Source organism: Gekko japonicus, unplaced genomic scaffold (assembly GCF_001447785.1).
Source record: "Gekko japonicus isolate JY-2015 unplaced genomic scaffold, Gekko_japonicus_V1.1 scaffold83, whole genome shotgun sequence".
In the NCBI taxonomy this organism is placed as follows: Eukaryota; Metazoa; Chordata; class Lepidosauria; order Squamata; family Gekkonidae; genus Gekko; species Gekko japonicus.
In genome coordinates, this window is record NW_015168655.1 from 1,968,657 (window position 1) to 2,040,076 (window position 71,420).

At 42.6% G+C, this 71,420-nt stretch overlaps 3 protein-coding genes across 4 annotated transcripts in view; 2 read left to right on the forward strand and 1 right to left on the reverse strand.

Annotated features, from left to right (window-relative positions):
- Window positions 1-7,232: 7,232 nt before the first annotated feature.
- On the forward strand, window positions 7,233-16,667 carry LOC107113811 (chromosome unknown open reading frame, human C19orf67). Its single transcript, XM_015415183.1, has 7 exons — window positions 7,233-7,510; window positions 8,284-8,428; window positions 9,079-9,179; window positions 9,962-10,147; window positions 10,404-10,526; window positions 12,234-12,364; window positions 16,636-16,667. Exons 1-7 carry the CDS (start codon window positions 7,233-7,235, stop codon window positions 16,665-16,667), a joined length of 996 nt encoding a protein of 331 aa, XP_015270669.1.
- Window positions 16,668-42,350: 25,683 nt separating this feature from the next.
- Window positions 42,351-52,740, forward strand: DDX39A (DEAD-box helicase 39A). Of its 2 annotated transcripts, XM_015415185.1 has the most exons (11): window positions 42,351-42,375; window positions 44,639-44,849; window positions 45,744-45,871; window positions 47,025-47,117; window positions 47,638-47,821; window positions 48,495-48,613; window positions 50,205-50,336; window positions 50,439-50,548; window positions 50,768-50,912; window positions 51,011-51,158; window positions 52,197-52,740. In XM_015415185.1, exons 2-11 carry the CDS (start codon window positions 44,642-44,644, stop codon window positions 52,211-52,213), a joined length of 1,284 nt encoding a protein of 427 aa, XP_015270671.1. In that variant the 5' UTR covers window positions 42,351-42,375; window positions 44,639-44,641; the 3' UTR covers window positions 52,214-52,740. The 2 variants fall into 2 exon arrangements, with proteins under 2 accessions (XP_015270671.1, XP_015270672.1); XM_015415186.1 differs by lacking the exons at window positions 42,351-42,375; window positions 44,639-44,849 and adding an exon at window positions 44,915-44,944.
- A 7,002-nt stretch (window positions 52,741-59,742) lies between these two features.
- Window positions 59,743-71,420, reverse strand: part of ADGRE5 (adhesion G protein-coupled receptor E5) — a 53,043-nt gene continuing 41,365 nt past the window's right edge. Inside the window, exons 14-20 of the mRNA XM_015415184.1 lie at window positions 69,048-69,239; window positions 67,746-67,966; window positions 67,215-67,281; window positions 66,163-66,254; window positions 61,299-61,467; window positions 60,744-60,851; window positions 59,743-59,915 (exon numbers count right to left, since the gene is read on the reverse strand). Of these exons, the coding sequence (XP_015270670.1) occupies window positions 59,883-59,915; window positions 60,744-60,851; window positions 61,299-61,467; window positions 66,163-66,254; window positions 67,215-67,281; window positions 67,746-67,966; window positions 69,048-69,239 (882 nt within the window). The 3' untranslated portion in view covers window positions 59,743-59,882. The remainder of the gene's footprint in view (window positions 59,916-60,743; window positions 60,852-61,298; window positions 61,468-66,162; window positions 66,255-67,214; window positions 67,282-67,745; window positions 67,967-69,047; window positions 69,240-71,420) is intronic.

Consider the following 71,420-nt stretch of genomic DNA (forward strand, 5'->3'; position numbering starts at 1 on the left):
CCAAGTGATCTATGAGCAAATTGTTTTAGCGGGAGACTTTAATGGCACGGTAAACAATAAATTGGACCGTCAGTCAAAAAAAAATTGATGAAAAGATTGGAAAATTTTCAGTGGAGGATAAACGAAGATTTACTAGACAAACAGAAAATAATTGAGACATTGTGTAAAGAAACATTAGCGTTCTTTCAGACGAATTTAAATCAAGAAACAAAAATTCAAACAGTGTGGGATGCATATAAGGCAGTGATGAGAGGTTTATTAATTTCTTTGAACACAAAAGAGAAAAAAGAAAAATTAAAGCAACAGAAGGATATACAAATTAAACAAAAGGAAAAAAGAATTAAAGAAAAAGCCGGGAAAGAAGAAAATAATTAAAGAAATTCAAATTTTGCAAGAACAGTTAAATGCGATATTGAATCAGAAAATTTACTGGAACTTTTAAAAATTGCAGCAAAAATCATTTGAAGGAGCTAATAAACCAGGAAAGTTTTTGGCATGGCAACTGAAAAATCGAAGGGAAAGGAGAATCATAAATAAAATAAAAGAAGATGATAAGGAAATTGTGGATATAAATGGAATAAAAAGAGCGTTTTTAAAATACTATGCAAAATTATTTCAGAAGAAAAACGTCAACTTGGAGAAGATTAGGAAATATTTGGATGAAGTAGAAGTGCCAAAATTGGAGAAAGAAATTAAAGAAATGTTAAATGGCCCAATCCAAAAACAGGAGATATACAGTGCAATAGAGGGAGCAAAGTTGGGGAAGGCTCCGGGACCAGATGGATTTACAGTAAAATTTTATAAAAAACTTAAAGAGGCGCTGACCCCGATCTTTGAACTTTTGTCAAACGAAATAAGAGAGACTAAAATGATACCAGAAACATGGAAAGAAGCCAAAATATCACTTATACCTAAAGAAGGGCAAGACTTAACAAGTGTTAAAAATTATAGACCTATCTCTCTTTTGAATAATGACTATAAGTTGTTCGCCAAAGTGATATCAGAAAGATTGAAGAATTATTTGAAAGATACAATAAAAGAAGAGCAAGCTGGCTTTTTGCCGAATAGACAAATCAAAGACAACTTAAGAATGGTGATAGATGCAATCGAATACTATGATAAACATCCAGAGAAAGAAGTAAGTTTCTTTTTTGTAGACGCAGAGAAAGCTTTCGATAATTTGAACTGGGACTTTATGTTTCAAGTAATTGAAAAGATGGATATTGGTCAGTCGTTTTTAAATATAGTCAAGACAATTTATTCGGATCAGAGAGCAGCATTGAATGTAAACAAAGAAATGACAGAACAATTTAAGGTACAGAAAGGAAGACAAGGTTGTCCGTTATCTCCATTATTATTTATATTGGTTTTAGAGATATTATTGGGGAGAATAAGAGAAGACAAAGATATAAAAGGTCTTACAATCAGAGGTTTTACCTATAAATATAGAGCATTTGCAGACGATGTAATGTTTTTGGTTGAAGAACCGTCAAAAAATTTACCATTGGTGATGAAGAAAATAAAAGAATTTGGAGACTTGGCAGGTTTTTATGTAAATAAGAATAAATCGAAGGTGATGTGTAAAAATATGACTAGGACAAAACAACAAGAACTGCAAGACAAGATACAATGTGAAGTAGTCAAAAAAACTAAATTGAACTTTATTGAACTGGCAATGAAAAATATAGACCTTTTTAAGAACAACTATGAAAAACTTTGGAGTAGAATACAACAAGATATTAAAAAATGGGACACCTTGAACTTGTCATTAATGGGAAGAATATCGGTGGTCAAAATGAATGTCTTGCCTCGGCTGATGTTTTTATTTCAGACCATTCCAATAGTAAAAGACGCTAAACCATTGAATGCCTGGCAGAAAGAGATTTCGAAATTTGTCTGGGCCGGGAAAAAACCAAGGATTAAAATGAAGATCTTATGTGACGCAAAAGAGAGAGGTGGATTTCAACTACCTAATTTTAGACTTTATTATGATGCAGTGTGCCTAACATGGCTGGAAAAATGGATTAACCTGGAAGACAGGAACATATTGGCATTGGAAGGACACGACTGTAAATTTGGCTGGCATGCCTACTTATGGTATGGGAAGACAAAGATGGACAGCTTTTTTTAAACACCACTACATAAGAAGAACACTATTTGAGACTTGGTCAAGATATAAAAGATTTTTTTTTTTAACAAAGACCACTTTTTTAATAACTAGAACAATTGTTTTCTGGTCTGTATTCCATATATGTATGATTATATGTATTTTTGCATATCAGCCAACATGTTCTGTCTGTATTAGACCTCTGAGGAAGGCCTGTAAAGGCCGAAACGCATCAGGTCTATCTTATTAGCCCTTGTATGTTTTTATATTTGTATATGAGGTAGGAATGGGCCCTTGTTTGTTATTTTAATTTATGTTGAATAAATATATGTACATTTTTGTATATTTCATAATTAGATTTTTAGAGTTGGCCCTCTTCTATTCTTGACTAACCTTTTTAGGTTCTAGTTTCTAGAGGTTCCACCTATCTGGAAGCAGCCATGGAAGTCATTCCTTCCTGCTGGAGACAGGTGGGGCTAAAACAGGCAGCTTACCAGACAAGGAGCTGTGGTGGCTCAATTGGTTAAGATGCTGAACTGCAGGCTGTGGCAGATCGGTAGTTCAGCAGTTTGAGACCTGAGTGTGCAGCGTGACGGAGTGAGCTCCCATCTCTAGTTCCAGCTCCTGCCAACCTAGCAGACAAGAAATTGCAAGTTGATAATAGGTACCACTTCATTGGGAAGGTAACACCATTCCGTGCACCTTGGTGTTTAGTCATGCCAGCCACATGACCACAGAAATGTCTTTGGACAGCGCTGGCTCTTCGGCTTTGAAATGGAGATGAGCACTGCAACCTTAGAGTCGGATTCGACTGGCTTTCGAGCAAGGGAACCTTTACCTTTACCAGACAGCATCTCTGAGGGGAGAGGCATGCTTGATAAAGCAAGCAAAAACATGTAGAACAATTAATATTGAAAAAAGAAAAAAGAGAAACCACACAACTGGAAGGTTCTAATACTGGTTTTATGTACACAAAAACACTTACATGTGTGAATATAAACTTAAATACATGTAATTTTAAAAAAGGAATACCAAAACTGCTTGCAGTCAAGTAATGACAATTGCACAATGGGAAGATTCTGCCAAGCACTGCTCCCATGTGGCTGCCACTGTTTTCCTTGGGGTTTGCTCAGAGAGCCACACAGGCCCCGTCAAAAGGACCAGAAGCTGCACAATAGCAGCATAGCTTGGTGGACTGTGCATTGCATCAACACAACTTGCCTCTCAAACTTTCAGGGTGTGCACTGTCTTAAACCAAGATACGGAGCGCTGCCTATTAGATTACGATGACCCACTCATTCAACTGGTTCCCCTGGGCAGCAGGGTTTATGCTCCCTAAGACACATCACACCCTCTCAGGAGAATCACTCAGGAGGCGCTTGTGGAGGTTGGCCCCGGAAACTGGGATTCTGCCCATCAGAGGCCTCCCCCCAGTGGATGCAAAAGAGATTTGGCTCTGAGGTAAACAGGGCTTTTTTGTTTATTTTGTTTTATGAAAACAACCAAATTTATTTAGAGGGGGAATAGGGTTCCCTGGGCATCTTCCGTTTCTTCCCGCCCTGGGAAGGGATGTAGTTGCCACCGGGTTGAGTCCCACCCTCCCCTCTGATCCCCTGGGTGAGGTCAGTGAGGGCGGCCAGCGTGCCCTGAAGGATGCCACCCAGGGCCTCCCGGGTCTGCCTCTCCTCCTCAAGAGAGGCAGTCATTAGTCGCACAAAGTCCTCGTGCTCCCTCTTTGCGGTCTCCTGCTGCTCCTGATGGCACTGCGTGGCTTGTTCCATCATCTTTTCTCCCACTTTTTGGACTGCCGAAACCCGCCTGGTCCTGGCCCTAATATAGGCCAGGCGGGATTTCGGAGAGAGCTCCGACATGACCACGGCGGGTGGAAAATCTGTGGTTGGGGGAGATAAAAGGGAAAGATACGCCGGGGAGTGGTTGACACGCAGCAGCCCTAGTCTCCATTCACCACCACCTCGTGGCCTGCTATGCCACACCACCAGTGAGTCAAGGGTTCAGACTTACCTGTTGGGTTTCCGACAGGAGGACTCCCACATGCCACTGTCTGGGTGGAGGTTGATGTGCCTGTGGTACACGGGTGAGAATAGGAGTGTTACACGAGAGACAATACCGGCTGCTTGACTCATTATATCTTGCAGAAGTGCACAGAAAACTAAATGCCAATTTGCCAGTACACGCTCAGGGGGAAGTGGCAGGGGGAAAGCTTTGGGTGGCGGAGGGGGTTGGTTGTGCGAAGCATTATGGACAGAAATAAACCATAGTGATAGTCATCCCCTGAGAGCTGGTCTCACCATACCCACCTTCCAGTTGTGGTAGATCCTCCATATTTCCCTCATTCACTGCATCATCCTCAGCCTCCTGGGTCAGGGGGATGTCGATGTCTCCTTCTGGAATGAAGAGAAAAGGCAGCCTGATGTCAATTTACCAGCTTCAATTAACTGCGTGCTGTGCTACAGAGGAATCACAGGTATTAGAGGCAACCACACAGCCATTCCTGAGGGGCAGGTGGCTGGAGCAATGGGAAGGTTGAGGAGTCAAATCCTGGACAAGGCAGAATGGCTGTCAAGGCAATATTTCTGAGGGGTATCATGGCATACTGTCAGGTTGACGTACTTTAAAATTTCCACTGGCCTGGATGTACTTTTTGCAATGGAGAATGGCTACATGTTCTGGTTGCCAAATTGCCCGTCATAGTATTATGAGAACAATCCGGACTGCTGACTATAGGGAGAAATTACCTCAATCACCAGAGGGCCAGGGCTGGAGAGTGTGGGGTGGGTTGCTTTGTGACTTGGCGGTGGATCCCTCCCACAATTGTATATGGACCTAGATATATACTCACCAAGGGTGCTGGTTTCGCCCTCTTCTAGCAGGGAGGCACGGAGGCTTTGCTGGCTGGTGCCAGGAGCTGTCCCCTCAGCAATACTGTGTGACAGCCTCCTCCCTGTCGCACTCACCCTCCCATGGAGGATCCTGCTCACCTGTGTGAAGTAGGGGCAGGGCTTGAATGGGGCACCCGAGTTTTCATTTGCTGCCATCGCCTCTTTGAACTTCGTCCGCAGATCTTTGGTTTCACTGCAGCACTGCTCTGGGGTTCACACAAAGCCCTTGGCAGCAAGTTCCTTAGAGATCTTGCGGAAGATCTCTATGTTTCTCTTGTTATGGGACAGCTCCTCCTGAATGTTTAATTCCCCCCAAAGGGCTAGGAGGTCCAGGGTCTCCTGGTGCTGCCAATTCATTCCTTTCCCTGCTGACATTATGGCAGAGTGACAGGTTCCCGCCAAAAGCATCCCCTGAGGTGAATATGTGAAATGAAATCCAGCACAAGACAGTTACCCGTGCTGCCTAGGTACTATTTCACCTTCAATCTAGCCCCTCTAACGAAACACTTCCCTTTGGACTTCTGACCCGAAAATGGCCTCCATGAGATCCCACACTTGTCTAAACGCTAAAACGAGTGACCATGTAAACTTTGGTCTTATTAACGCTGAGGCGAAGCTCCGCTCATGTGCATACCGCCGACGCTTATTTTTATTTTTTTTTTAAATGGCAGACGAAAAGCGGAAGCCTCAGGCAGCTTTCGCGAGTGGGGAAGGGGTTTACACCAGAAGTGGCTAGACACCAGCGGAGAGCGATCAGACAGGGATAATGTGGTTGGAACCGGTGCACTCAGGATACCAGATGTTCGCCGTATGATCGCCCGTTAAGTACACCGATTCCAACCAGCATCTATACCAGCATAAATGCCCTGTCTGAACGCACCCAGTGTTAAGTAGTCTTTTTATTGGAGTGAAATGGAGACAAGGAGCTTGAAAAGGCTCAGCAATCTGAGGGATGTAGACTTAGACAGTCTTCTATTCAGTTACGAATGTGTGCTATTAATCCATTGAGTGGGATGGTGTGTTGATCGACACTCAGACATTCCTCATAACTGATGATCTTCAAGTGTAGTCCATGTTCAGCCAGTTTGCCCTCCTCCTCCTCAATGGGACAGTCTGTATCTTCCTTGGTGTATTCTGTAGTGAGGAGGAGGGAGCCCCCTCATGGGTGGGTAGAATACCACAAAGGTGGCAACAGCTCATTGGCTGGGAGGGGCCCCCTCCTTTTGAACCTTAACAGTCATAATTTTCTAGAAAAGTCCATCTTGGCCACCACAATCAGAATCTTGTCTGCACACGTGTACCAGATTCAGTATCACTTACAGGTAGGTCTCTTATTTTCTGTCAAAGGTTCCTAACTGTAACAGCTGTTCCTAGAAATGTCCCTACTCATCCTTCCTCATTATGATTTATGGAGGGGTTAATGGTGTCCCTCATTGTGCTCATAATTGCAGTATCCCCAAACATAGGCAGCCAAAACTTGATACAATGAAGAAAGTGGTCACTAGAGCAACACAGTAAGTCACTCTGAAGAGTGTAGAGAGACCGTCAAGTGCTACTGAATTAATTGTCCACCTTACAAGTAACTTTCAGTTATTCCTGGTTCTATAGAGGACATTTGTCCCTGGGGACTCCTAAGCATAAAGCAAATGTTTATAGATAGCTACATACTATTTTGTACCAAGTTCATAACATAAATGCTGGGTGATCTTGGGCCAGACACACACATTCAGCCTAACAATAGCCCACAGGGTTGTTGTGAGGATAACATGGAGGAGAGGAGAATGATGTAATCCCTTTTGGGTCCCCACTGGGGAGAAAGGCAGGGCACAAATGATACAAAAAATGTCAACTTGTTTCAAGCCATTGATAGCCCATGTATACTAGAGGAGCTCAGGTCAGCATCCGCAGGATCTCCTCTCCCAAACAGTATCCTCACATCAACCATGTGAGGTAGGCTAGGCTGAGAGTGAATGACTAAGTCATAATTACCTAATGAACTTCCTAACAGAACCAGATTTGAATCTAGCTATCCATTGTCCAACAATATTATACCACCCTGATTTTAACAGGATGACGGTGGGAAGGGGTGAAAAGGGATGGGGTGAAAAGGCATCTTTCCCTTTTGCTCTGGCAACATTTGGCAGCACTTCTGGCAATGGATGTGTGGTGTTAATGCTTAGCTCCCTGCGCTTCTCTTAGCAGAATATTGGGAGAGGAGTTCAAAGATGGCTACCGAGCAAGGATATAGTTGCCTCGCTGAAGGCTCTGTGGATGTTCCAACTTCCAGCCCTGAAGGCAGCCTGAACCTCAGTCCTTGCAGCCCAGGTTTTTGTCTCATCTCCCCTGCCATTACTGAACCCCACTGGCTGACCTCTGCACCACCACAGCCTGCATCACCTTCAGAAATGAATATCACTTTAGAAGAGCTCCTTGCTCCCATTACTGAAAAGCTCAAGTACTTGCTGAAGAAAGCGGAAGACTTCCAGACATACCTGCTATACAGGTGGCAGAGGATTGGGTCGGGGTGGGGAACAAGCAAGGGATGTGGCTTCTTGTTAACAATGATTGTTCTGCTTGCTGAAGCATGATGGTGAAGCAACTTTAAGGATGGAAGAGTGGCCATTTATAGTACAGAGTGTAGGAGAGCAGGCTGGGTTGGTTCTGGAATTGTAATGTAACTGTCAATCACATCCAGTTGAGAAGAGAGCTCCATATCCAGTTCTTCCTTTTCTTTTATGTGGCCACAACACACGCCCCCAGTTTAGGCTCTCATCAACCCGTTGAGCAGGTTACGTACCCTCTCTTGTGAATACTTTTGTTGGGCACCAGGGAAGATTGGTTGGTTTTTTTCCCTGCAATGGACTCTGAGGCAGCAGTCTCACTTTACGCAGGATGATTAGAAGCAGCCCAAGTCCATGCTGCTCTTGATTTGCCTGGATGCCCTGGTTAAGGATGAAACTAAGCTTGGCCCCCCAAGTGCTATACAGAAGGCTGGGGTGGAGGATACTCTGTTTACATGCCAGCTCATTAAGGGTTTCAAAGGGATCATCATGGGATGTCATGCTCAAGGGTTCCCAACATCAAACCCATCTCCAGGTTGTTACTAGGTACTCTCCTAATTGTAGAATATGTAGTGCAGTGTCAGCATGAATGCAATAGCAGGGTCAGTCCCAAATAGCAGGCTGCAGGCAGCATGGCTTAGTAGAGGGCAGTTTCTTCCCTGAACAAGTGCTGAGCTAAAGACTGTGTGGTGACCATACAACTGTCCTATTTTAGTAGAGACAGAATGCAGAAGGAACAATTTGCCAAAGCAATGCCCACATTCCTGCAGATGTGCCAGCCCTACTTCCACTATCTGGAATCCACAGCAAGAAGCTGCACCCCTTATTTAAGACCTCCCCAGGAGCCAGTGCGGAGGCGGGTGAGTCTGGAGGGAGAGGGCAAGTTCTGTTACAGTTGAGAGGTTTATTTGCTTCAGTCTTCAGCTCAAAATGCCGCAAATCTGAGAAAGAGGTTAAAGGGGATTATTTATTTACAGTATTTATAACCTAACCTCTCTCCAAATACAGGATTCAAGGAGACTACTGCTATCTTTAAAATGTCAAGCACATTAAAAAAACAACATCCATCAACAATTAACTAAAAAAAACCCTGATCCTGTAAATCTTATTTCCTATCAAAACACTAATGGAATGCCCTTCTAAAAACCTGTGCCTTACAGAGCTTTCTAAAACTCAGTAAAGGGGGGTTTCTTGACAAGTTTATAGGATGGTGGGATATAAATGCGAATAAATAAATACGTTCAGAAGGGCCATTCCACACCACGGTTGCAACCACTAGGGATGGGCATGAACCAGGAAAATGTGGTTTGGTTCATGGTTCGTGGTGTGCCTGGTTCACAAACCATGGACTATCACAAAGTTTTAAGTGTCAATCGAACTGGTTTGGTTTGTGAAGTTCGTGACCCAGTAGAACGCCCCCCCCCCCCCGCGTGTTAGACACACCAAACTCTCAGGAGGTCTCAGGCTGACTTGCCATTGCAATTTGCTCCTGCCAAGTCTCTCCACACAGCTCCTGGAGATCTCCCAACAACTGGCCTGCCAACTTGAGCAACTGGTACTGATGTACGCTTCTTTCAGCTTTGTGTCCCTCGAAGACACAGACCCATTCAGGTAGGAGGTGATCTCCAAGAGAGGTCTAAGCTGCATGGTTTGTTCCCTGGAGTTGCTGCAGAAGCAGCTATAATGCCATGAGGCCAAGAATGAAGAGTTCTGTAGTTGGTGCTTGCCAGTTTCTTGAATGTGTAGAGTGGAAGAAAATTAATTCTTTCAACTAAATTCGTAGCAGCTGGTTTTTCATCATGAAGAGTACAAGTTTTGCCTGAAGATAAAGACTTTGTCCTCCAGAGGGCACAGTTGCACATATTTTTTCACAAAAGATTTTTGTTTAAAAAACCCCTAGCTTCTAAAATTTTCCTAAAGGTTTCAATACTTGGTTTTTTAATTATCTTTTTTGTCATAATTATTGTTTAGATTTATTAGGCTGGATACAGCCACCTTTCTAATCCAATCTTGCTGAATTCTCTTTACTACTGTCTTACATGGCTTTTATCCATGCAGGTCCCATAACCACCAACAAAGCCTTCTTGGTGGTCAAATGGGACCTCCTTTTTCACCAATGGGAAACCTGATTGGATCCAACTCATTGTTTCAATTTTGGAAAGGTATTTGGAATGTAAAATACACCTAAAGTAGACTAAGATCTTCATATTCACACTCTGTTGAAAGTAATTACTTTTATAATCCAAAGTGTATTCATTAGCTTTTCCTTGCATTTTAGAAGATATTTCTTCCAATCAAGAGTGTACTTCTGTCTCAACTCCCTTTGTTCACATTCCCTCACAAGGCAGAGGCAGAATTCTGTTCTAACCTTTCCATTTCCAACTCTCCACCAGTGTCTCATGTTTCTTCTGTGGAAAATTTTGGTTGAATGAATCACACCAAGTTTCCATCTTCCAGTACTGCATCTCAGCACCTTACACAGCTGCCCATGTTCCCCGCAACCTATATAAGAAGATGCGCTGGAACCTTGACATTTTGGAAGGGCCTGCTGGCCGGAATCAAACACACCGCACAGAATAGTGAGTTGCTGAACAATCCAGAGGTGGGAGGTGTGGGTGGAGAGGATGTAAACGGATAGGCAGACCTACACAATGCCAGTTCTCCCTGCTTCCAGTGCTGGTAAGGTAGTAAATTTCATGGGGCTATGATGTTGAGCAGCTGTCACTGTCATTGATGGTTTATTATATTCCCATTCCTTGAGCTTCTTTGAAACATGCATGACCTTTCCATCCTTATTCTTTGCTGCCTGTATGTGATCTTGTGCATTTGTTCTAGCTATTTCTTATGCTTCCGAGATACGGGAGATGAAACAACGGTGAAGATGCAGAAGCTCTGGTCCATTGGACGCTGGGTGCCTGTGGACCCTGACAGTGAGCACAACTCTGATGTGCTCTCCTGGTGGGTATGCAGCCCAATAGTGCTGTCTCAAACAAGGAGGAGCTGACTTTTGTCTATCGTGGCTTACTGTTATTACAGTCGATGAAATCCACTAGTGCATTTAATAATTACAAAGCAAGAGCACATAATCAAGGTCTCTTAACAATTAAGGCATAAGTAATCCATGCTAAGTGATCATGACAATACACTCTCTCTTAAGAACACACAACATTATCTTAGTCTACTGCATCAGACCAAGGTTCATCTAGTCCAGCATCCTCCACAAGAAAACCATCAACCCCAAGGTGGCCTTCCTGAAAGAAGAAGAAGAAGAAGAGATTGGATTTATACCCCGCCCTTCACTTGAAGTCTCAGAGCGGCTTACAAACTCCGTTCCCTTCCCCTCCCCACAACAGACACCCTGTGAGGTGGGTGGGGCTGAGAGAACTCTGACACAAACTGCTCTTTTTCAAGGACAGCTGTGCCAGAGCTTGTGACTCACCCAAGGTCACATCAGCAGGTGCAAGTGGAGGAGTGGGGAATCAAACCCGGTTCTCCCAGATTAGAGTCCAGACACTTAACCACTACACCAAACTGATTGGTGATCTACTAGTTTCCATCTAACCTTGTGTAGAAGTGACTATTTGCTGAGCATTGCTTTATTAGTTCAATGTGAACTACTCAATTCACAAAAAAGGTTCTAGAGCAACTTTTTATGTGTTATCCTCTAAGATTTTTTTAAAATAAATGTTTCCATTTTAAGAAGGGTCTGTGATTGCAATAATATTTCTAATTATAGTGTAGTATACTCTAAGGATTTTGATAAATTTTAGTCCCTGTTAAATGGAGCTTAACTCTGAGTATTGTCCATGTGATTCTCACTTACACAAACCCCCTGTTGAGAAGCAGCCTTCACTAGCATCCATTTCCTACTCTTCTGAGAATTATGCAAGATGAAATTCTGCCCATGAACAGACACCACCTTACTTTCAGGAGCCAAGGTCTTGTTAGATTAATTAGATACAGCTTTGGAAAAGCTGTCACAGCAATATCTAGTATGACTGACATACACATTTCAAGCCTTGATAGGGAAACAGAGATATATAATATTGAAAATGCACTTGTTGCATTGTCTTTGGTACTGAAATACATCCAACATGAAAACCAGGATGGGCTTATGTGTAAGAAACTCTGCACCACCTCCAGATCAGATACGATTTTATGGCATTTCTTCCTGAATGCAATGTGGGATGCGGCCTGAAATGTGTATAAGCAGCTACCCCTTTAACTTCCCACGCATTCTTTACTTAGTAAACTTCAATACAGTTGACACCTGCCTGTTAGTTCAATATCCTGACTGAAGACTCTTGGCTGAATGCCAATGCATGTTTTCTGGAAGAAAAAAGACATATAGAAACATCAGTGAAAATAAATATAAGAAAACCTCAAGCACAGAAAATTCTGTAGCTCCTGGGAAAAGGTGTTTTCAGAATGGACATAGTCTGTCAGTAACAACAAGGCTCCTATATAACTAGTTTCCACTGAAAGTGCCAAGAAAAGATGTAGGATGAAGGGATTACATGCCTGTTACAATTAGAATGGACCTCTACGTATTCCTAAAGCCATATCACAGATCTGCTGCAGTGACTGACATTAATACTAAGGGGTTGAACTTACCTAGCTTGCATGGATGCCACTTCTGCTGCCATTGTCTTTTTCTTTACATAGGGTACTGTGTCGTCAGCCCAAGGGGGACTACCAGCAGCTCCTGACCGTCGGCTTTGAGGAACCCTCCCACACCTCAGCGACAGACCTCTTGGTGCAGTTGCTGAATGTGCAAAGTTCTGGTCTGTTTAACTGTGAGTCCTCTTGTCAGGGGAGCTCAGGGGAGCAGGTGCAGTAGAAGGTTCTCACCAGCTGTCTGTTATCACAGAATTCCAAAGGACGCAGTCTCCTACTTCCTGGCGCTGCCACTACTACTTCAGCAAGCACACTGTGACATTAGCTGGTATCTCCACATTATCTGTCATTTTCCCTTACTTTGTGCACCTTAGTGCTGAAACGGAAGATCCTTATTTTCTCCTAGATCCCACTTTAACCTCCTCGTGCCTGCACTGCTTACACTGGGATTCAGAGTGATGTTTTTAGATGAGGATATAGGTTGCAAGTCACCCTTCCTGCTGCTCTCCTCTACCTGGTCCCACCATCTACTTTGAGTTAATCAGCTTCAACAAATACTCAGGCTCTAGTGTAGTGTAGTGGGATGGGCCTGGAAGAAAGAAGAGTCCAGATTTCCTTCCTTCAATGGATGAGTCTGTCCAGAGATTAGTTCCCTACTACAAAATACTACAGGTGTTTGTAATATCCCAGCAGCTCAGCTTTGCCTTCTTGTGCTCCCCATTTTCATCTGAGCTCCAGTTACCTTGCTGTGGCTCAAGGCAACAACATCTGGAGTTTTTAATTTTAAAGAAATATTTGTTACTAATAAAATAAGCTCTGGCTCTGCTTCTGACTCCTTTCATTCTGGTAATCATTTTCAGTCTTTTTATTATTTTATAACAAACAAACAAAGACAGACAAGAAAAACAAACATTAGTACATACAAACATTCAATGGGAGAAGCTCCGACTCTTTGATTTAACTATTAAGTTGTCCATATATCACTCAATAAAAGTATGATTCTACATCTTATAATGTTAAATATACCTTTTGCACAGTTTAATGTAGATGTTCTCATTGTCCTCTATTTCGGTTGTATTCACATTTCATTTAATGTATTCTTCAATCAAACTGTAAAGTTTTGACCATGTATTTTCAAAGTTTTCCTCCTTATAGCCTTTCAAAATTAATTTGTCAATTTCAGCAGTTTCAAGTAGTTTGTTTATTATTTCTTCTTTGGAAGGTATCTCATCTCTTCTCCAATATTTGGCATACAATATTCTAGCAGCTGTAACTACATGTACAATAAGATAAGAACCTTGCTTTTTACAATATTCTGGAAGTATATTCAATAAAAACAATTCTGGTAAAAAGGATATATTACTTTTTAAATTTTTTTGCAATATTTCATGTATCCAAGCCGAAAACATTTTACTTTACTCACAAGTCCACAACATATAAAAGAATGAACCAACCTTTTTTTTGACATTTCCAACCATCATTTCACATATTAAGATAAAATTTAGATAACTTATGTGGTGTAATATACCATCTATTTTATAAATACCACCATTTTATAAATATTTTTGTGGCATCCTGCTTATTGGGGAGACGGTTTTACCTTTAAAACACTCTCTGTGTACCTAAGCTTGGTAGATTTCTGCTGCCACCAGGAATTTAAAAATCCAAATCTCTCTCTTTTGGTAGAATGACCTAGGGTCTGGGCACTTCAAAGGACTATGTGGCCCTGAGGAAGGACTATTCTGATTTCTGAGATAAGTTTAAACAAAAAAATGTTTTGTTTAATAAAGAACAAAATAGGTTTCTGGTTATTTTGAACTGTTGCTAATGAAAGGAACTTGTAAATATAACTGACAAAGCTTGGAGTCACAAACAATCTCTCAAACTCCCAAAACTCCACTCTGACAGGCGTAGACACTCAGTCTAATCTCTCTCTCTCATCTATATAGCCACACAGGCTGAACTCTTTGTCTTATTCAGAGAATAGACTCAAAGCTCATATTCACACAGACTAAACTGTTTGTCTTATTCACACAGAATAGACTCAAAAACTCCCATAGTTACACAGACTATCTTCTCTCTTCACACTCAGAATCACCTCATAGACACCCCTCCTCCCACACTCTCAGTCGTCAGCTAATCACATCACACTTATCTCCCTCTATCACTCTTCTTACAGTACTGCAGTCAAACTAAACATGTAAAGAAACACACACACCAAAAATGGAATCATTATAATTTTCTTTGTAAGAAATTGCTTTGGTAATTTTTATATTTGTTTTCCATATCTTAGACCATTGATCTAAATCAATATTATGGCCCAAATTTTGAGCCCATTGAACCATAGAACATTTAACCACTTCATCTTGGGTTTTAATTTCTAACATTGTAACATACAATTTCTTAATAAGCTTATCATCAGTATAGATCAATATTTTATCTATTTCAGTTGGCTTTTCATAGAAACCCATTTGTTTATCTTTAATAAATCTTGATTCTAATTTTCCTCTTTCCCAACAACTCATATTTGTATCTTGTTTTTTGAGGTTCTCTACTGTCTTTAGTTGGTTTTTATTATCCAAGAAGTCTTCATATCTGTACAATAAGTTTTTTTGAAATAAATTTGGGTTTGTAAAAGCTTCATATGGTGGGACCCATTTGGGTATTTTAGTATTAAAACGTCTTTTAGTTTCTTCCCATACTTTCAATAATGTTCTTCTAAGAAAATGTTGCTTGAAGTATTTATGTATTTTATCTCTATCATACCACACAAATGCATGCCATCCCAATATTAAATTGTGTCCTAATTTTAATAACCGTGTATTTTGCAAAGTAATCCATTCTTTCACCCAGGTCAATGCAGCTGCTTTATAGTATAGAAACCAGTCTGGAAAAGCAAATCCAGCTCTTTCCTTTGCATCTTGTAGGGCTTTTAATTTAATTCTTAGCTTCTTATTTTGGCATATAAATTGTGATACCAATTTATCAAGTTCTTTAAAATAATGTTGATTTTGCATAATTGGAATTGTTTGGAATAAAGCCCCCCAACTTTGGTAAAACATTCATTTTTATGGTAGCTATTCTTCCCATCAAGGATATCTGCAAGTTTTTCCATTTCTCCAGATCTTTCTTAATTTCAGTTAAAAGTTTTATGTAGTTATCCTGTAATAGGGAACTACATCTGTTTGTTAAATTTATTCCTAAGTATTTAACCTTCTTTTGGACTTCAATACCTGAAATTTCTTCCAATTTGTGTATTTGTTCTTTAGTGATGTTCTTTGTTAAAATCTATGTTTTATTAAAATTAATTTTCAGTCCAGCCACACGACCATATTCTTGCATTGTTTTCAAAAGTTGGATCACAGAGTCTAGTGGATTTTCTAAAATAAATACCAAGTCATCTGCAAAGGCTTCTAATTTATATTCTTCTCCTTTTATTTTCAGACCTCTAATCTGCATATCTTCTCTGATCAGATTGTTCAATGTTTCCAATACAAAAATAATGGGGAAAGTGGACATTCTTGTTCTAGTTCCTTTTTGTATCTGAATATTTTGTGATAAGTCCCCATTAACCAGTATCTTGGCTTATTGTTTAGTATATATTGCTTTAACCATTGTATAAAATTCCTCTCCACATTGCCAAGCTAGTAATTGTTCTAACATAAAATTCCAACTGACATTGACAAAAGCTTTTTCATCATCTAAAAATATTAAAGCCATCTGTTTCTCTGGGTGGGCTTCAAAATATTCAGTTACATTTTATATAGTTCTTACATTATTTCTGAGTTGACTTTTTGGTAAAAAAAAAACAACCCTGCTTGATCTTGATGTATTATTTGTACTCTTTTCAATCTTGCTGTGAGGATAGAGGCATAGATTTTGTAGTCCACATTTAATAAAGAGATTGGTCTATAATTTTTGATTTCTCTCTTGTCTGTATTTTGTTTGTGTATTAAAGTAATCAGGGCTTCATTTGAGGTCTCTGGTATTTTGTTTTCTACTAAAATATTCTGTATTACATATTTTAAAGGGATAATTAATTGATCTTCAAAAATCTGGTAAAATTCAGCCAGAAAGCCATCAGGGCCAGGTGCTTTCCCTTTCTTTCTTTTTAATGCTTCTGTCAGTTCAGAGATGGTATTGGATCATTTAAGGTTTTCATTTGTTCTTCTGTAAGGTTTTTTTAGTCTTCTTTTTTTTACGGAAGTCCTTAACCTCTTCTTGTTTGGCTTCTCTTTTCTGATATAGCTTCTCATAAAAGGTTTCTACAATCTTTTTCAGGTCTTAGGTATATTTTTTTCTTCTCCTTTTTTATCTATCATTATCTTTGTGTCTTTTTTCTCTTTCTTTCCACAATTTGTAGGCTAGCCATCTGGTTGGTTGGTTTGCATTTTCAAAGTAGTCTTGTTTCGCATAAATAATTTTTTTTTGCTTTTTCTTGTGTTAACAGACAGTTCATTTGATGTTGTAACATCTTTATAGTACTTCTTGTTTGTTTAGTTGAGAGACCTTGTTTCATCTTATCTTCTTTTTAACGTTGTTCTTCAATCTTTGTATATTTTTGTTTCTTTTGTTTCCTAATCTTCCTTAATTATCCAACCTCTTGCATAGGCCTTAAAAGCATCCCATACCACTTGAATGGAAATATCTGGTTGGATATTTTGCTTAAAGAACATTTGAAATTGCTTTTTAGAGTCTGGTACAAATTTCTCATTTTTCAAAAGGAAAGTATTCAAAGTCCATCTTTTCCTCTTTGGTGAGTCTTGTAATGTCAAAAGTAAAGGGTTATGATCTGCAAATGTTGCTGGTAAGATCTCTGCTTCCACCAGGTCATTTATGATTGTCGATGAGATCAAACACATGTCTATTCTTGACCATGACTTGTGTCTTGCAGAGTAATATGTAAAGTCCTTCTTTTGGAAGTTTCTTACTCTCCAGGCATCCACCAAATTATATTCTTCTGCAAGTTGTAGAAAGTTCTTAGGAAGTTCATTACCTTGTTTCTGCTTTCCAGTTTCTGTTTTTCTATCTAAGGTTCTATCAAATACTGCATTATAATCTCCAATCAAACATATTTCTTTTCTCTCTTTTTTAAAGGTTTTATTAGTTTTCTACACAAGAAAAAGAGAAACAACAACTACAGGCAAAGAAAGACTAACACAGAACAAACATGGAACTTGTATTCATTATAACTGTTTAAATTTTACATAAATAGATTCATTCTTTTATGCACCTAACCAATTTAACCATTTGAAGTATAGAGCTTATGTCTTAATAGTTATGTTATACATCTTCTGAGATATTCCTCAATCCATTTATAAAATCTTGACCAGTTCTTCTCAAAGATTTCTTTTTTATCTTGCAACTGTAAAGTTAATTTGTCCATTTCCACTGTTTCCAGTAGTTTATAAATTATTTCTTCTTTTGATGGAACTTCTTTTCTCCAATACTTTGCATACAAAATCCTAGCAGTGGTTATAACATGTATAATCATATAAGCATCTGGTTTCTTAAAATTCTCTGGGATGATATTTAATAAAAACAATTCTGGTACAAATGGTTCCAGCATTTTTTTGCAATATCTCATGTATCTATATCCAATTTTTTTTGGTTATCTTACAATACCAACTACATATGAAAAAAGAACCAACATTTTGCTTACATTTCTAACATACGTTTGACATATTTGGATACCATTTTGCTAAGTCTTCTGGAGTCATATGCCATCTATAAAACATTTTTATATATATTTGTTTTCCATACCTTAGTCCATTGGTCTAACTGTATGTTATGCCCTATGTTTTGTGCCCATCTAATCATTGAAGATTTTACTATTTCATCTTGCATTTTCATATCTAATAACAAAGTGTAAAATAATTTTATAAAATTTTCATCTATATACAATAAGATTTTATCCAATTCTATAGGCTTATCATAAAAACCAGCTTGTTTGCGTATTTAGAGTCAAGTTGCGCCCTTTCCCACCAGTTCAGATAAATACCTTGTCTTTGGAGAGTTTCTTGCGAGCTTAAATTATTTTTCTTGTCTAAAAGATCTTTGGTAAATAAGGTGGGATTTATAAAGGCCTCTAACGGTGAAACCCATTTAGGAATTTTTGTGTAAAACATATTCTTAACCTCTTCCCATATTTTCAGCAATGCTGCTCTTAACATATGTTTAAAATATTTGTGTATAGTGCTTTTTCCATACCATACAAAGGCGTGCCAACTTAGTTTCAAATCATGACTTTCTAACTTTAACAGTCTTGGATTTTCCAACGTGATCCATTCTTTCATCCATGTCAGGGCTGCTGCTTTGTAATAAAGTTACCAATCTGGTAATGCAAACTCTCCTCTTTCCTTTGTATCCTGTAATACCTTCAAATTTATTCTGGGACTTTTACCTTGCCAGATAAATTGCCGTGTAAGTTTATCTATTTCCTTAAAATTGGAATTGTTTGAAATAGAAAAAGAAGTCTAGGTTTCAATTCTTCCCATGAAATTTAGTTGTAGGTGTTTCTAGTTTTCCAAATCTTTTTTAAATAGCATTTTTATTGATTTTTATATATATTTTTACAACATATATTACTTGTTAGTTGTACACAGTATCATTCAACAACATCTAATAAACAAGAAGAGAAAAGTTAACCATAAGCACAAAACTTATTAATAAAACACAAAATCTCTATATTTCTGAGGGTTGACAAGCAGTAATATATTCAAAAAACACAAACCATTTTTCCAAAAAATTATTAACACCTTTCGGATTGTCAAAAGCTATTAATTGCATAGCAATTTTATCTGAAACTATCAAATCCCACAGTTTAGATCACCATTGTGACAGGTTTGGTATCTTAAACAATTTCCTTTTTTTTTACTGTTTATTTTCAAAAATGTTCAGAAAAATAAACATTTCATCATATTAGATTGTACATATTTTAGAGTTGTTAATCCATATTTACATTCTTAACACACGACAGAAGCTATTTACTTCTTTATTATTCTGTTACATGTTTTATCAATTCGTATACCCTAAGCCACCTTTGTTTTTGACAATTGTGGTCTTTATCTTGTAATAATAAACTCAAGTTATCCATTTGAGCTAACTCCAAGAGTTTAATATTTAGGTCCTCTTTTGTGGGTAATTTATCTGTCTTCCAATTTCTAGCCACTAAGATACGTGCCGCAGTTATTATATATACTATCAAGTATTTGTCTTGTTTTGTATAATCTCTTGGGATCATATTCAATAAATAGATTTCAGGCGATAATTCCATCTCTAAATTAAATATTTCAAAAATATTTTTTTTGTACCATTTTCCAAAACTTACGTATTTTACAACATTTCCACCACATATGATAAAACGTCCCCACGTTTGTTTTACATTTCCAGCATCTATTAGATGCTTGCGGGTAACACTTAGCAATTTTATCTGGGGACCAATACCACCTGTGGTACATTTTATAAATGTTTTCTTTATAGGCAATAGCTCTCATAAATTTAATAGATTTCTATATTGTATCCCATTGTTCACATTCTATCTGTTTTCCCATATCTTGCATCCAGGATATCATAGTCGACTTGATATTTTCATCTAGCTCATAATCCTCTAGCAGGAACTTGTATAATCTCTGAATTAATTTGTCGCTGGACGACAACCAGATCTTATCCAGTTGATTATTCGTATCATCAAAGCCCCTTATTTTGTCTTTACCAAATCTATCTTGTAGAAGGGATCGCTCCCACCATGTTAATATAACTTGATGTTCCTTTCTTAATTTCTCCTCTGTTTTTAGAGTATTATTCTTTTATAATAGTATATTATAGTTGACCATTTATTTTTTAACAGAAGTGATGGTTTTATAAAAGCTTCCAACGGCGATACCCATCTAGGTGTTTTTCTATAGAACCTCTCTTTTATCTCACTCCACACCTTATTTAAAGCTCCTCTTAATACATGTTGAGTGAAGATTGAATGTACTTTTTCTTTATCGTACCAGATATACGAATGCCACCCCATATAAAGGTCATGGCCTTCTAGGATCAATGTTCTACTATCTTCCAGTGTTATCCATTCTTTAATCCAGGTTAATGCCGCTGCCTGGTAATATAGTCTCCAGTTTGGTACATTAATCCCTCCTCTTTCTTTTCTATCTTGTAACACCTTCCATTTAATTCTAGCCTTTTTAGGATGCCAAATAAATTTTCTGGTAACTTTATCTAATTCCATAAAAAAATTCAAATTTTTTAAAACAGGAATATTTTGGGCTAAGAAAAGGAATCTCGGGAGTACATTCCTTTTTATCGTCGCTATTCTACCCATCAATGATAACGGTATGTCTTTCCATCTCAACAAATCATTTTTTATCTCTCCCAATAGTTTATAATAGTTATCTTCGATTAGAGAACTTGCTTTATTAGATACATTAATTCCCAGATATTTTACTTTTTTCACTACCTCCATCGATGTTACCCTTTGAATTTCTTGCTTCAAATCTGGTTGGCAGTTCTTTGTTAACATTTTTGTCTTTTTCAAATTAATCTTAAATCCAGCTACTAAACCATATGCTGTAATTTCTTCCATCAACACGGGAATAGATTTTTTTGGATTCTCTACTATGAATAGCAAATCATCCGCGAACGCCAAAAGTTTGAATTCTTCCCCTCTTGCTTTTAGACCATTTATCTGCTCATTATTTCTTATAGAGTTATTTAACACTTCCAAAGCATATATAAATAATAGCGGAGATAGTGGACATCCCTGTGTAGAACCTTTTTGCACAGCTATATCCCTTGTTAAGTCACTATTTACTATCACTTTAGCATATTGTATTGAGTATATTGCCTTTAGGTAAAGGTAAAGGTTCCCTTGCTCGAAAGCCAGTCGAATCCGACTCTAGGGTTGCGGTGCTCATCTCCGTTTCAAAGCCGAAGAGCCAGCGCTGTCCGAAGACATTTCCGTGGTCCTGTGGCCGGCATGACTAAACACCAAGGTGCACGGAACGCTGTTACCTTCCCACCGAAGTGGTCCCTATTTATCTACTTGCAATTTCTTGCTTTCGAACTGCTAGGTTGGCAGGAGCTGGAACTAGAGACAGGAGCTCACCCTGTCTTGCGGCACCCGGGTCTTGAACCACTGAACTACTGACCTTCCACAGCCTGCAGTTCAGCGTCATAACCACTTGAGCCACCGCAGCTCCATATTGCCTTTATCATAGACCAAAAATGGCTTCCGCACTCCTCTATCTCCAATTTTTGTAGCAGAAAGTTCCAAGATAAGTTGTCAAAAGCTTTTTCCGCATCAAGGAACATCATTGCTACTTCTTTTTCGGGATGTGATTTGTAATATTCTAATATATTAATAACTATACGCAAATTATTTTTAATCTGTCTCTTAGGCAAAAAACCTATTTGATCCTGGTGAATGGTTTGAGCTAGGACCTTTTTCAATCTATATGCTAATATACTAGCGAATATTTTGTAATCCGAGTTTAACAGGGATATAGGCCTATAGTTTTTAATATCATATCTATCCGAATTAGGTTTAGGAATCCAAGTTATTAGAGCGTGGTTCCAAGAGTCTGGTGTTTTTTCTAAGTTTCCTATTTCATGGAATACGCTTTTCAACGGTAAGTCTAGCTGTTCCTGAAATATTTGGTAAAATTCCACCGGGATACCATCAGGACCCGGTGTTTTTTTTCTTTTCTGCCTCTTGATCACTTCAACTATCTCGCACATAGTTATTGGCTCGTTGAGAATCTTCTTGTGTTGTTCCTTAATTTTACCAGTTTTTTTCTTTTCTAAATATTCTTTAATTTGCAATCCATTCTGAGGCCTTTGCTGATATAATTCAGTATAATACTCTTCCATTATACTTTTAATTTCTTGCATGTTACCTTTTTCTTCTCCTTTTACATTTTTAAATGTAATAATCATACGTTTTTCTCTTTCCTTATGAAGCTTATAAGCTAGCCATCTATTAGGTTTATTTATGCTTTCAAAGTAATATTGCTTAGTGAATTCAATTTTCCTAGCTATCTCTTTATTCAAAAGTATATTTAAATTATGCTGTAAATGTTGCAGTTTAACTTTATAATCTGTAGGATTTGTAGCTTTTTTCATTTTATACTCTTCCGTTTTTGCTCCACGAGATTTTGATAATTCTTTTTATCTTGTTTATTCTTCCAGGCATTCTGATTGATAAACCAACCCCGCATAAAGGCCTTAAACGCATCCCAAACTATTTCCATTTTTATCTCTGCTCGGATATTTCTTTTTTAAAAGTCCACAATCTCTTCTTTAGTTCTTTAGTTCTCTTCACAAATCTCTGATCCCTTAAAAGCCCCAAATTCATAGTCCATCTACTTTTTTTTAGTTCATTCCTTAAAGTTAACATAATTGGGCTATGGTCTGCAAAGGTTTTCGGAAGAATTTCACACTCTAAGACTTCATGTACCATTTTGGAAGATATCCAAATCATATTGATCCTGGACCATGAATTATGCCTCGATGAATAATATGTAAAGTCCCTTTTTTAAGGTTTCTAGTTCTCCATGCATCAATAATATTAAATTCTTCCATTATTTGAAAGAAGTTTCTTGCTGTTATCGCACCTGCTTTATGTCTTTTTCTTTTACTCTATCTATCAATTACGTAATCTATCAATTACGGGGTCAATTTCCAATTTAAAGCAATTAAATTTTTTGCAGCCATTAGCATAGTAGAAATTAAATCTTCATTCTGTTTAGACAGCTTCAGACCTGGCCAAAAATGTAACAAAAGAGATGCAGGTGTATTTGGAATATCATAACTAGTTATTTTCTTTATTTTAGCAATGACCGTAGTCCAAAACTTTTTTATTTTGGGGACAATCCCACCAGCAATGTACTAATGTGCCTTTATTTCTGCAACCTTTCCAACACAAGGGAGTAGTTTTGAATTTACAATGGAACAACTTGTCAGTGATAAGGTACCACCTTGCGAATAGTTTGTAGTGTTGTAATTTCAAATTCATATCTCTAGTTTTAAACATACTGGAAGACCAAATTGTCCGCCATTGTGCCTCTGTAAAGGTAACTCCGCAATCCTTTTGCCAGGATTCCATAGTCGATGAAGAGCCCTTCCAGAGATGATCATGTAGTTGGGCATAAATTGTTGCCAATAAACCTTTAGGATCATATCCTCTATTCTTCAAAAATCTTTCAAAAGGTAGCAAGTCCCTATCTAAATTAGAGTTACTGACAATGTCTTTTAAGGTATGGTGAACTTGTAAATATTGCATCCATGAGATACTACCACCACTTTTATCTTCCAATTGTTGAGTGAGAAATTTACCACTGACATAAAAATCACAAATTCTATAAAATCCCTTATCCCTAACCAGGCTCAAAAAACCTTTCTCCAGCCCAGGAGAAAACCATGGTTGGCCAAATAATGCAGCTATAGGGGAAATACCTGGGGCTAATAACTTTCTATTTCTGTGCCACAACTGTAAGGTCAATCTCAAATATGGGTTTAATATTTTCAACGCTTGACTAGTCTTAGCCTGGTCCCAGATATATTCATACAAGTAACTAGGTTAAAAATATAGTCTTCAATTGTGAGGCCAAATAATATTTTTCTAAGTCAGGAAGTCCCAACCCCCCTAATTTAGATGGTTTGACAAGACTGGCATAATTAATCCTCGCCTTTTTATTAGACCATAGACATTTGAGGAGCAATTTTTTCCATTGCAAAATATCCTTTCCCGGGATAGAAAAAGGACGATTTTGAAAAAGAAATAAAAATTTGGGTAGTAATACCGATTTTAAAAGATATATTTTCTCTGTTAGGGACGCATTTAATTGAGCCCAGTCAGACAACGTTGATTTAAATTGATCTTTGACGTGGTCTCTGTGCTTCATACCCATGGGATACAGTGCGCCTGCGCTGGATCGATCAGCATTGTAGCAAGCTCTTAACGGATTTTCGTGCCCAGACCTCGGGCATGCACAGGAACACCACGCATGCCCAGAGGGTGTGTGCGGACATCCCGACAGTTCCTTTCTTTCCGCCGTGATGGAAGCACCTTCCTTTCGTCGGTCTGATCGGTACTATTTTTTCCTCAGAGGCTCTTCGAATTTTTCTCTTTATTTCTCGTTATTTTTCACTAATCTTTGTATGGTTCGTTCTTTTTTAAAAAGTTGTTTTTGTTGAGGGGGAAGTTTTTCGTTTACCTCAGTTTGGCCTTCGGGCTTCCCCCCCACCTTTTTTCTTCTCCGTTTTACTTATTTTATGGAGAAGAAGTGGGGTTTTTTTCAACCGCTGCAAGGGTTGCGGCAGTAAGCTAGCTCCACCTGACCGCCACACCCTTTGCATTTTTTGTTTGGGGGAGACACACCAATCAGAGTCTTGTCAGCACTGTGCTAGGTTTTCTAACCAAACTAGGAAAAACCAAGCGGCACGCCTCAAAGTAGCGCTACTGGAGTCAGCGTTACATCCTCCCTCAGCAATGGATTCAGAAAGACCATCGACATTGACGGCTCCAGCATCGAAGCCCTCCTCCGACATCGGCCAATCGACGTCAAAGCCTCAGGCATCGAAGGTGCAGTCTTCCGCTTCCACTCCAGCGAAGAAGAAGCTGAAGCCCAGCAAGGAGCATAAGTCTGCCAAAAAGGGCTCCTCCAAGTCCCTAAAGGCGGCGAAGATGGGAAAGGTAGCGGCGTCTGCACCGGGTAATGTCCCTAATGTGCCCCCCACTCAAACGGCAGTATCGGTATCGGAGGCCCAGGCTGCTCCACCAATACCGACCATCCAGATTATGGACTCACCTGTACACCAACTTGACCAAGACACGCTGGTACACATGTGTCCTTTCTCCGATATCTATAATGTTGAGCTCCTTACTCGCCCCCGCGGCGCGGATCACTCTCCTTCTCAGTTGTCTACATCGACAGTCTTCGAGGTCCATGCCGATATCGATGCAGGTCGGCATCGACAGATCTCCAGGAGCACTCAGCATCATCCTCCCCGTCTGATTCCTGAGCCTGTCGATATCGATGTTCGAGCTTATAGGGGCCACTCACAGAGACAGGATACTATGCTGTCTCCCAGATGCTCCCGCTCCAGAAGTCGATCTCCACGAGTCTTTATGCCCCCACCTCCAGCTCTTTCTTGGGATCACCGCCAACTGAGGTATCTCTATGGGGCTTATCCACCTCCATCCATGCCATGGTTGACTCCAACGGGATTGGGATTGTTACTCTGCCCACTCTGCCCACAGATTTTTTTTTAACCAACGTTTATTCAAAAACATAGAAAAAAGATAATATAATACATTAACAGTATAACATCAACATTAAACAAACTTGTCAACAACGTAGAACTATGAAGAGAAAGAGATGAAACAATCTTGTGCTTCTGTATAAAGTTCGAAGTTCAATAATCCTAATAATTCAATTATCCATATAGCATTAATTGGTATTTAGCTTTAGATATAGATTCCCAATCGAACTTATCAATAGAAATTTTCCAAAATTGTGTTCCATTTATGTAAGGGATCATGAAAAACAGTTTCATTTTGGAATGTGGTGTTATAAATTGAAAACTTTTCAAGAAGGAAGAAGTCCCAGAGTTTATGTTTCCATTGGTTAATCGTGGGAGTGTTCTTATTTTTCCATTGTTTTGCAATTACAACCTTTGCTGCTGTAATCATTATATTGATCATTTGTTTTGTTTTTAATAAGGGTTCATCTGTAGGCCACAAGTTAAGTAAGATGAGTTTCGGGTCCATAGGTAAGATATATCCGGTAAATAGGTCAATTTGATGTACTATTTGTATCCAATAACCTTGTATTTTAGTGCATGACCACCAAGCGTGGAAATAATCTGCTTTTTGTCTGCAGAGTTTCCAGCATTTAGCCGAATAATTAGGATGTATGTGTGCGAGTCACGCTGGAGTCAGATGCCATCGATGCATAACTTTGATTGATGTTTCCTGTATAAGTAGGGAGTTAGATAAGTTTTTTTGAGTTTTCCAAATGTTTTTCCATTGGTCTTCAGATCACTCTGCCCACAAATCACAGTCACCCCATAGATCCAGACCCTCAGCATCTCTCTCTCGTCCTCCAACTCATCCATCTGATGACCCTTCCCAACATCGAGTGGATCTATATCATCCTCCCAGTCCTCCGATTCCACCACCGACGGATTCAACCAGCCACATTAAAGCAACTCCGGTTCAATTGCCAGATCCTGATTCCTCAGATTCTGTAGAGGAGGATTCAGAGGTCCATACCTCCCCTGACCACAAATCTCCTAACCAGGCAGTAGCAGATGACCAGCCCATATCTCCATCTGAAAATCTAACTTCATATGCAGACCTCATAAAAAGAATGGCCCACTCTCTTGGCCTCTCAGTTGTGCAGCAGCAACCACAGGTTACAGATACCGTCTTTGATATCGTACAACTGGATACGTCAACGGCAATAGCATTGCCTATATCCATGGTCTTACTACAGGCAGCAAAAGCGCCATGGGATAAACCCTCATCGGCTTCAGTGTCAACAAGACGCTTGGACCATATGTATAGAGTCCAGGAAACGGGAGCGGAATTTTTATTCTCCCATCCCCAACCAAACTCCATGGTAGTTACCTCTTCATCCAAGTCCAAGAGAACACACTCTGCACCTTCAGACAAGGAGAGCAGAAAACTGGATGCATTCGGGCGACGCTTCTACTCTACAGGAGCGCTAGGAGTAAAGGCCACCAACTACTTAGCATGTATGAGTAGGTATCAGTATACTTTGAGGGAACAGTTTTCTGAGCTTCTGGCTCACCTTCCAGAAGACAAACTTCAGGCAGCCCACGTAATCCAAAAAGAAGGCATGGTACTTGCAAAACAACAGATTAATACTTCCAAGCAACTCAGGCGCGGCGGAGCCAGAAGGACACAGCTGAGGCCGGGAGAAGACGCGCCACAAAGCTAACTCGCCTGTGCGCCAGAACAAAAAAACCCATCCCGCCAAAAGACTGCCTGAGAAAGAACTGAAGAACCGAGCCGAAAAGAAACACCAACCACCACCTGGGTACCGGTAGGCTGTCCCATCCCCGTACAATGTGGCCCTAGTTAGGGAGTAATGTGACTAGCGCCTTCATGTAAACCGCCCAGAGACCTCCAAGGGGGTTAGGGCGGTATAAGAAATCAAAATAATAAATAATAAACAAGCATGCCCTAGACGCTTCCTCCAGGACAATGGCTTCTGCAATAGTTTTACAAAGGTATTCCTGACTCCATACCACTAATCTTCGACCAGATACTAGGTCATATGTAGAAGACCTCTCCTTTGATGGCCTTGGTCTTTTTAACAGCACCACAGACACCATATTACAGGATATGGATAAAAGCATAAAAGTTTCTCACGCTCTTGGAGATAAAAGCTTCTCGCGCTCTTGAGTCAGATTGAAGTGACGAGAGAGGAGGTCCTAAAACTGATAGACAATTTAAAAACTGATAAATCGGATGGCATACATCCGAGAGTTCTGAAAGAACTCAAATGTGAACTTGTGGATCTCCTTACAAAACTATGTAATCTTTCCTTAAAATCTGCCTCCATTCCTGAGGATTGGAAGGTAGCTAATGTCACTCCCATCTTTAAAAAGGGTTCCAGAGGAGATCTGGGAAATTACAGGCCAGTCAGTCTGACGTCGATACCGGGTAAATTGGTGGAAACCATTATTAAGGAAAGAATTAGTAGGCACATAGATGAACAAAACCTATTGAGGCAGACTCAGCATGGGTTCTGTAAGGGAATATCTTGTCTCACTAACCTGTTAGTGGTCTTTGAGGGGGTGAACAAACATGTGGACAAGGGGGATCCAATAGATATTGTTTACCTTGACTTCCAGAAAGCTTTTGATAAAGTTCCTCATCAAAGGCTCCTAAGTAAGCTCAAAAATAATGAGATAAAAGGACAAGTCCTTTTGTGGATAAAAAACTGGCTCATTAATAGAAAACAGAGAGAGTATAAATGGGCAATTTTCTCAGTGGAGGGTGGTAAGCAGTGGGGTACCACCGGGATCAGTACTTGGTCCACTGCTTTTTAACTTGTTCATTAATTATTTGGAGTTGGGAGTAAGCAGATGATACGAAGTTGTTCAGGGTGGTGAAAACCAGTGAGGATTGTGAGGCACTCCAAATGGATCTGTCAAGGATGGGCAAGTGAGCATCAACATGGCAAATGGGGTTCAATGTGGCCAAGTGCAAGGTGATGCACATTGGAGCCAAAAATCCTAAATATAAATACACGTTGATGGGATCTGAACTGGCAGAGACTGATCAAGAGAGAGATCTTGGAGTTGTAGTAGATAACTCACTGAAAATGTCGAGACAGTGTGTGACTGCAATAAAAAAGGCCAATGCTATGCTGGGGATTATTAGAAAGGGTATTGAAAACAGATGAGCCAATATCATAATGCACCTATATAAATCAATGGTGCGACCTCATTTGGAATACTGTGTGCAATTCTGGTCACCACACCCACTTTAAAAACTGGATCAAACACTAGGAATAACTGTAAGAATCAGGAACATGTATGCTTTAAAAGTCAGAAAAGCGACTACAAAATGCAGAGGTACAAAGAAATAGAGAAACCCTGATATCTAGTGGTATATATCTTAGATTAAGATTCAAATTTAACATTGTTTATCCAAGAACTAGGGCTGCTAACCAACCTGGAGAAAAATGTCATGTCTCTTTAATAGAAACTGAATAGGGTGCTATTCCATGCTGTAAATAACTTCAGTGGCCCATTTCCTCACATTAAGCCTCTGTTAAAGAGACAGGCATGTTGGCAACCCCACCAAGAACTTGGTGTTTTTAAAAAAAATAGGCATACACCAATAAGATGCACGCAAATGTAAATTAATGTGAAAATAAGAGGCCCTAAGAAGTGTATATATTTAGAAGAGATGCAAATACCAATCAAGGCAGAATTCTCTGCTAGAACTCTAAACCCGTGGAATTGCTACATCTCACAACATAAGCAACGGATCAAGGTCGAAGCCAAAGTGATTTAGTGGTTAAAGTGCTGAACTCAGACTAGGGTGACAATCATCCAAGCCCTCACTGTGAAGCTCACTGGGAGATTATAAACCCAGTCATCCCCTCTCAACCTAACCTGTCTGACTGGCTTTTGTGAGAGAGGGGAATATGGAATTATTCTATCTAAGTATGCTACCCTGGACTCCTTGGAGAAAAGGAAGGATAATAAATGAGAAGTCTGAATCTCCATTGCTCTGTCTCTTTCAAACATTGACAGCAAAGTCAACGCTTGCTCTTGGCAATGTGCACTTTAACAAAGGTACTCCAGTAAATTAGAATTTTGCTGCTCTGAAAATATACCAGACTCTTGAAACCACTGAGGATACATTTCAAAAAACACTATCTATAAGCAAATTCAGACTTCTGTTCTGGTTTGCTATAGGATCTCAGGAGGCAGATTCACATGATCCTTAAGATGTACCAAATGCAAGTTAACATAATGAGTGCCAAGGGCAGTTCTATCATTTCACTTTGCGACCTATTCACCATTTGCCCACATTCCAACTGATAATGTGAATGTTACTAGGAAATTCTTCCAAGAGTTTGTGTGCCATGGCATAAGGATGAAGATGTAGCTAAGCAATTACATGGTTTCATCAATGGGTGCCAAAATTTAGCATATGAATAATCAGGGGTGTCAAACATACAGCCCGAAGGCTGGATCTGGCTCCTGCAGGGCTTAGATCTAGCCCATGAGCAACTTCCTTCATTTGGTTCCATTTCCAGGGCTGCTACTGCAGCCGCACTGTAGCTTGTTTCCCCCCCAGCTCCCTCAGTGGCTCTTTACTTCCTGCCTCTTGCCTCCCTTCCCCCCCCACACACACATACAACTCCCTCAGTGGCTGCCGCCGCCACCGCAAAGAGCTGCTTGTCCCCGCCGTCGAAGCCGGAGCCAGAGCGGCTGCTGGCGGCCGGGTAGGGCGAGGGTTCGCCGGGCAGCAAGCGCCAGTGAGTCTTGCCGCCTCTCCGCCCGCACCCCCTCCCTTACCTGGCTGCTTTGGGGTGCACCCGGCCAGGCTCTTGCGGCACCTCTGCTCTGCAGGGTGTTTCTGGGTGGTCTCCAGGCCCCACCGGGAGGTTGGCATCACCTAGGGGCACCACAAGCTGGCCTCGCCTAGGGTGCAGAAACACCTCGGGCCGGCCCTGCATGAGCTTAGCCATCTTCATTGGTTTCGGTGCGAAGTAATTAGTGAGCGCCTTTACAGTGTCTTCATACGTGGTGTCTGCCAACTTCTTGGGAGCGAGGAGGCCTTGTGCCAGGCGAATGGTGGTCACCCCACACATGCTGAGAAGTCATGACCATTTGGCTAAGGAAGGATGATAAACAGGAGCCATACAACACCATCTAGTAGCTTCAGAGTTTACAAGATATTAGGTAGAGGCACTGTATGAAATTCGAACCCAAACCACTTTGTTCTTATTAGTTTCCCTTTGAAGGAAGAGAACAAGGGTAACCTGATGGCAAGGGGAAGTCTCTTCTTTACTGTTTTCAGCTAGTAAATATGCAAGAAATAGGAACCTTATAGCTGCTTCTAGAAAGCTAACAGTAACTGGAAACTACTGTTAGCTTTCTAGAAGCAGCTTGCTTCAAGCTGGGAATGACTGTGTACTTGGTTTTGTTATTTTTAAAAAATTAGAATGAGTTCCTGCCTTGTAGAAGCAGATTGCCTGAGGCTAAAAATGCTTGCTTTGTAAAAGAGCTTAGTGGGGTCCTTACTTTCCACTGCAAGCAAAGTAGCCACTAATGAGTCAGCAGAATGCGTTCTACTTACAGGCAGCCAGCTTGAACCTTGTGTTTACTGTTTGTGGGTGCCTTTTCAAATCCAGCTGTAGTTTACCAACCACTACAGTTATCAGTCATTCCATAGGCAGCTGAACCAAAAATAACTATAAGGTTCCTATTTCTTGCATATTTACTAGCTGAAAACAGTAAAGAATGAAAGCTGAATAATGGAGGGATGGATTACAGCTGTACATATTCCAATGAAAAATATGATACAGATTTATCAGTAAAATGGATTGGCCACTGGGAGGGTAAAAGCTTTTAATTAAATAGCATACATGTTACTTGATGTTTGCAAACCAACACTAACCCAGACCTCAGTGTAACACGTATTACAAAGTACAGTGTGTAATCCCCCCGCCCCAAGACTAATCCTTCCCAGTGTCTACACATTTTATGTAGGTGACTACTGCTGCAATCCTAAGAATACTTTCCAGAGAGTAAGAATGGGACTTACTTCTGAAAACACCTGCTTAGAATTGTGTCCTAACCAGGTGTACTCATAAGTAAATCCCATGCTATTAAATGGGACTTACTCCCACAAAACTACCTTGCAGATTGCAGCCCAAGATTAACATGTAATTAACTTTGTATGAAATAAATACATCTAAAAATGTAAACTCGGGATCATCAAAATGTTATATAATACACTAAAATATGTCTTCTAGATCACCGCAAAATCCAGTGTCAACAAATCATCATAAGAAGTAGGGTTTTTTAAAATTTACATACCATTCTCATGTTGACTTCAGTGGTTCATTTACTGGGTAGCGAATTTTAAATCCCTTCAATAAAATTACTATATTGTGGCTGCGGTCACACGCAACATTAGCCACGCAAGAGATACAGAAGACAAGCGGAGTTTCCGGTCGCGATCTCACCAGCACATCTGGGAAGCGTAGCGCTTCCGTGGCACAACTGAGGCTTCCTGCCGAAAAAGCGCAGCAAAAAACTAGTACCTTGGAGGTACTAGTTTCCAGAAACTGCGGGGCAAGGGCGGGCGTCTGATCACGTTTCCGGTGGCATCCGGCGCCCGCCCATGTCCCCTTGCGGAAAAGGGTTTTTTCCCCAAGTCTCCGTGGATGTGCACACGCACCCAACGGAGCATGCGCATTCGTAGTGTACACAAAAAAAGAAAACCAGTTCGCTGCGCCGTGCGCTTCTTCATTGCGCGCAGGCGTGTGTTGTGATCGGCACCTCTCCCTACCCACGGAAGCTCCACAGTACCTCCACAGAACCTCCACAGTAGGTCTGATCGCTTTACTGCATGTTAGTTTGCCCCGGGGCAAACAGCCACACTTCTCCTCTGCAGTTTCCTGCCCATGTGACAGGGGCCTGTATTTAATTTTTTTTTAACAAAACAATTTTATTGATTTTTATCAAGGTAATAGAGAACAAACAGATTAGTGAATGGAAAGTCAACTCAGTTACAGAAACAACATGGTAAGTACATTGTAAACAAGTCCTGGACGGTTAATTCTAGCATATTGAGTTACAGTGAATTATATATCATAAATTTTGTTTTAGATTTGAAAGTGGTCAAATTAGGAGTATTACAGTAGTATTGTTTCAGATTCTACACTAAAAATTAATAATTTTGCATAGTCAACAACCGTGAAGACCTCATATGACTGACAGTTTTAAATAAATGGCAGGATTTGATATTTAGCTTGTGATATAGTCTACCAATCGAACTTGTCTATATCTATGTTATCCAGTATTGGGGACCAAATACTTAGTGGGTTGTAGAATTCACATTCAGATTGGTGTGAAGAGTCATAAATGGAAAATTTTTCCAGCATGAAGATATTGTATTTAATTTACTTCATAATGGAATTGAAATGAAAATTAATGAAAATCAGAAGCCATGCCGCCTTCAAATCATCTTCAACTGATGCATCCATTACCAAAATTGTACTTTAATTCAATCCATAGGAAAGGAAAAATTGAGAGGCAGTGTGGTTTAGCAATTATTTATTTATATATTTATTAAAACATTTATATCCGACTTTTCTTCATGGTTCAAGGCAACTTACAATAACAGTTAAAATATTTTCAATTAAACCAAAAATAAATTAGCAACCCCCAGATCTCCGCCCCCTTAAAAGATGCCTGCCATTCAAATCCCCTGAAAAGCCCTGGCAAACAGGCAAGCATTGTAGTGCCTTCTGAAGACCTGCAAAGGAGGGGGCCCCTTCACCTCTGAAGCCTTTACCACAGAGCCAGAGCCACAAGAAAAAGGCCTGGGTTCTGGTTGATGCCAGACAGGCTTCCCTCAGGGATGGAACAGCCAAGAGATGGCTGCCTGGTTACCATAGATGGTGCAGAGGGACATATGGAAGGAAATTAGAGTGTCAGACTAGGATCTGGAGACCCACGTTCAACCATCCCCACCATGGAAACCTTTTGGGTGACCTCTTTGGGTGACTCACTCTCTTTCAGCCTAACCTACCTTACAAGGTTATGAAAATAATGAAGGATAGATGAACAGCGTTGTAAGTTGTCTTGGGTCCCCAGTGGGGAGAAAAGCTGGGTATAAGCAATGCTCCCTCTAAGCTGTGGAGTCTTGTGAGCAAAACTTCTACTTTGTGAGCCATTGGCATTAAAGTTGTGAGCAAGCGATATGGCTACTGCAGAAATTAGCTTGCTCTGGAGCCCTCCCTTCCTGAGCTGAGACAAAAATATGTGAGCTGGAGGCTAAAAAACTGTGAGCTAGCTCACACTAACTCAGCTTAGAGGGTACACTGGGTATAAGTACCTACATAAAGTATCTACATACGTTGATTGGATCCAGACTAAATTGGCAAGTTTCATTGATTTCCTCATCTGCTACAGATTCCACTCATGCCCTTCCTCAAAATCCCCTATCCCCCTGAAGTGGCATTTTGCTGAGATAAGTGGGCAGCAGTGCGAGAAGGGAGACAGGAAAAGTCCATTCTACCACCGGAAAACTTAGTCTGGATTCAATCCAGTATAGCCACTACCCATTGTTTCCTCAGGGCTTCATTTTTCAATTGTCTACTTTGTTCCATTGTCTTTAGGTAACCCCAGGTATCATGCCAGAGCTCCTGCACCCTCCCTACACAGGTTACAGCTATTCACAACATTAAACACTCAGAAGGCTTTTCATCTCCTCTGCAGATATTCTGACAGCATTGTGGCCTAGGCAACTGCAGTGTTCACACTGCCACCACAAGCACAAAAGTACAGAAGAGGACAACCAAGTTAGAGTTCTTTTCCTATGAGGAAAGGCTGAAGAGTCTGGAACTCCTCAGCTTAGAAAGGAGATGACTGGGGGGGGGGGATGACAAAGGTTTAAAAATTCTACACAGGAGAGTGGACAGAGAGAATTTTTCTCCCTCTTCCAAAATACTAGAATTTGAGGGGCATCCAATGAAGCTGATGAGCAGTAGATTCAGGACAAACAAAAGGAAATATTTCTTTACTCAGGGAGTAACTAAAAGTGTGGAGTTCACTTCCAGAGGATGTAGTGACAGCCACAGGCACAGACAACTATAAAAGGGGATTGGACAGATTCATGGAGGACAGGTCTATTAGCATCTACTAACCACGGTAGCTTCAGAGGCAGTAAACCTCTGAAACCCAGTGATTGGAGGCAACATCAGGGGAAGGCCTCATATTCTATGCCCTGTTGTTGGCCCTCCAGGGTACTTGGTTGGCCACTGCGTGAGCCAAGATGCTGAATTAGATGGACCACTGGTCTGGTCCAGCAGGGCTCTTCTTATGTCAACAACATAGCATAGTTTGTGATCTGACAGTAGCTGCTCTAGTTTCTGTGAGAAGCTTTTCTACCTGAAACCCTTTCACTATTCCCGGAGACAGTAGTGAGTGAGCCTAGGATCTTCTATCGCAAGGGTGGCCAAATTTGCTTTAACGTAAGAGCCATATAGAATAAACGTCAGATGTTTGAGAGCTGCAACACACATTTTCATTGAAACATTTATTGAACACACACATTTTTATTGAAAATTAAAGAGACAATGATCTGGTCCATGGGGTCGCGAAGAGTCGGACTCGACTGTGCGACTGAACAACAAAGAGACAAATGCCTTCTCCGAGCCAAGCCAGCCTGGTGGTGTAGTGGGGCTTGGAGCACACATTTAACTTTAGATGGGGAGGGAGGCAAGAGGGAAAGGTGGAAAGAAAGTGAAAAGAAAGCAAATAGATGGGGCAGGGAGGGAGGGAGAGGTGGAAAGAAAGCAACTTTAAATGCATCCTTCAAGCCCTCCATGTCCTCACACCAGCTTGCTTGAAGAAGTGATTTAAAGAGACAAATGCTTCTCCAAGCTAGGCAGTGGGGGGAGGGCTTTGAGAACACATTGTACAGTTAAAGATTTCATTCTTTGCTCCCCCCACAGACACCTCAAGCCTACCCAGGAAGAGGAACACTGGCTGGGAAAGGGAAGACTGATTGGGGAGGCATGCCTCCCCTTCACTTCCCCAGTTGGGAGCCAAACAATATGTTTAAAAGAGCCACATGTGGCTCCCAAGCCACAGTTTGGCCACCCCTGCTCTATCTGCATACATATCATGTGCTCCAGGAAATAGCAAGCCAAACACTTTTTTAAAAAAAACAAATAACGTTTACTTATTTGATATATTTTCAGAAGGTACAAGGTAGAAGAGAAATTACAAACGTCAAAATGCCTTAAAAGCAAAAATAACATACATTAATTGTAAAAATATACAAACTTACTGTAACAAGCTTTCTATAAAGAAATAAACAGGTTATCATATCGTCATTGCAAGCCAAACACTTGTGGTGTGAAGAAAGAAAAGTTTATGTGAGGGCCAATATTCCCTCTAAGCTGTGGAGTCTTGTGAGCAAAATTTCTACTTTGTGAGCTGCTGGCATTAAAGTTGTGAGCGAGCGAGTTGGCTACTGCATAAAATAGTTTGCTCTGGAGCCCCATCCTTCCTGAGCGGAGACAAAAATCTGTGAGCCGGAGGCTACAATTTTGTGAGCTAGCTCACACTAACTCAGCTTAGAGGGAACACTGGTGAGGGCCTAACTGCACAATAAATCAGGGAATAGTGTTGTTGAGCAGACATGTGCTTTGAATTACCAGCTGAAAATTAGATTCTCAAGCACAGACACCCGATCTAGATCAGAACCATGGTGTACAGGGCTTCAGCATTATATAAGAACTTCAGGCACACTATGCTGCTCCTTGTAGTAATCTTCACTTTTCCTAACACAGACAGGTAATGTGAAATATATACAAACCATGTTGCTCCATAGCACCTACCACCAGCAATGTCCTCTGTTCCCGTATGAACCAAGGAACAGAAATACAGGCAGTGGTTGGTACTGATCTTGTAAGACAGAAAGAGAAAGAAGAGTGAAGAGCATTTTACACCGGCATTCTTGGCACCCCATAGGCTTGCCAAGCCCCCGCTGAGGGTGGGGGAATCCCCGCTTTAAACCCCCCTTACCTGCTTTTTCGAAATTGGGCCTCGGGGGACAAAATTGTGGTTGGAAAAGTGACGTTCTGGCATTTAAGTTCTCCAATTCTCTATGGCCATGAAAGCCATAGAGACTATGAGTTTACAGGAACAAGACCTAGACCTACGCACATATCCAGCAGGCATAAAATGGCATCATGCATAGATTATATAATTTTGGGGAAAAATAATAATATGTCTATAAAAAAGATTACAACCCTGCCAATCTGGATATCTGACCATGCCCCTATAAGTATTGAATTGGAATTAAATTTACCCACAACAAACAGACCTTGGAGATATAATAATTTAATAATGGCAAAAGAAGAGGACAGGGAATATATGACATCACAGATAAAATTATACTTTAAGGAAAACAGAGGAACGGTGCCTACCAATATACTATGGGATGCCACTAAAGCAGTAATAAGGGGCCATTGCATAAAAAAAGAAAAGAACATAAAAAGAGAACGGTATAAAAAAGACAAAACAAAATGAAGGAATTAGAGAAGCTACAAAGGGAACTAATGGAAAACTATAGCCCCACTTTACAGAGCAAAATCAAAGAGATTCAAAAACAACTAGAAGCATTAGACATAGCAACAATGTGGAAAATGGAAATTATGGTAAGGAACGACTTCCAGAGGAACAGCATTAACACAGCGAAAAGACTGGCAAACTACCTGAAAAAAGCAAAACAGACGGTTAGATGTATAAAAATGAACAATAACACAACACAAAATCCCAAGGAAATTATTAAGGCTTTTGAGAACTTTTATAAAAACTTATATAAGAAAAAGACCACAATAGTCTCAGGAGACAATCAGTCTTCCTTTGGAGAAAGAAGGGAAACAGGTACTCGAGGGCGAGATTACAATCCAGGAAATAAGAGATGTAATACAAGAACTTTAAAAAGGTAGATCACCAGGGCTAGATGGATTCACAAGTGAATTCTACAAAGAAATGATAGAGATAATAACACCCAAAATGCAGGTAGTATTTAATGAAGTCTTGAAAGGGAGATACATGGAAGGAAACAGAAATAATATTGATATTAAAACCTCAGAAGGATCCAGAAGAAGTAGGTTCGTATAGACCTATAAGTCTCCTAAACCAAGACTATAAAATCTTTGCTAAAGTACTGGCAAAGAGATTAAAGAAAGTTATCCCAACAATAATAAAAGGGGACCAATACGGGTTCGTTAAAGGTAGAAATATAGCACACCCCATTAGAAACATCTTAAATGTTCTATACCATGGCCAACAAAAAAAATAGGTCTTCTAAAACTGGATGTGTATAAAGCTTTTGATACTCTTTCACATGAATACTTATGGCAAATAATGAAGAAAATAAGAATAGGGGAAGGGTTCCTTCAAGCAATTCAGGAAATATACAAAGATGGGAATGCGAAAGTAAGAATAAACAATGAACATTCACAAGTGCTCCCCATACAAGGAGGAGTAGGACAAGGTTGCCCATTATCCCCACTTATATTTATAATAGCAATAGAACAACTAGCAGAACAAATTAGAAATTCCAGACGAATAGAAGGTTATAAGATAGGTAATGAAGAAATGAAGCTCAATTTATTTGCAGATGATATCATAGTAATCATGACAAACCCTAAGGAAGGAGTTAAAGAGGTTAAGATTATTCTAGAAGACTTATCACAAAACGCTAGGGATATCAACTAGAATAAGAAGTGTTAAAAAAAATGTTTTGGGTACCAAAGCTAACGTACCTATTTCACTGGCCTCTGGGATCGATGAAAAAAAAAATTGAACAATTGAACAGAATATTAAAAGAGTGGATATTCAATAGTAAAAAATGTAGATTTCATAAGAGAATAATATATAGTCACAAATCGGAATTCGGATGGGGAATTCTGGACTTAAACAGCTATTATGAAGCCTTTCAAATAAAACCAATATTAGAAATAGGCGAGGAAAGGGCACAAAAATGGGTTAAATTTGAGAACGAAATCAACAGTAATATAGGAAGATTTGGTATTTTTACCAGAGTAACGACAAAAGACTTAAAACGAACAATAGGTCCTAGAAGAGCATCACTAGAAATTTGGAAGAAAGGGTATCCATACTGGCTAGGAAAAGTCTCAAGATGGACCCCCCTCGAAACAATAAACAAAGAAGTGCAAGAAACTAAATGGTGGGAAATGCTAAAATCTAAAGGCTACTCTAAAGTGGGCAATATGTTTAGGGGGGGAACTTAAAACCCTTACAGGAAATAACAGAAGAGATAGGCAAACAATACTGGTTAAAAATAGCAGGGCTATACAAGATAGTTAAAAACATCAGTGAAAAGGAAGACCTCTGGATAGATGCACCAATAGAAGAAATATACAAAGAAATGGCTAAGCAAAAAAAAGGGACTGATAGGAAAAATATATAGAAAGATGCTAACAAATAAAAATAAAATAACAGAATATTTACAAAAGAGATGGAGTCATGAAGGTCAGATAACAGAGAGGACGATTGATAAAATTATGAAAGGAATTGAAGAGATCAAAGTAACTAAATTTAAAGAATTGGAATACAAATTCCTCACAAAATGGTATAAGACCCCAGCACAGCTAGCTAATATGATCCCAGGACTGAGTTCTTTGTGCTGGCATTGTAAACTGGAATGACCAGGAGTGGGGCCTGTCATTTCACCCTCAGATCATACCTGCTACCCTCAGGGGCTGTCATTCCACTCTGGGGCCTGTCATTCCCATCCCAGAGCAGTGTATTTGGGAGCAGAGATCTTAATGGAAAATCCATTCCGCATTTTCTTTGCAACTCTTCTTGAGTTGTATTTCAGTGAAGCCCATGCAAGTCAATTGGCATTCCAGGCTCCTATTATTTCCAATGGGTCTTCAAGTCTCTCCCATTGTTTTCAATGGGCAATCCTGTCGTTCCTTTTAGTACATCTCCTTTAAAGGGCAGCCGGGCAGCCATTTCAGGGCACCCTTTTGCTTCCCCCCCCAAAAAAAAAGTGAGAGGGAGGGAAGGGATGCTTCTGGCCGCCTGTCTGTCTGCCTTCCTTCCCATTGTCTTTCTTTCTGTCTGTCTTCTTTCCTTCCTTTCATTTTTCTTTTACTCCTCTCTCCCCATGTTTTCTACCCCTTGCTTCCTTCCTCTCTCTCTTTCTCTTACTTTGTCTTTTTTCTCTTTCTACCGTTCTCTATGTCTCTCTTAAAAGGTAAAGGTTCCCCTGCTCTCTGTCGTTCCCCCCCCTTTTGTGTTTCTGTCTTTCTTTCTTTCTCTGTCTTTCTCAGTCCACATTCTTTTGGAGCAGAGGTCCATCAGTGGCTATTAGCCACAAGGTATAGATAGGAATTCTGGGGCAAGTGATGCACTGTATTCTTGGTGCTTGGGGGGGGCAACAGTGGGAGGGATTCTAGTGTGCGGGCCCTACTGCTGGCTCTCCTGATGGTAGTTTTGGCCACTGTGTGACAGAGTTTTGGACTGGATGGGCCATTGTCCTGATTCAACATTGTCCTGATCCAACATTATGTTATGTTCTTTTCCCTTTGGTACACAATGCCTTCAGCTCACAAACAATGTACACAAAGCATGGTCTCTACCATCAGTCCATCAATGTCAGCATTGTCTACTCTGACTGGCAGTGGTTCTCCAGGGTTTTAGGTAGAGGATTTTGACAGAGTGTTCAGCCTTCAGTTCTTAGACCTTTCTGTTGTGTATTTTGCATAGTGTGAAGGAATGTTGTCTGGTGATCTTTTTCTAGCACACATACTTTTTGTTTTCATTATAATGCATGTAGTCTCATTTGGTCAGAATAAAGCACACTGAATCCTATTGATTTCAGTGGAACATTTCAGGGCGTGCTTATCTTTCCTACTGAAATCAGTGAAAAGGGCTTCACTTTTGACAGGACTCTGTTAAGCCATGCTTAAACTGTTTTTGCTACCTTGCCAGGTCATTCATTTGCATTGCTCTCCAGTTCTGTAAATTGATTCTAGTCCGAATGTATTGTTTATTGGAGGCCCTTGCTGTCAGATTGATATGTAAATTTCGTTGTTTGTATTCTGCCATGAGTCTTAGTGAGGAAGGCAGGCTATAAATGAAGTTGATGATAATAATAATGATGATGATATGTATTGAATGGTCTCTGCCTGTGTGTTGTATATGTCTTCTTAAATCAGTTGTGGTGGGTATGTATAAAGTATTCTATTGGCATCAATAGAACTAAAGCACAACATGAAAGGAGGTTACTTCAGAGGGAGAGGTGGGTTTGGGGGAGTGCCTGGAAAGTGACAGCACAGGAAGAGGTGGGGTTTTGGTGCAGTGTACTGGAAGTGACATTATCAGAAGAGGAAGTGACATCACTTGTCATTTGACCTGGAAGTGACATCACAGGAAGTGACACCACAAAAGTATCCTGGCTCCACCCCCAAAGTCCTCAGATATGTTTGGATTTGGCAACCCTAGCACCCCAGCACCTTCAAGGCCCATACAGGCAGAGCTGGGTTAGAGTCAACAGTGACCTATAAAAGGCAGAAAGCCTCCAACAAAGACCTCATCTATCTATATATCTAATAGCGAAGGCGCCCCCTGTGTGCAGATATCTAAATCTGCACATCAGGGGCACCTGGGGGGCAGGGAGACTTTCCTGTGCAGTGGGACAATGCCCAGGTGTGCAGAAAAATCTGAAAACTGTAAAAAAATATAGGGGGATATTTCAATCCCCAAAAAAGGAACAGAATACCCCCTGCACATGCTTAGGGAACGCTCTTAGAACGGCTTCGCAGCCACTAGAGAAGGGGAGGGGGAGGCTTGACTGGTCAGCGGCTGTAAGCCACGGGGAGGGAGAAAGTTTGGCGGACGGAGCTCTGGGCTCGCTGCTGCTGGGGGGCGACTGGGGGGGGGGAAGCTTGGCGGCCAGCGAGGCCTCACCGCCACGGGGGAGTAAAAAAACGGCAGCTAGGGAGGGAGAAAGTTGGGTACCTCGCTGCTGCTGGGGAAGGTCGAAGGCTTGGCAGGCTGGCGGCTGTGAGCCACTCAGCCACCGCCGCAGCACGGGAAGGGAAAGCTTGGCCGGCTGGCCAGGCCTTGCCACCGCTGGGGGAGGGGGGAGGCTTGGCAGCCGAGCTGAGGCCTCACCGCAGTTGCCAGGGAGGGAGGGGAGAAGGAGAAAGGTTGGCGGGCTAGCCTCACTGCCGCCACTGGGGGGGTGGGGGAGAATGGGCTCACCTGCTGCTGCTTCTGCAGGCCGGGAGCTGTGGGGAATTCTCCCCCCCCCCCTCCCAGCTCTTGTTTCATCTAATTTGGTGTTCGAGGAACCGTCTTCCTTCACCACGATCCCAAAAATTTACGTCAGGCAGTTCAGTGCGACCTACCTCATTACTAAGCGTTCTTAGCGTTACCACCTCAGTTATTTTAACTCAGTTCTTGCAGTAATCGCGTTATGAACTGATCCTCTCGCTATTCACACAACCATGGACGGGGGAAACCCTGGTAACAACCCCCTTGCCAGTACCCAAAATGGTGGTTAGTCCCCTCCCTTCATGGGGTCACCGCCCTTTTTGAAAGCACGGCAAAAGAACAAGAAAAATAAACCCACCCGGGCAGCCATTTTGCTCTCAGGGCAAGGCTTACTACAGCGAAGCGGAAAGGCTTGACTTTTAATCCAATCACCCAGGCGGCAGTTTTGATTGACAGCTCTTTCCCCGCCCCTTCACCGTAGAGAGGCGGAGCTGGGCCAAACAGCGGCCAATGCAAATGAAAAGGGCTGCCTATATACTGCGCCGTCCCCGTCGGAGTGCGGGTGGAGCTTCGTAGCGTGGTCGGCTTGTAGTGGCGGGAGAAGCAGGCGCGTCTGTGGGTCGGGACTGATCAGGTACCGCGTGCGTTTTACGGGCGAAAGGACGTATAAGGCGGGGGGCAAGCGCCGGGGCGACCTCCGCAGAAGTGGAAGGCGGCAAGGAGGCGCCTGCGCTTCTCTTGGGCGCCTTTCTGTCCCTTCCGGTATAAATTAAGCCCTACCTGTTCTGTAGGGTCCGTCGAGCCAGTCAGGCGACCATCTTAGCTCCGGGGCCGGCAGCCGGGCTCCGGCACATTGCTCCTGCGGGTTGGGCAAGATGGCCAGGCTGTGCCGGACGCCTCTCCGTCGCTCCCCTGGTCTCGGGGGGTAGAATGCTGTATGGTGAGACGGTGCGGGTAGCAGAAGGCTTTGCTGGAAGCCTGAAAGGCCCGCCTCGGCTTGCGGACTCCGAAGATCTTCGCGCATTGTCACGCTGAGCCGTGTCCTTCACCCGGAGCCCGAATACAGGAGGGGACTGAGGCGCCGGCCCAGGCTGCAACTGCAGTCGCATGAAATGGCCTGTGTTGTTTAGTGGTCAAATAAGGACTTCGCTTCCAGTCGCGGGATTGCATATGGGGAGGGGGACATGTTACGAGTTTACACCGGACCCTGATGCTTGGGGCCTGCCGAATCCGCACTAACCTCCTGATTTCGGCTTCAGTGCTCAGTCCTGCTTCCCCAGCCATTCCTTATTAACCCTGCTTTTTTACTTTTCAAATGTCAGATCAATAGCCAAGGCTGCTTAAAAATAAATGACTTTTTAAAAAAGCAGTTGTTGGAATTTTAAAATAGTTTTTATCTTTGTCTCACAAGTACTGATCCTCTTTTGAATTCATACCATAATTTGGGTATACTGCACATGATCACTGAAGATGTTTCAAAGGACTTTGAATCAAATTTGGCTGTTGTTTCTGAGATGTTGAGAGCTTTCCTACTAGGCAAGTGATGGCGAACCTTTTAGAGACCTGATGCCCAAACTGCAACCCAAAACCCACTTATTTATCGCAAAGTGCCAACACAGCAATTTAACCTGAATACTGAGGTTTTACTGTAGAAAAAACAACTCATTAACTTAAGATGATCCAAACAAAGTAAGGAAAGCAATCCCAAATGCTTTCATTTACTTAAAATTATTTGGCAGAGAATTTGACACTTTAATGATGGTCTGGGCCTGGCTGGGGTGGTGGCACACGTGCCCGCAGAGAGGGCTCTGAGGGCCACATCTGGCACCCGTGCCGTAGGTTCACCACCACTGAACTAGGCAGCTGTCATGTTAGAATACCAGTTTCCTGCTTGGCAGGCAAAATAATGCTAGTTTAATTAAAGCCAGGCTTCTAGCAAGAGGGGGGTGGGGGTTGGAAATCACAAAGGCTAAAAAAATTAAGCACAAGTTGGCAGAATGTTTTCATCTTGGATTTTATTCAGGTAGCCAAAGTAGTGGTGTGACTAGATGAGGTCAGATCTTCTGTACTTTGGTTTAAAAGTGAAAAAGAGATGGGGGGTGTATATGAGGTTTGCTGGAGGGGGATCTGTTTCCACATGTGGGCTGCTCTTTTGCTCTCAGTCCATCTCCACCTGAGACTGCCCTGTTGGGTAAAGTACATAGACAAATGCCCTCCCAAAAAGGGGGTAACTTCAGACATTCATTTCCTGGCACAATCAAAAGAAATTTATTAAATGGATATCATTTTGAAATCCAAGGCATCATACATAGAATTCCTAGGAGGCATCCCATCTATACCAATGCCTGTTTTATTTCAACAAGGTGTCTGCAGCATGTGCCCTCCAACCACACCCTGAGACTGCAGATCCCTTTGGGTTTGCCTTTGTCACCCAGTACCTCTTCAGGCTTATTAAGGGGAAGATTGGTATTGGTGGAACAGGCCATGTGTATCTTGGCAGCATGCACACAGGTGTTAAAAAGACACATCTGCTCTTTCACACACATTAATAAAACACTTTATAGGGAAATACTAATTGGGCTGTTTAAAAAAAGTAATGTGTGAAGAAAGCCTAAGAGCAGTTCAGGGCATGCTATAAGAACATAGCTTCAGAGCTTTGGGAAAACCATGCTGCCTGCATTGGCCATTGGCAGAGCTTGCTAGCTGGAGTATGACAAGATATGGAGAGATTCAGTCTGGTATTCTTGAATAGTTGCCCGCAATTATGGCTGTCGTTTCTACCTTACATTCCAGCTCTCCCAGTCTTTCCACTGCTGGAGCCTGGGTTTACCAGTCTTTCCATGGCGCTCTTTAAATAATCCTTTAATTTTGACCCAGGGTTTCTATCTTACTATTAGGATATGGCGGAACAGGATGTGGAGAATGAGTTGCTGGACTATGAGGAAGATGAAGAGCCTCAGGCAGTGACTGATGCAGCCTCCATCCCTGCCAAAAAGGATGTGAAGGGCTCCTATGTCTCCATCCACAGTTCTGGTTTCCGAGACTTCCTTCTGAAGCCAGAGCTACTTCGTGCCATTGTGGACTGCGGCTTTGAGCATCCATCAGAAGGTAGGAGCTGAGCCAAGGCCCATGAGCCCTTCGCCAGCCAGCCAGCCCAGCCCACCCACCGGGGAGCAACTGCCAGTGGTGCCACGTGGTGCAGGGTGAGAGCTGGGGGCTGCAGGGAATGGGTGGGAGGGTGGCATTGATCTGGGAAAGTGTTCTTTGGTGTTACTCAGTGTTCCCTCTAAGCTGATTTAGTGTGAGCTAGCTCACAGTTTTTTAGCCTCCGGCTCACACTTTTTTGCCCTAGTTCAGGAAGGATGGCTCCAGAGCAAACTAATTTATGCAGTAGCCAAATTGCTCACTCACAACTTTAATGCCAGTAGCTCACAAAGTAGAATTTTTACTCACAAGACTCCACAGCTTAAAGGGAGCATTGCAGTTGAGGTTATTGTGTTTTGGGAAACGCCACCTAATTGCTGCTGTTAAGATTCTGTATGGGAGATGCCCAGCTGCATTTTACCAGGCTGAGGAGTCATATGTCTGTTAGCTTAGCTGAGCAGAGAAGCCCCGTTAGCCACGTGACTTTTAAATTATGCAGTACTCAAACCTGCTCCAGCCAGATCCTTCTGTGGGTTAACTAATCTATGCCATGGTTCTCCCTGTCCTTCTCACTTTAATTTGTAATTCAGAGCAGTAAGTCTGGAAAGCTCCAGTGCAGTTGCTAGAAGTGAGGCTGTTGGTGTGAGAATAGCATTACTAATTTTCTTAGTAAGTATACAGTGAGGTTGACCTTATGGATGAGTGCCTATGCAGTCTCAAGACTTAAAGTGGAGGAAGGAGACTGGAACGCAGACCTCCTGGGGTTTGTGCCATTTATTCTGGGTTCTCCCGCTTATATTGGGGGCTGCTTAACACCTCCCCCACTTTGTGTGATGACTTCTTCTCTTGCCCTCTCAGTGCAGCATGAATGCATCCCACAGGCTATCCTGGGCATGGATGTGTTATGTCAAGCCAAATCGGGCATGGGCAAAACGGCGGTCTTCGTATTGGCCACTCTACAGCAGATTGAACCATTAGATGGGCAGGTATGTAATAGGGAATTATACAGCTCTGTGGTAGTTATGGCCATCTTGGTGCTAATGGGAAGCTGCATGTCCAAAGCCATCCGTTAGAGTGCTGTCCTAACTGGGGACAAGATGAGAGAGTGTGAATTTGATAAAGCCTGCTGTGGAAGCTCTCTGGGAATAATATAGGACATGGTTTCCCAAGAAATCTGTTGTGGAACAGATGTTAATAAAGAAGAAGAGTTGGTTTTATACCCCGCCCTTCACTACCTGAAGGAGTCTCAGAGCAGCTTACAATCACATTCCCTTTCTCACCCCACAACAGGCACCCTGTGAGTAGTGTTCCCTCTAAGCTGAGTTAGTGTGAGCTAGCTCACAGTTTTTTAGCCTCCAGCTCACACAGGAGTCTTAGCTCAGGAAGGATGGCTCCAGAGCAAACTAATCTATGCAGTAGCCAAATCACCAGCTCACAACTGTAATGTCAGTAGCTCAGAAAGTAGAATTTTTGCTCACAGGACTCCACAGCTTAGAGGGAGCATTGCCTGTGAGGTAGGTGGGGCTGAGAGAGCTCTAAGAGAACTTTGAATGACCCAAGGTCACCCAGCTGGCTTCATGTGGAGGCATGGGGAATCAAACCCGGTTCTCCAGATTAGAGTCTGTCACTCTTAACTACTACACCACACTGGCTCTCAAGCATTTTGGTGCCCCAGCTTGGCCCAATGAAGAGCGTTGCTTGTTGCCTATTGCTGCTAAAATAGTGGATGAGAGGTCTGGATTAATTTCTGGACTTGCATGACTGTTGCCAGACTTGGGGTTCTCATGTTCCAATGAGGAAAACAACTGAGCTGCTGGAGAAGTTACAGTTCTAAACTCCTTCCAATACAAGACTAAGCCCAACCAGTAGAAAATGTGAGCAGAAGACTACTAATAGCTGCTTATCTTATTTCTCTAAGCAGGGGCACATTACCTGATTTCTAGCTTCCCCAGAATGCTCTGAGACGGTGGTGTAGCTTGTGATGGGTAGTCTTGCATGCAATGTAATGTGATGGTGTTTTGAATGACACCACATATTCTATTGGAAGCTGGTTCTCAAGATTAAGATGGGGGATTGGTGGTTCAGAGGGAGAAGCCCTTTGCGCTGCATTTGTAATCATGTCCTTTGTCTCTCTGGCAGGTCTCAGTGTTGGTGATGTGCCACACCCGGGAGCTGGCCTTTCAGATCAGCAAGGAATATGAGCGCTTTTCCAAGTATATGTCTTCTGTCAAGGTGAAGAACACTGCAGTTGAGACCAAAAGATATAAAGGGAGACTTCCATGGAGAGGCTGTAGGGGGATTAATTAGGGAATGATACTTTATTTGGGAAGGAGTATGGAGTGAGCGTGGTGCCCTTACTGATTTTAGAAATGTCCACCCTACTTGATGAGCATGTAGCACTACAACATGAACATCAGCTCATGGAATGGACCATCTTGTTGGACTGTGTAGCCTGATGCTAATATTGCTGATTCTGGACCCTCTTATGCTGTGTGACAGTTTATCCCTGCTTCTATGTGCCACCAGATTGCTTCCGAGGGCCTTGAGTGTTGGTTCTGGAGGAAGAGTAGGTCCGATGGGCCGGGGGAACTGAGCTGAAACAGTCAGGTGCTATTCACGACTTACTGCAGTTCTTTCTCCCTGTACTGCATCACATCTGTGGAAGCATTCTTTAAAACATGTGAAAAGTTTTATTGGTTCGGCTCAGTAGCTCTCGCAGTGTAGTTGACCGTGATTCATATTCGTTCTGTAGGTATCTGTCTTCTTTGGGGGCCTTTCCATCAAGAAGGATGAAGAGGTGCTGAAAAAAAATTGCCCACATATTGTGGTGGGGACCCCAGGCCGTATTCTAGCTCTGGTACGCAACAAGACTCTCAACCTGCGCAATGTCAAGCATTTTGTATTGGATGAGTGTGACAAGATGCTGGAGCAGCTGGGTAAGAGAATGAAGGGGCAGGCTGGGGTGGCTTAGGTGCAAACTGTTTTGGCTTGAGCTGCCGTGGTTGGAGAATGTTGATCCGTTTTTGTGTGAACACTGGCGATCTGATGCTCAACTTATAAATCAAACTGTGGAAAATCCAGCAAGAGGGAAGAGCAGTTCTAGTGAAAACATTTTGAGAAAGTTCAGGAGTTCAGCTGTTGTCTGTTTCAAGTGCATGGAGGAAGAGGTGTGCCGGCCAACGGGCTGGAAAGCTGATTAATCTTTAATCTCACACACTGCCCCTTTGTGCAGATAGGATGGAATTAAAGTACATAAACTGCATATTTGAAACACAAGGGGAGAGGGCCATCATTCAGAAATGTTTGGGCTTCTCCAAATATCTTCAAGATCTGACCTGTTTCTTGATGGTTGAAGAGGAATATTGGGGAGGAGGGCAGTATCCTTTTAGGAGGAAGGCTACTGTGGTTCTTTAAGGTATCACAGGGGACAGAAGTGATGAGAAGGAATGTTGTGAATTTGAGCCAGTTTCTGAGCAGCTGGTTAGAAACCATTACTATGGTAGAACCAAGCCATGTTGAATTGCAGGAGTGGAGTTCAGGATCTAGCATTGGTTGAATTATTTGGGAACACCCAATTCCTGTTTGTTTGGGTTTTTTTTTTTTTTGTAGATATGCGTCGTGATGTGCAGGAGATCTTTCGACTGACACCCCATGAGAAGCAGTGCATGATGTTTAGTGCGACCTTGAGCAAGGAGATCCGGCCCGTCTGCAGGAAGTTCATGCAGGACGTATGTTTGATATATTCAGGAAAATGCCTTTCAGACTGGCCATTGCTTGACATAGAAACTAAAGGAAATCTCTTTGAGGCGGTTTGTCTCTTCCAGCTTCACTTCAAAGAAAGGGTTCTTGACAAGGAGGCTACCCACTGGCTTCCTCGAGCTTCTGATTTTATACCTTGTTTTCAAGTGGTGTTTGGATAAATGCCCAGAACATCTGTGTTTCCCTAATGTTAGCAGGCTCACCATAAACTGGTGGAGTGTCCATCCCTGTCCAGAGCCATGACTGAGTTTGGGCTGGGGCTCAATGGTAGAGCATCTGTTTGGCATGCAGAAGTTCCCAGGTTCAATCCCCAGCATTTCCAGTTTAGAGGATGAGGTGGTAGGTGATGTGAAAGACCTCTACTAAACTCCCCAGAGAGCCCCTGTCTGTCTGTCTAGTCAATACTGACCATGATGGACCAATGGTCTGAGTCAGTATAACTGGAAAAAGATAAGGCCACACTGGTAGGTAGGAGAAAAGAGGAACAAGATGCATGGTTGAGGAGTTCTATTAGATCTTCTAGATTTAATAGGGAAGATTTCTGTGAAAGATCCCCTGATGAAGGATATAACTAATAAGCAAAATGCGTAGGGATCTAGAAGATCTAATAAAATTCCTTCGACCTTGCGCCTTGTTCCTCTTTCCTGATTCAGTATAAGGCAGCTTCATTTGTGCATGTTTCAATGAACACTATTAGTAGTGGAAACACATGCTGTCTAGAAGCCCAGCGAATTAACTTTCTGGTTACAGTGTTGAATGTACAGAAGTGCTATTTTTAAAATGGCAGTGACTTCAAAGTCTTCAATCTTTCTGGTTGTAGATGTGAGGGTTTGGGACCCATTTCCGTGCAAAGTATGCTCTGCCATTGAACTACAGCCTTATTCAGGTGAGAAGGGTTAGCATATTCTGTTCCCCATAGATTTAACCAGTGTGCTGCAGCATGCAGAGGGGAAAGTATATTGGGTACAATCAGGCACGCAGTACCATTGAAAACTGAGAAGCTTGCCTGGGATACCACTAACACTTGCACAACTTCAAACAAAACAGCACTGTTTCTGAGTGCTATTAATGCAGGCTCTGCTTATAGAAGAGAGTACTAAACATCCCATGAGGCTAGACCATCTCACCAAGTTGATATACTAGTTCTGAGTGTTTCTGTATCTTCATTGTTGCCACAGTGGATTGGGGATTATTTAATTTGGAACTTTGTTGAAATGTACAACAAACATGTATCAGCTGAGTTCTCTCTGCTGCCAGGCACTTAAACCAATGTTGCAGATAATTAATAGTCATGGGAATTCTCCCTGCAATGTTTAGCTAGGGGAGTTCTTGGACATGCCGAGATTCGATCTGCAATTCTACAGATGAAACAGTTCTGTTTCTGCCCCCCAGTCTCCCACAGAGACACTGTTGTGATCAAAGTAATGCCTGTTGCTATGGGAGTTTTGATATTTCTGCATTTCTCAAGTAAACTAATGTTTAAAACATGATGGCTATATTGGGAGAACTTGCCATCATTTATCTGCAAAAGGTTACACTGTGTTTCTTCCTTGCTTGCAGCCCATGGAGGTGTTTGTGGACGATGAGACCAAGCTGACTCTGCATGGCTTGCAGCAGTACTATGTGAAGCTGAAGGACACAGAGAAAAACCGCAAGCTCTTTGACTTGTTGGATGTGTTGGAGTTCAACCAGGTTGTGTGCAAGAGGTCTAGCATCTATCACTTCTAAATGCTATTCCCAGCTCTAGGGGCTTCCTGGTTATAATCCCCTTTCCTCTCTTTCCACCCCTTGCAGGTTGTGATATTTGTGAAATCAGTGCAACGCTGCATGGCACTAGCCCAGCTCCTGGTTGAGCAGAACTTTCCTGCCATTGCCATTCACAGGGGCATGTCTCAGGAAGAGAGGTGAGTGCAGGGAGATGGATCAGGAGAGGTTATGAATTGCTGAGCAGAGAGCTTGCTTTTTCAGGTGTGACATAGCCAGCCATTAAATCCATTCTGTGAATTTGGTGGTGAAGAAATCTTAGAATGTTTAATGTCCTTTGCTTGTGTGAGCTGCAGGAACAATCTGTTTGAGGGCGTAATGATTTGGTGAAAGTCTGTCGTTACTTTTGGTTTTTTCAGGCTCTCACGGTACCAGCAATTCAAGGACTTCCAGCGTAGAATCCTCGTGGCCACTAATCTTTTTGGCCGTGGAATGGATATTGAGCGGGTCAACATTGTCTTTAATTATGACATGCCTGAGGATTCTGATACCTACCTGCACAGGGTAATCTCTTAATGAATGTTGTGATATTTGTGGACACATCCCTAGTATGGCAGATTAAAAATGCCCAGAATTGTCTTGATGTATTATTTCCTCTTCAGGTGGCCCGAGCTGGGCGTTTTGGCACAAAAGGCTTGGCTGTAACATTTGTGTCTGATGAAGGTGATGCCCAAATCCTCAATGACGTTCAGGATCGCTTTGAGGTGAATGTGGGCGAGCTCCCTGAAGAGATAGACATCTCCTCATACAGTAAGTATCAGTAATCGACTTTAGTAGGCTCAGCTTTCTGCTGGTATGTTTTTTATGTGTATGCTGTTAAAAATTAGGGAATGTTTAGCAGGCTTAGCTTTCTGCTGGTGTTTTCTGTGTATGCTGTTAAAAATTAGGGTAGGTCATTGCAAAGTGTGAACACTGCCTATCTGCTTGTTTATCTGGAAACCTTGTAGGAAAGGAAAGCTAGCAGGGCAGTTGTGTTTCTATAGGAAGCCTGTGTAGTGGTTGAGACTGACTGGCCAGGTTCTAATCCCCAGTCTGCCATGAAAAGTAAACTGGATGACCTTTTGTCCAGAGTCACTCTTGCAAACTAACCCTATCTACAGGATTGTGGTTATGAGACTAAAATGGAGGAGGGTCTCATGCTTATTTTAAGCTGCTTTGGGTTCCCATGGGGTGTGTGTGTGTGTGTAAATAGCTTCCCAAATTAAATAAAGATGGTGTGTTTAGTGACCTCTGCTGTGCGTATGAAGCACTAATATGGGTTTGCTTGGTTGTAAATTTTGCTGCTCAATCCATACTTGGTGGCTGCTAATCAGCAGTTCAATGGTTCTTGTATTCGGCAGCTGTGAGGTCTAATTGGGAATCCTCGGACTGATAAGGGGCCTGATTAAAGGGTTTAGAACCAGAAGGGCAAAAATATTTGGCGGGGGGGAGGGGGGATCTGGCAGAAATGATGCAGATATTGAGGCAGAAGTAGCAGTTACAGGACCAATAAGGAAGGCTGCTAAGGGTAGGAACATCAGGCTCATAGTAAAAGGTGCTGCACTGGATCATTCAGGAGGAGGATGCTAAGGCAGAGAGGCAGTTTTGCCAAGGCTTGCCCTACTGGGCTGGAGGGGTGTTTTGACCTACCATTAGGCCACCTGAAGAGCCCCAGTGTAATAAGACTGGGAAATGGGGTTTTTTAGGCCATGGCTAAGACTATTCCATGGCAGACACAACTATAATTGGCTTGCTTTAACTTTTGGCTTTACTACAAATGGTATATACCAGCTGTCTTCTCTTTTGCAGTTGAACAAAGCCGGTAGCTTGTTCTCACGGATCCTCCTTGACTTATGGAGCATGGAAGCTGAGACCAGCAGCCCCACAATTCAGGCTCTTGGTTGGAGCCAGATTAATGTCTGTTTTTTTTCCTTTTTGTATGCTGTTGAAGCTTCAGGGTTGTGGTCTTAAAATGACTTGTCTCAAAGTACCCAGGTGGTGTTTTGCCTCAGCTCTAGTCTGGGGGCCTTTTAATTAGATGTTTCTTATTTTCTGTATAGTAAGCCCCTGTGGCTGAGTTACCTATTAAATGGGGGTTTTTTAGATGTCATTTTAATGGCTGCTGTTGAAGCTGTGTGGATAACTGAAATTTATCAAAGATTCAGGCATCCCAGCTTTCCTACTCGATACCCTCTAATCCTTTCTTACCTCTCTCCTTTTCCTGTTTTACATTCCCCTATTGTCTGTTTGTAACATGTGTGCTACTCATTGTAGCTGGAATGTATTAAGTGATGGCAGGGCTCTTTTTGTAGAAAAAGCCCAGCAGGAACTCATTAGCATATTGGCCCACACCCCTGACAGCACAGCTCATTAGCATATTAGGCCGCACCCCCATGTTACCAGAAGTGTGGTTACCCAGCCACACCCACCTTTTGCTTGTTATTCTGTTTACCTTGTTTGTTGTCAAAACCCAGGGCTTTTTTGTAACAGGAACTCCTTTGCATGTTAGGCCACACACCCCTAATGTAGCCAATCCTAATGAGTTCCTGCTGGGCGTGGCCAATTTAGGGGCCAGCCGGAACTCCGTTCCTGTGCGTTCCTGCCCAAAAATAGCTCTGAGTGATGGCCTTCAGACAGTCTAGTTCAGGGGTGTCACACACAGTCCATGGGCCGGGCCCAGCCCATCCAGGGCTCTTACCAGGCCTGTGAGCAACTGGTACACGGGAGGGAGGGTAGGAGGCTGGTGGGGTGTGTGTGTGCGCAAGCGGGCATATGCTACAGTTGCCTTGTCCCGCCAATAGGTCTCTTTACTTGGTAATAAAAAGATGCTCAACTTTTGCCTGTGTAGTCTCTATAGAAACAATGTTGCTGCCTTAAAAACAAGTGCACGTGGCTACTCCTGACCTGCTGGAGGAGGTGGGTAGGTTGGCTGGTTGGTCTCTCCTCACCTGACGCAACCCTGCAGAGTTAGCCCAGTGCCCAGTCTTGTGCACGCACCTGCCTCCCACATCCCTACTGGTCAACAAGCCAGCAGCTCCCACTTCTCTGGGTGTACTTCCTCTTCAGTGCTCCCAACAAGCACCTCTTACACAGGTGCCTCCCCCCCCCCTTTCCTCTGCCCTTAGCAGGCTGGGGAGAAGCTGCTCTTCTTTGCTCAGCTGGCTACCTTGCGCTCGCCTCTGCCAAGAAGCACCTCTTTGGGAGTGCCTCCCTCCCTCTCACTTTCTTCCTCCACGGGTGGGGAAGATGAATTCCAGGCACAGCTCCTGGCTGGCTAGAGCCAAGCTGCTCTTTGGTGCTGGCTGACTTAACTGGCCGGGTGTTGTTTGAATTTCTCCTGGGGCCCACCACTCTTATTCCCTTCAATCCCACCCCCCCTTTCAGCCCTGGTCTGCATGAGCCTGTCTCATTGCCCAGGGGAGAGGAGGCAATGTCCCCGGGGAACTACGGACTGCCTTTTCCTGGCACCTGCATTCTCCTGTGCAATTGTTTAAAAAAGCAACAAAAGTGCACACTCCCCAGCATGCATCTAACACCTAGTACAGCACATACTACAGCCAGGGCTTTGCATCACATCCCAGCCAGCATCTGTCTCCCCCCCCCTTTTTTTTTTGGAGGGGGGCAACTTCTGCTTTAAGCAACAAAAGTGCGCACTCCCCAGCATGTATCTAACACCTAGTACAGCACATACTACACCAGCGCTTTGCATCACATCCCAGCCAGCATCTCTCTCCCCCCCCCCTTTTTTTGGAGGGGGGCAACTTCTGCTTTAAGAGTTCTGGAGAACTCAAAAGCTTGCCCTCTGTTATGTGACATTTGGTTGGTCTTAATCTGTGTTCCATGGCTGTTCTGTGCCTGTAATTCAACTTCACCAGAAAAGGGGGGGGGAGAGACTATTTGCCTTTTTCCTGGGGGAAGGCTCATAAATGGGAGGGGGTGTGTGGCTGCAGTGCTGGTGGCTGCCTTGCTCCCTCCCTCCCTTTCTCTGATGGGCAGAATCCAGGGAGTACAGTGTGCCTTTCCCTTGCACCTGTCAGCAGTGTACTCCCCTGAGCAAATGATTAACAAGGCTCCAGATTTTGATGCAATAATTCAGAGCAAGATTTTTATCAAACAATGTTAAATAAAGGAAATACTGTAAGGGTTTTAATATTTTAAGCATGTTTGTATGTTGAGTAAAATTTAATATCTTTAATTGGGTTTGCGTGTGCCTTTTATAAAGCTTAATATTCCCGGTATCTGGCATTACACTCTATGGCACACATGGCCCAGCCCGACAGAGTGACATTTATGTCAGATCCAGCCCTCGTAACAAATGAATTCAACACCCCTAGTAGTTTCTTTTACCTATCAACGTCCCATTTTTAGGAATCTTGACCATGTTTGATTCTGCCCCTGGTATTCTGGCCTGGCTTCTGACTAAGCTCCCCCCCCAAAAAAAAAAATTCGCTTGTCATGTCTCTAGTGCAGTCCTTTTTGCACGAGAGGAAGATGATTAAGGACCTTGTCTAAGAAGCTTCACTTTTGAGAGATACAGGAGAAAACAGGTCACCAACTTCTTGCTATACATGATCCCTGTGAGGCGTATTTTGAGAAAGCACTTCTTTTTATACATGAGCATAGATTGAGTGTAAACTAAAACCCCTAAGCCTGTCTCTGCTTGGAAACACAGGATGGTGGGGTTTGGGGCAGCTTGTCAGACATTGCGGGTCCAACATTCCTTTCTTTAACACTGCCCATTTCTCTTTTTATGTCCAGCCCAAATGACTTTCTATACAATCATGAATCCAAAATATACATACCAGGAAGAAGTAGTTGACACAAATGCTTTGAATAAGGGAGTGGGTAGCTATAGGGGAATAAAGGCAAAAAACAGTTTGATGTTTTTAAAGGCACTGAGAGTGAACCCTGATATCAGTACAGCACTACTGAAACTACACAGTATCAGAAGTGTGATGTTTTTCCTGTGCTTTGCATTCATTGATTAGTGTGCAATTCATACATTCCAAAACTGGAAAAAACTATCAGGTTCATGGCTAGGTTTGGAGGTCAGATTCTTATACCCAATTAATAGCTGGAATTTGAGCCCCAATCAGATTTTGTTGCATAAGACTTAACAGTTGCTGGATAAGCAACCAAATCAACATCTGAAACTGCGATTTTGAATTCAGATTTGTTCAAAGTCTAGTGCTTTTGGCTTCCTGTGTGGGTTAACCAGTGCAAGTACACTTGGGGTAAATTGTATCCAGGACTGCTGTATTTTTTAAATAATTTTTAAAATTATTTTCTTGCTTCAAACACTAACAACACTGCAAACACTACAACACTAAACTAAAATATAAGCTACACAAGGATCATTCAAAATGATTGGTCATTAGCTTAAACAAAGTTCCCACTATAGTCAAATTAATGGAATGGAGTTATTTCTTACCGCTTCCTTACTAATTGGTGTTTATATGATTAAATCAGGTAGTTACAGTTTAAACAATTTAACTTTCAAGCTTATAAGATATTATTTCAGCTTCTTTTCTCTGAGCTTTTTATCAAAGTTCCATTGGACCTTCAAGTGTTTTGGGGCTGCCAAGTTTTTTTGATGTTGAGCTTTAAGCCCACTTTTGCGCTCTCCTCTTTTACTCTGAGCAAGAGGCTCTTAAGGTCCTCTTCACTTTCTGCCATTAGAGTGGTATCTGGATTACTGCCCGCCACACTTCCCGAACTTTCCAACCCATATGTGCTGCCGCCTTCTTCCAACTCTTCTTCCTCTTGCTCTCTTGTCGTACGCTGGTCTTCATTGCTGTTCCAAAAACGCCTTCGCTTTAAAGACAGAGTCATTTTTTTTCTTTTTTTTCTTTATATTTGAAGACAAGTCCCTCAAGTATTATCCATTTGTATGGTGTGGAGTTTTTCTGCAAAAAGTTAGTTAAGTTTTTATACTGTTTTCCTTCTTATTTCAAATGGTATGTCTTTTAAGACTCTAATTTCTTTGTCTTTGATTTTTAGAGGTGTTTCATTTGTGGCCTTGAGCACCACAGATCTCTTTGAGAATCTCACTATTATTTCCCCAGGCAGGTTTTTTTTCTTAATAAATTCTGGATATGCAGGACTGCTGTATGTATAGCCAAGTTCCACAGCAAGAAACTGCCAAAATAGAAAATGGTTCTAAATAAATTGGTCTAAACAAGGAAGCTTTGTAATACCCAGTATTCCATGTCAACTACCACTGTCGCTCTCTCTCCCCTTATTAGCTTCAATAGCAGCCTTGAGCTATCAATGTTGCTTTCCCTTCCTTCTGCATGAGCTCCTACTGTTCTGTTTTGTTCTGTCTTTGTGTAAAAAGCCCTCTCCCATGTGGCTGATGGGTTTTTCTGTTTAAGATTACATTACTTCCTGTGTTTTCTGTCTCCTTCCTTGTCCCTCCATTCTGCTGCCACTGTGTAGCATTCCTAGGGACAAGAGTCAACAAAAACATGCCAAGACACACAGCTGTGAAAGGTCAGCTCTTAAGAAATGAAGCATGGGGACCTTATTTCTGGATTAGGTGTAATAATAAATAGTGAGTTCCTTGGTGACTGCTCTGCCGGAATAGGGAGGATTAAATAGCTCTTTACATTCATACTGGACTAGTAGCAAAATCCAAACCAAGAATGCAATCCACAGTACCTTTAATGAGGACCTACTGACATGTCACATTATAGTATGTGTCTGATATATTGTCTATTGGTCAGAGAAAAGGCTGGGTGGAACTTGACATCAGCACCGTTTGCATCTGCTCTGCATGCAACACAATGCAGGATTAAACAAGAATTTAACATCACCTCCTGAGGCATTCCCTTCAAACCCCCTTTTTATACTTTGTGTAACGTCTAGCTTGATGAGTTCTAGAGAATTCCAAAGCTCCTATTCAGGCTCCTACACCTATTCAGACTAAATTTTCAATTCAAGCAAGACACTTCTTCCAGTGCGGCAGAATGTTCCTCTCTCCCCACCCCGCAATCCACTGAGTTTTCCAAAATGCTGGGGGGCTGGACCCTCAGGAACAGCACGAGCAGAAAAATCAGGTCTGCGGCAAGAAAAGGGAAGTGATGGAAATTACTCCACCTCTTCCATTTGTGAAAAATTTCATTGGAATCCAGCCAACAGTTGTGTGGCATTTGGTTGATCCTAATAAAAGGTGTCAAATGAATTGCGCTAGTCTTAGTCAAGTAAAGCCTGTGTAGTGGAATATTAGTCACGTTGATCTTAGAATGCAAATGCTAAAATGTGTATCGGTAGACCTTACAATGCAAATGCTAAAATGTGTATCGGTAGAGCACAATGCAGTCAAGTAGTCAACCACATTACCAGTGTATGGCTGATGCCACATGCAGTGATTTATTTCTGTGTGTGTAGAAGGCAAGTGGGAAGGTACCCATGTGCCACTTGACAGCATTTAATTTGGCTCTAGGTATGTGTGCACAAAACAAGTGCTGTGTGAATCATGGAGGGTGTGTTTGTGTGTTCTGTCTCTCTCAAAATATTTGATGCTATCCTGCTCATTGTTTTCAACTAGTTTCATGCAGGCCAGGACTTCACGCATAGCCAGGACTGTTTAAGTCGGGGGCATTTAAATTGGGGGGGGGGCTGGGGCTAGATGGGAAGTCATTGGGCCTTTGAAGTAAGTTGGGGGGCATACCTCATTCCTCACCATAGCTACGAGACACATGTCAAACATATAAAGGCACCTTTCACAATGCTGAAGTACTCCATCTGTTTTGTACTTGTAGCCATATAAGACATGTTGTCTGTGAAACAGCTCTGAGCTGGATTTTTGTTGTTCATCATCTCTCTCCTAAATTTAACCTGGAAACACAAGATTCCCTTGAATTAGAATTCTGAAACCTCTGGGAAGTTGTTAACTGAAGGTGTCCTGCCTTGCCTAGGTATACTTTCTGAAAGGCCTAGTTGTTGCTGAGGTGGTAAGCTTAGGGCTGGGCTATACTAAAGATAGCATCTAAAGCACTGAAAGCCACATGGAGCTCTTCTGAGCATTGTTCTCCACTGTGGAACCAGCCCATTTTTCAGGAAAGTGGGCAAGGCCCTGGCTTGGTAGAGCTCATGGTTGCGTGGTGGTTCCCACCTAGAAATCCAGAGGAACAGGTAAGCTGAAAGTCTTGTTCCAGGGATGGAAGTAAATGTGGCTCCTCTGGTTGACGGTACTTACAGATGTGGCTCTCCATCTCTACAGAGTGAGTACCACTGACTCAGAGGCTTATATGTGTCAACGCTCTCTTCCACAGAACATTTCTTCTAAACATCTAGTTTTCTACAGGCATGGTTTTTCTAATAGTTCTTCATACATTCATAGTCCCTGCTATGAAATAATATAGCCCAGACACAGATTTTCTGCCTTGGATTGGGGCCTTATGGGGGAGGGGGAGCAATAAACTCCTATACATATGGGAACCTAAATGTTTTACAGAAGTACTTTGGGGAGAAGATTATGGAAATGTAACAGAGCCCACCCCCATGTTCATTCCCCACCTCCACAAAACCTGAATTTTTGCTGACTTTTGTTGAGTAGGTTCAGGGCTGGTAGCAGCAAGTCCATTCAGTGAAGCTGTGTGCCTAAATACGGTGAAGGGCACACCTCCCATTCCTGGTCAGTGTCTGCACTTCCACACATGGACATGCTGTGTGTAGACAATATTTTCCCTTAGCTAGGCTAATTGGTACTGCACTGAATATCATGGGTTTATGCTCAAGAGCAAATGCACGAGTTTTACAGTGTAGAGGAGTCTAACACACCACAAGTTTCTGGGGGTTAATGCCCACCGCATCAGCTATATGAAGTGTTTTTCAGCTGGGAGATTATATACAGACATGGGGGGGGGGGGAAAGGGGTGCAAAAGCCAACAGGATGCCAGAGATGCTAGAAATGGCACAGACTGACTCAAGTGCTATACATTTCCTTTTGGTTCTTCCTGCAATACGGTAACATGATAATCACTCTAGGCAGCAAGCTAAACTGAAGCCTGTGGAGTGGTCCCTGAAGAGCATGGAGTAACTGGGGAGGCAGACTCTTCCTGCTCTTCAATTTCACTGGTTAGGTGTACCAGCTCTGCAAAATTCAATTGAAATATGATGCGCGGGCTCTGGCACCCAGTGTTTATTGGGAAGAGTCTCTAAGCATGTTGTGTGCACAAGTACCCTTATTTGTACAGACTTGCTTCAGTTGGAAGAAGAGTCTCTTTGTACCAGTGCAGAGGAGGAAGAGGCTTTCTGTAGAGGCAGCCTGCACCCAGCAGCAAGTTCAGCTCCATACTAGCAGTCCAGTTCCTGAACCATCCTTTGTAGGATCCTACACAGTCTCTTGGCAGCCTCTATGCCCTTCTATTGTCCTTGCTGCAGCAGGCCTGTAGCAGTGCGTAGTTCCACCAGAGGAAAGGCTACTGGAATGATGGGATGTATTTATCATGTGCAAAGTTGCAGTCTGGGAACACACTTCAGGAGACATTGCTATATTCCAGATTCTCGAGAAGACTTCTGTGGCTGTAGGGAAGGAGCAAGTAGAACAGTCCAATAGCTTATTATACTACTATATCATCCATATATTTCCCACTCACCATCTCCTGCCTTTGCACCTCATTACAGCAAGCAACCCACAGTGTTTGCAGTTTGGCTTGCAAATCTTCCCCTCCCAGGGATCTTTTCCCCTAAAGGAAATAGCTGTATTTGAGAAACTTCCTTTTTAAAAATGGAAACGATGCAGAACCATAGGATCACCTATCTTAGTAAAGACTCATGTGCTTACAGCAACCCAACACTCCCTTCACTGGGGGTAGTCCTGAGCTTTCCCTCTTTCTGTAGCCATGTTCCCCCTATTATAGAATAGCCTCCCCAGGACTACCAGCTAGAGCCTGTCCCTTTCAGCCTTCAGAAAAGCCAGGCTATTCCAGAGAGTGTTTCGCAAATGATTATTGGATGTTTCTGGATACTCAGTTATAGTTAATTATGACACCTGATAAAATTGTAATTACATAGGGGCTTTTTTTGGGGGGGGGGTGTCGTTTCTAATTTTATTATGGTCTGAATTCTACAGTTTATTAGGGGTTTAATTTTTTAAAAAAAGATTGTAGACCAAGTTTGTTTTTAATTAATGATAATGTTCGGAAGGATGGGATATACATGACTTAAATGCAATAAATAGAAGAGGGTGGGGCTACAGAATAGAAAGCCTTAGCCAGGCTGAAAAACAGTTCCAGAACTGCAGGGTTATCCAGAAGGTGCCAGTGATGATCTGCAGACAATCTCCAGATGGGGTAAGGGACTGAGTGAGGGGGTGAGATGAGGAGGAAGCTTTCAGCAGTTTTCTCTTACCCGTAATGTGTTGAAAGTCCCTGTAGAATTGAACTCTGTATACTTGTCACTACTTTGGGGCTTGCCACTTCTGTGCCGGCAAAGCAATCGGCAGTAGTCATCACGCACCTGAACACAGAATAAAGTTATGATTGACATGCATGTTGTAATAATCTTCAGCATTTCTGAACAAAAGCTCTCTCTTTCACTATCAAATCACAGCTGAATTATGGTGACCCTGTAAGGTTTTCAAGGCGAGAGACATTCAGAGGTGGCTTGCCATTGCCTTCCTCTGCGTAGCAACCCTGGATTTCTTTGGTTGTCTCCCATCCAAGTACTAACTAGGGCTGACCCAGCTTAGCTTCACAAGATCTGATGAGATCAGGCTAGCCTGGGCTTTCCAGATCAGGACAAAGAAACTCTCTACAGCCAGACAATTGTATCCTTCAAGAACTCCTAAATGCTCTTAAATACTTAGATCTTACAGCCTCACCTGAAAGTTACTGACATCCCCAAATGCTGAACTCTGCAATTCCTCATCGTCTTGCCTTGCCCCCTTCCCCATGCTTCAGTTACCTGTTTCTTGAGCAGACAGTGCAGGACGAAGATGAAGAGCCCCTGGAAGCTGTTGAGGATGGTGAAGATGTAGGACATGACAAGGCTGTGATCACTGAACTGAAACATGCCAAAGATCCAGGTGGTGCCCAAAATACAGAGCTGGGCAATGGCTGTGATTACAAGTACCCTGAAGACAGAAAAGAATTGAGTGCACAAATTATACCGATGGCTACAATCCTTGTCCTTACAGGAGGCAGTCAGGATCAGCCCCAGTGTCAACTGCTACCTCAGCCAGTCCTAGGTACAGCATGATGTCCTTAGTACAGTTCTCTACGACAGCAATTCCCAAACTTTTCGGTATGGTACCCCATCCAGGACTGGCCCAAGGGTTTTGGGGGACCCTGGGCAAACTATGAATCTGGCATCCATCCAGTTCAGCATTCCATTTTCTACAATGGCTACCCAAATGTTTTTGAGAAACCAACAAACATCACTCAAAGGACACAGCTTCCCCCCCCCCCAATCAATCCTAAACAAGCAGCATTCCGACATATACAGCCTTTGCATATGGAGGTTATATTCCAGCCTTTGACCACCATCTCCTTTTCCACTACTCTCTCAAATCCCCCCTAATATTCTAAGAAGCTCACTCTAGTAACCATCGGGACACATTTTGCTTGATCAACAATACATGCAATGAGGGGAAAATACCAAAGAATGTATGACATGGAAGGTACTGTTTCCAGGATCAGATCTTCATTTCCAAAACACAAAAGAGAGCAATGGAAAGGGCAGGGGCAGCGATTAGGGAAGGCTGGCCTGTGACTCACTTTCAGAGGCTCTGTCTTTGATCCCACCATTGTTAATTCAAAGGAACCAAATATACTGATGGCCGTGGAGTGGCCTCCAATTAATGCTAGAGAAATGTCAGATTTAATTCAATGATTAAAACTTCATAAGGTTCCTGGTCCAGATTTAAGGCCAATCCAGTGTGATGGGACTAGGATCCTTGCTCCCTTTTTCTCTAGAAGAAATACCTCAGGAATTATGCCCAATTCTTGGAAGAGGGCTATTATTGTTCCAATATACAACAAAGGAAGTTTTTCAGATCCACAAAATTATCTACCTATAAGCCTATTATCTGTGGTAGGGGAACTGTATGCTTCATTCCTGTATAACAAGTTAACATCTTGGGTCTATTTATCTAACATTCTGGGAATTGAACAAGCCAGCTTTCAGAAAGGCCCTCTCCATAAGACCACAGCCTGGTTTTACAATTGCTAGTGGAAAAATACACTATGGTAAAATGGGGAACCCTCTTTGCCGCTTTTATGGATTTAAAACAAGCTTTCTATTCAACCACAAGAGAGCAACTTCAGAAAAATTAGAACAAACTCAATAGACAAAAGGCTATTATGGCTAATCCAACTATTATATTCTAATTCCTCGTCCCAAGCTTGAACAGGAGTTTTAGGACAGCTAACTAATGAAATCCTCCAAAATAAAGGGGTTAGGCAAGGCTGCTTATTGGCCCCTCTTTTGTTCAATCGATATATAAATGATCTAGCAATCCTTTTAGCTCCCACTTTTCTTGGATAAAGCTAAGGTCCTGGATCCCTTCCAGTCCAGCTTCCACCACGCCCATGGGATGGAGATGGTGCTGGTCGCCCTGGTAGATAACCTCTAAAGACATTTGGACCAAGGCGGTTCAGCAGCACTCCTAATTCTACTCGATCTATCGGCAGTGTTTGATATGGTTGACCATGAGGTGTTAATCCACCGGCTTGCTGACACTGGGATACAGGGACTTGCCCTGCAATGGCTAGCCTCCTTTCTTCAGGGTCGGGGACAGAGGGTGGCACTTGAGGGGGAGTTATCCCAGCGGCACCCACTAGAATGTGGTGTTCTGCAGGGTGCGATCCTCTCCCCCATGCTGTTCCATATCTATATGCACCCCCTCACCCAGATTATCCGGAGATATGGACTGGGTTGTCACCAGTATGCAGATGACACCCAGCTCTATCTACTGGTGGACAGCTGCCCAGACATGGCCCCAGAACATCCCGACGAGGTGTTACAGGCCGTGGCTGGATGGTTATGACAGAGCTGACTGAAGTTAAACCCATTTAAGACGGAGGTCCTGTACCTGAGTTGCGGGGGGCTGAGTCAGGGGATCAGGCTCCCAACCTTCGATGGGGCTCCACTGGTGCCTATGTCGAGTGTGAAGAGTCTGGGGGTGTTCCTGGATATCTCCTTTTCTATGGAGGTCCAGGTCACCACCACTGCCAGGTCTGCCTTTTTCTATCTGAGGCAGATCAGACAGTTAGCCCTGTACTTTACTACCCGAGACTTAGCTACAGTGACCCATGCAATGGTCACTTCCAGATTAGATTATTGTCTCTACGTGGGGCTGCCCTTGACTCTGCTCTGGAAGTTGCAGCTACTGCAGAATGCAGCAGCAAGGATGCTGACGGCGATGCCTGTGCGGGCTCATATCCACCCAGTTCTGTGAACTGCACTGGCTGCCTATTGAATTCCGGATCTGCTTCAAGGTGCTGGTGCTTACCTTTAAAGCCCTACACGGCCAGGGACCAGCATACCTACGAGACCGCCTCTCCCTATATGAGCCCCGGAGGGCACTGATGTCTACAAACCAACATCTGTTAGTGGTTCCTGGCCGCAGGGACATCTGACTAGCTTTGACCAGGCCCAGGGCTTTGTCAGCCCTGGCCCCTGCCTGGTGGAATGAGCTCCCATGTGAGATCAGGGCCCTGCGGGACCTACTACAGTTCCGCAGGGCCTGCAAGACAGAGCTCTTCCGCCGGGCACTTGGTTGAGGCAGCGGACGTGTGCCCCCCCCCCCAAGCTTCTCTGGCCTTAGTTCTTCTGGCCCAACTTTTCTGGTCAATTGTCCATCAGTGGCCTGAGTCAGATTGATCATCTAATCGTTATATGGTTACATGGCATTTTATTATATTTATATGTGAATTGTTATTTTAATATTATTTTAAGTGTATTATTTAATTGCTGTACACCGCCCTGAGCCCACTTGGGGAGGGTGGTATATAAATCTAATAAAATAAATAAATAAAATTAAACATAAAGCAAAAGTATCCAGTAAATGCTCTAATTCACTTTTTTCATACCTGGGGTGGGAATTCTATACCTGGAGCATCAAAGCATTTAATGCTAAGGTAATTCCCCAAATATTATATGGTATTGGGGTTTTGATTGATGCAGTAGATGAATCAATTTACCAACCTTTAAGGCAGTTTCTCTGTGGTATATCAGGCATGCCAAACTGTGTTCCTGGGGTAGCCCTTAGAGTGGAATTAAATCAGAAATCTCTGGAAGCTTTAGCATAGCAAAGATCATTTTTGTTATATTTTAAGATGCTCATGTCTAACGAGAGGCTACTGACCTCTTGGGAAAAGGTCATTGAAAACAAGCTTCAGATGTTGGGCTTTAACCCAAACAAAGCATATGAGATAAAGAAATCGAGTTAGCGGTGATATCCCTGGATTTTAGAAGTATGCAGGAGAGAGCACAACAAATGTGCTCAGTAGCTGCTCATAGCCTAATCCCCTTTATTTCACAATATGTTTTTTTTACTTAATGGTGCCCCAGTACAGAAGGGCATTTATGCTGGATAGGCTAAATGCCTTTCTGTCAATGGTTACTGAGGGCCGTTATGCAGGTATTTCTTATTGTGATAGAAGATGTGAGTGTGGGGATGGTCATTCTGAGACTCTGGAATACATTTTGCTGTTCTGTTGTTTTGGGGAGGATCTGAGGAAGAAATATTTAGGGCAGTTTATATCTTATACATTTTATCTTTCTTCACAGAGTCTAATTCAGATGATACTATTCGATACAGTTAATAGGATCGTGTTATTAGTAGCAAAATTGTTGTTGGCTGTAATTAATTGTAAAAGGGGATAATATAGGGTTGTTTCAGTGTGATATTGCTTATAGCCCGTTGGCTGCTAGAGCAAGAGCATTTTAAGTAAGCAAGCAGAGGCTTTCTTACTTACTTTCTTTTAGGTCCCAAACCAACACAATGGGAAACCCTGATCTACAAGACAGAACCAGGGTGGGGGGGTTTAAATTGGGAGGTTGTATCATGAGTAGGGCTAAGAAAAGTGGTTATTGCAGTCTTGTCATTACATGGAGAGACAACAAACTTTGCAGAATGACAGGTACTTCCTAGACTCTAGCAGTGATGTGCATTTGTTTATTAACAAATGAAAACACAAGGAAACAAAAGGAGTGGGTTTTTATAGTAATAATAAAAACAAATTGAAAACATTAATTAATTATTCTGGGGTTTTGCTGTCTGGTTGAAAGCGCTCAGGCAGACTTTGGGTTTGGAAGGAGACAGAAGAGAATAAAACGATGGGGACCATTTCCAATTAGCAGAGCAAAAGGCAGCTTGTGACAGAAGAGACACTGAAAGCAAAAATTTTAATTGCCTATTAAACCCCAATCTTTTCTCCAGTCTGCCAGAAATTTAGCATGTAGGATATCTTGAGGGAACAGTACAGTTCCTTAAAGATTCCATCCAAACTGGAGACCTGTTTTCCACTGAAACCAGCAAGAATTACCATTTACCCAAAAGGAAGACTAGTATCCCCCCCCCCAGGTGTGCAGTCAAGAAAAAGAGGGCATCATCTTAAACTCACATGCAAGGTACAAGTATGTAAAGCAATAAAACTTTACAAAAATAACAACACTGCAAGGGGGTTGGTTGTCTTCCATTCATGGAAATACAGGTAAAAACTAATGAAACAAAAGGGAATTGAACAAAACTGAACAATTGAACAAAAGGGAAAAATATACCACACTAGAGTCCAAGGGGACCTCCTTCTCTGTAGATGCTTACTTCTGCTTTTTTAGTTGACTCGTGTCAGGATTGATGTCTGCAAATTTCTTAGTAAGTTTCCAGATAGTAACCACGAAGACAATGGCATTGATCTGTTTAGAAGAGAGAGAAAGGGGATGTTAGCAAGGTGCCAAGATAAGACTCGGACTTAGGGCTGTTTCATGCATCACATTTTTTAAACTTTCCTAATATGTATATATGGTCTGCATTTTTCCCCCCTACATGTGTATACACCAGTAGGAAAAAGTCATGTGTGAAACAGCCCTTAGAGAACAAAGATTAATATCTGGGCTATTTGGATGGTTAAAACCCTTAGCTGCTTTGGTGAGCTCATTTGCCAAAAAAGCAACATATAGCCAGACAAAATGTTCCCAGCCCATTTGGAAAAGCTTTTGCACTGAACTGTGACCAGACTGATGGACTGTGCCTTAGAAGACAGTGGGAACCAGAATCAGGGCAGTTTTACTTGGGTGAACTAAGCCCCAGATCCATACAGGTCCAGTGCTTCTCCATTACTTGGAGAAAGTTCCTCTAGAACCACAGTGTGGGAGGTATTTGTGTGGCATCAGGCAAGACACAGAAGGAAAAGCGTAAAACAGGAAGTATCAGGCAAAGTGCAAGAAGACAGCTAGGGAATTGATAAAGGGCCTCATAAACAGCTAACTGAGACCAATGCACCCAAAGATGAATAAGCCACTTGTGAGCAATTCCCCCTCTAAGCTGTGGAGTCTTGTGAGCAAAAATTCTACTTTGTGAGCTACTGGCATTAAAGTTGTGAGCGAGCAGTTTGGCTACTGCCTAAATTAGCTTGCTCTGGAGCCATCCTTCCTGAGCGAAGACAAAAAATGTGTGAGTTGGAGGCTAAAAACTGTGAGCTAGCTCACACTAACTCAGCTTAGAGGGAACACTGCTTGTGAGTGTATGCTGAAGATGACATAAAGTTTGGATTGTACAGAAGCTTAAGTAATGAAAACAGAGGACGCGCTGTGATGGAAGGAAGGGTGGCAATCCAGGTAGGAGGGATGGATCATTGAGGATTCACTGGGCTTTACCAGGATGATGAGGCAGACAGGTGCCAAGAAGCTCCACAGAAACCCACGTTCCATTGAGAGCCAGCAGCTGTGATGGGTGGGGAGGGGGGGGAGAAAGCAGAAAATGAATCTTTTTGCATGCATCAGTATTCATAGCAGTCATCCACCCCCTGGGAAATCTTATTTGTTTAAAAATATATATCCCATGCTGTCTTCCATAAAATAACCTTTTGCCATCCTTTCTATGTGAGCCCCTCAGCAGAAACCTCTCTGCCAATGGGGCAGGAATTGTAGCTACACATATAGCAGCTGTGTCACCAACTACTTAGTGCTCGAGGATGGAAACTGCATGATCTTTTGCTTGCCTGTTGAGCCCTCTTATTCCAAGAGCAAATCCAGCCTTTGGCCTCTTCTCTCAACAGCACCATCCCACCCTTTAAACGACACACCTGCTACACAAGTGCAGATGCTTCCGGTTCTGGTGGCCAAACTTCTGAAGTGCCCAAGTTTTCTGTAACCCATGTGGGTGTATGCTGTAACCCCAGGACTCACTTATTCTTGGTGCCATAGCCTCGATGGTCGATGGCCGCTGCAATTCCCACCATGATGGCTGGGAGTCCATATCCCACAAGTATATGGTGCCAGTGCTTGAGACTGTGGGTTCTGAAGACCTGAACTACCATCAAGTAGAGCTCCACACCTTCTAGCAACATCCAGCAGAAAGCGGACAGGAAAAAGTAGTGCAGCAGCCCAGCCACTATAGCACACGCTGTCTGGAAGAGGAGACAGGACCAAAGGGAGACTGTGAAGAGACTGCTCAGTGAAGACTTTTGCACAAAGGTCTAAGTATGCAGTGGCCAAACCCTTACAGGAGGAGGAGGATTGGATTTATACCCCGCCCTTCACTTGGGGTCTCAGAGCGGCTTACAATCTCCTTCCCTTCCTCTCCCAACAACAGACACCCTGTAAGGTAGATGGGGCTGAGAGAGTTCTGAGAAAACTGAGACTGACCCAATCTGGTTCTCCAGATTAGAGTCCGCCTCTCTTAAGCGCTACATCAAACTGGCTTCTTCAAACAAACAGGGCCACAGCCTAGAAACTGAAATGTCCATAGTGGAGATCAGCTATCTAACCACAGTACCAAGTAACCTGTCACCCTCCCCCTCGAGTGAAACACGGACCTCCATGTACCTCTGCAAAGCAATCTGACTTCCTAGCAAAAGCTGCAGATTCTGATGGCAGTGGAAAGTGCTGCCAAGTCACAGCCGACATCTGGCAACTCTTCTCTTTGGCCTCTTCTCTTTCAAGAAAAGAGACATTCAGAGGTGGCTTGCCACTGCCTGCCTCCCCATCATGACCCTGATATTCCTTTGTGGTCTCCCTTCCAAATACTAGCCAGGGCTGACATCCACATGCTGTGCAAAATAAATTGCTTTGCTTCTGTCTCAGCCAGGAGATCTCTGCACTATGGAAGATACAAAAGATCTATTTCATTAAAGTTGGTGTACTGGAGGCAGTCACACTTCCTAGCCCAGTGCCACCTTCAGCCATTATGCTGCACTTCTGGTCATGTGCAATCCATTGCAGGTTTCAGTTCTTACCTGTTCAACTACATATTGCCCCTCCTTGAAGGAGCAGGCACAAGTCCTTGCTGAGGTGTCATCTGGGACTATATGGAAGGGACACTTGTCAATCAATGTAAAAACCCCATGCTCCCAAGGAGTAACTGGGAGCCTCCCACATTGAAAAATACCCTAGAAGGGCCCTGGGCTCCCTTTTTTCCTCCCTCCCAGCTACTTCCCTTGGAATGCCTCTTATGGATAGTTTTACAGATTGCCTGGCCTGGTCAGTTACCTTATTGGCAGTGTTCCCAGCACCCACCAGGAAGATGGCATAGGCAGCAAAGAGTGCCAAGCAAAGGTGGAGGTGGATGGTGGTGCGGGTGCCTCGGATGGAGCGACAAAACAGGAAGGTGAGGATGGAGAGGAACAAGAAGATCAGAGAGACAACCAGCCCGATCCTGGTGATGACAACCAGTCTGTGGTCCTGCTCGGGAGGGAAATCGTTAAGGTAGTGCAATACAAGTCAGCAGAAAGGGGGCCATAACCAGCGATTTGGCAAATCTGCCCACAACAGAAACCCCTCCTGGTGCACTCAAATAAATAAGTGTTGGAGAAGAGAACTTCCTGTTTGCACCATGCTGTGATACAGGACAGCATGGATAGCTGATTACTCTTCTGGGAAGTGTTGCAAGGAAGAAAGTTTAGAAGTGGAAGTAAAGCTTTTGAAAGGTAACCTAGTAGTGATATGTAATCTGAAGATGGAGAGGTCCTTCTTGGGCAGCCTGCTTTGATCAAACTACAGCCTTGGGCCAGACTGCCCACTAACAAACCCATTAGCAAACTCACTCCTAGCAGCCTCTGTACCAGGAAGGTACCATTCAAAAGCAGCTGATCTCTAGACTTCTGCAGGCCTTTGGGCGCCAGAGTGCCTTTGGAACCCCTTTCCTCACCCATCTGACATTTGAGATGGAAACCCACTTACTCCTCATCACTCTTGAAGCCTGGGGGCTTGGCTACATCCACATGCTTTGCTAGGCAGTGAAGTGAGTAAAGCCACAGGCAGGTGCAGAACGGCCTCATGCCCCCCTCTGCCCCTAGCTGCTGCCTCTGCCCCCTTCTTTCTTACTGTTGTGCTGCTCTGAGGCTCCTGCCTCTCAGCTGCACTCATCTGCTGGGACCTGGGCAACTGCGTGGGCTGGATGCCAAAGCAGAAGGCAGTGGCAGGTGACTGCTGCAGAAACAGGGCTGCCCGAGGCAAGCAGCCTGTACTGTGCACACTCATAAATGCCACACCACTTCCCTTTTACTCCTTCTTGGCTATGATCGGGTGTGCATGTCACAGCTACACACAGATGGTGGCAGTGTCTCTGGCTGGGGAGGGCCCGTTACAGGTCCCTGGGTCCCATGGCTAGTTGTTGACACAGGGACTGTTAAAAAGTTGGCTCCGAATTGTATGTGCAACTGTTAGGAAGTTACACCGAGAGTACAAAGAAGAAAATTCACACATGTCCCCACACAGTGAGCTCCTTTTCAGCTGTTCCCCTGCTTTGGTGGAAACACAAGTGACTCATGCATCCTTTTTTCATACTTTTTTTTTTAAAAAAGGGATGCATCTCCTTTGCAAGAGGAGCCCTGGTCACCAGATGTGTGTCAACTGTATGAATCTCACTATGGTGGGAGATGTGCAAGTTTCCTCTTTAGATGTTACACTGGGGGCACAAACCGCAGATGTTAGATTCATCATCATCGTATAACCTTCATCTGAAACTCTTCCCCGTCTCCTCCTCTCTCTCTCACTCATTTCAAGCCCTGGACTCACTAGCAATCCACTGAGCAGACTGGAATCTTTTTTTAGCATTAAGGAGCCTTCCTATCTAAAGGACTCTTTCTCCAACATTTATTTATTTATTCTATTTATACCTCACCCTCCCTGCTGAGGCAGGCTCAGGGCAGCTTACATAAAATGAACATATAAATACAATTAAAGTCCATCATAAAAACAACCAAAAACCATAAACAAATCAATTATCCTAAAGTGCTGGAACAATATTCAGATAAAGTGCGAGAGCAGAAATTTCAAGATTGAGCAATACTCTATAGGTGACAATCATGATGGTATTCCTGCACCAGCTCCATTGATCTACTTATTTATGCAGCGAGGGTGGCTAAAGGTGGTAAGGCCAGGGCACAGTGTCACTTCTCAGATGTTTTATGTGGCTTCTAAGCAAAGGCCTGGTGGAAGAGCTCTGTCTTGCAGGCCCTGCAGAACTGTAAAAGGTTCCACAGGGCCCTGATCTCTTCCGGGAGCTCATTCCATCAGTTCAGAGCCACCACGGAGAAGGCCCTGGCTATTGCCAACGTGGCATCTTTGGGACCTGGAAGGGCCAACCAGTTTTGGGCCCCTGAACGCAGTGCTCTGGGGAACATATGGGGAAAGGCAGTCCCTTAGGTATGCCAGATCCCAACCATAAAGGGCTTTAAAGGTCAAAACCAGCATCTGGTATGCTATTGGCAGCCAGTGCAGTGCTTTCAACACAGGCGGGATGTATTCCTATAGAGAAAGACCCATCAACAGCCCGGCTGCAGCATTTTGCACTAGCTGCAGCTTCCGGATTTGAGACAAGGGCAGCCCCGTGTAGAGAGCATTACAGTAGTCTAACCTCGA

Coding starts and splice junctions, on each gene's coding strand:
- LOC107113811 (XM_015415183.1), top strand. CDS start 7,233: ATGGCTACCGAGCAAGGATATAGTTGCCTCGCTGAAGGCTCTGTGGAT. Junction 7,511..8,283: donor CAGACATACCTGCTATACAG/GTGGCAGAGGAT, acceptor GTCCTATTTTAG/TAGAGACAGAATGCAGAAGG. Junction 10,148..10,403: donor CAAACACACCGCACAGAATA/GTGAGTTGCTGA, acceptor CATTTGTTCTAG/CTATTTCTTATGCTTCCGAG.
- DDX39A (XM_015415185.1), top strand. CDS start 44,642: ATGGCGGAACAGGATGTGGAGAATGAGTTGCTGGACTATGAGGAAGAT. Junction 47,822..48,494: donor CAAGATGCTGGAGCAGCTGG/GTAAGAGAATGA, acceptor TTTTTTTTGTAG/ATATGCGTCGTGATGTGCAG. Junction 48,614..50,204: donor GCAGGAAGTTCATGCAGGAC/GTATGTTTGATA, acceptor CCTTGCTTGCAG/CCCATGGAGGTGTTTGTGGA.